Raw genomic sequence first — 72,089 nt, forward strand, 5'->3', positions numbered from 1 at the left:
ACAAGTTCTTTATAAATTTTGGTTATTAATTCCTTATCAGATGTATTGTCAAATATGTTCTCCCATTGTGTGGTTTGTCTTTTTATTCTGTTCATATTGTCTTTAGCTGTGCAAAAGCTTTTTAGTTTGATATAGTCCCATTTGTTTATCCTGTCTTTTATTTCATTTGCCTGTGGAGATAAATCAGCAAAGATATTGCTGTGATAAATATTGGTGAGCTTACTGCCTAAATTTTCCTCTAGGATGCTTATGGTTTCACAATTTACATTTACGTCCTTTATCCATTTTGAGTTTATTTTTGTGCATGGTGTAAGTTGGTGGTCTAGTTTCATTTTTTTGCAGGTAGCTGTCTAGTTTTCCCAACACCATTTGTTAAAGAGACTGTCTTTACTCCACTGTATGCTCTTACCTCCTTTGTCAAGTATCAATTGTCCATAAAGATGTGGGTTAATTTCTGGGTTTTCTGTTCTGTTTTATTGATCTATATGCCTGTTCTTATGCCAGTACCAAGCTGTTTTGAGTACAATGGCTTTGTAGTATAACTTGATATCAGGAAGTGTGATACTTCCCACTTTATTTTTCTTTTTCAAGATTGCTGAGGCTATTTGTGTTTTTTTTGGTTCCATATAAATTTTTGGAATATGTGTTCTATATCTTTAAAGTATGTCATTGGTATTTTAATTGGTATTGCATTGAATTTATAAATTTCTTTGGGCAATATAGACATTTTAATTATGTTTATTCTTCCTAACCATGAGCATGGTATATGCTTCCACTTGTTTGTGTCTTCCTTGATTTCTTTTTTCAATGTTTTATAATTTTCTGAGTACAAGTCCTTAACCTCCTTGGTCAAATTTACTCCTAGGTACTTTATTTTTTTTGTTGCAATAGTGAAGGGAATTGTTTCCTTAATTTCTCTTTCTGACAGTTCACTGTTCGTGTATAAAAATGCCTCTGGGCCCTGGCCGGTTGGCTCAGTGGTAGAGCGTCAGCCTGGCGTGCAGGAGTCCTGGGTTTGATTCCCGGCCAGGGCACACAGGAGAAGCGCCCATCTGCTTCTCCACCCCTCCTCCTCTTTCCTCTCTGTCTCTCTCTTCCCCTCCCGCAGCCAAGGCTCCACTGGAGCAAACTTGGCCCAGGCATTGAGGATGGCTCCATGGCCTCTGCCTCAGGCACTAGAATGGCTCTGATTGCGGCAGAGCAACACCCCAAGATGGGCAGAGCATCACCCCCTGGTGGGCATGCCGGGTGGATCCCGGTCGGGCACATGTGGGAGTCTGTCTGACTGCCTCCCTGTTTCCAACTTCGGAAAAATACAAAAAAAAAATGCCTCTGATTTCTGTGTATTAATTTTATATCCTGCCACCCTGCTGAATTCGTTTATTAGGTCCAACAGTTTTTTGACTGAGACATTAGGGTTTTCTATATTCAGTATCATACCATCTGCAAATAATGATAGTTTTACTTCTTCTTTTCCAATTTAGATGCCTTTTATTTCTTCTTCTTGACTGATTGCCGTGGCTAGGACTTCCAGAACTATGTTGAATAAGAGTGGTGAAAGGCGGCACCCCTGCCTTGTTCCTGATCTTAAGGGATTGCTTTTAATTTTTGCCCATTGAGTATGATGTTGGCTGTGGGTTTGTCATAGATGGCCTTTATCATGTTGAGGTATGTTCCCTGTGTTCCCACTTTGCTAAGAGTTTTGATCAAAAATGGGTGCTGAATTTTATCAAATGCTTTTTCTGCATCTATTGAAATTATCATGTGGTTTTTCTCCTTCCTTTTGTTTATGTGGTGAATCACATTAATTGATTTACAAATGTTGTACCATCCTTGCCTCCCCAGAATAAATCCCACTTGATCATGATGTATGATTTTTTTCATGTATTGCTGGATCCGGTTTGCTAATATTTTGTTGAGGATTTCAGCATCTAAATTCATCAGGGATATTGGCCTATAATTTTCTTTCTTTGTGTTGTCTTTGCCTGGTTTTGGAATCAGAATTATGCTCACCTCATAAAAGGAACTTGGAAGTGTTCCTTCCTCTTGAACTTTTTGAAATAGCTTGAGAAGAATAGGAGTTAGTTCTTTGAATATTTGGTAGAATTCACAAGTGAAGCCATCGGGCCCAGGGGTTTTGTTTTTTGGGAGTTTTTTGATTACTGTTTTGATCTCTTTTGTTGTAATCTGTCTGTTTAGGTTTTCTGCTTCTTCCAGATTGATTTTTGGAAGATTATATGTTTCAAGGAACTTGTCCATTTCACCTAGGTTGATTAATTTTTTGGCATACAGTTCTTCATAGTATTTTCTTATAATATTTTGTATTTCTGTTGTGTTGGTTGTTATTTCTCCACTCTCATTTATAATTTTATTTATTTGAGTCCTCTTTTTTTCTTGGTGAGTCTTGTTAAAGGTTTGTCGATTTTGTTTACCCTTTCAAAGAACTAGCTCTTGGTTTCATTGATCCTCTGTATTGTTTCTTTAGCTTCTATGTCATTTAGTTCCACTCTGATCTTTATTATTTCCTTCCTTCTATTACATCTGGGTCTTACTTGCTGTTATTTTTCTAGTTCTTTTAGATGAAGGGTTAGGTTGTTTATTTGAGCTTTTGCAAGCTTCTTAAGGAATGCCTGTAGTGCTATGAACTTACCTCTCAGGACTGCTTTTGCTGTGTCCCATAAATTTTGAGCTGTTGTTTGCTCATTATCATGTTTCTAGGAATTTTTTTTTTCTTCTTTGATTTCATTGTTAACTCATTCGTTGTTTAATAACATGCTATTTAGTTTCCATGTGTTTGAATATTCTTCAGTTTTTCTGTTGTGGTTGATTTCTAGTTTCATGCCTTTGTGATCAGAGAAAATACTTGATATGATTTCAATCTTCTTAAATTTGTTGAGACTGCTTTTGTGTCCTAACATGTGGTCTATCCTAGAGAATGTACCATGAGCACTTGAAAAAAATGTATTTTCTGCTGCCTTAGGATGAAAGGTTCTGAATATATCTATTAAATCAAGTTGATCTAGTGTGTCCTTTAAGTCTGCTGTTTCTTTGTTAATTTTCTTTCTTGAGGATCTATCTAGTGATGTTAGTGAAGTATTGAAATCTCCTACTATTATAGTATTGCTGTTGATCTCACCCTTTATATCCATCAAAGTCTGCTTTATATATTTAGGTGCTCCTATATTAGGTGAGTAAATATTTATGATGGTTATATCTTCCTGTTGGGTTGCTCCCTTTATCATTATGTAGTGACCTTCTTTATCTCTTACTATAGTCTTTGTTTTAAAGTCCATTTTATCTGATATAAGTATTGCTACCCCAGCTTTATTTTCATTACCATTTGCATGAAATATTTTTTTCATCCTTTTACCTTCAGTCTATGTGCATCTTTTGTTTTAAGGTGTGTCTCTTGTAGACAGCATATGTATGGGTCCTGTTTTCTTATCCAAGCAGCTACCCTATGTCTTTTGATTGGATCATTTGATCCATTTACATTTAAGGTTATTATTGATATGTAGTTGTTTATTGCCATTTTATTCTTTAAAGCTGTATTCCTTTTTGCTATCTTCTTTTCCCACTTTGATCTGTTTACAACAGGCCCCTTAAGATTTCCTGCAGAATTGGTATGGTTGTAATGAATTCCTTGAGTTTTTTTTGTCTGGGAAGCTTTTTATTTCTCCTTTAATTTTAAATGATAACCTTACTGGATAAAGTAGTGTTGGTTGTAGGCTCTTGTTTTGCATTACTTTGACTATTTCTTGCCAATCCCCTCTGGTCTCAAATGTTTCTGTTGAGAAGTCAGATGTTATCCTTATCAGGGCTCCTTTGTAGGTGATAGCCTTCTTTTCTCTAGCAGCTTTTAATATTTTCTTTTTATTGCTTAGCTTTGGTATTTTAATTATGATGTGTCTTGGTGTAGGTCTCTTTGGGTTTCTCTTTAATGGAGTTCTCTGTGCTTCTTGAACTTGTGAGATCCTTCCTTGCATCAATTTAGGGAAGTTTTTAGTTATGATTTGATTGAATAAAGTTTCTATTTCTTGTTCTTTCTCTTCTTCTTCAGGAACCCCTATCATGCGAACGCTATTTCTCTTCATGTTGTCACAGAGCTCTCTCAGAGTTTCCTCAGACTTTTTGAGTCTCTTTTCTTTTTTCTGCTCTGCTTCCATGTCTTTGTTCATCTTGTTCATCAACTTGCTAATTCAATCCTCAGCTTCATCCATCCTGCTTTTAATTCCTTCCACTGTGGTCTTCATTTCTGATATTGTATTTGTCACCTCCGACTGATTCTTTTTTAATATTTCAATGTCCTTTTTTATACTTGCTATCTCTTTATTTAGGTGATCGTAATGACCATCCATTGTTGTTCTAAGATCCCTAAGCAACCTAACAATCATTATTCTAAACTCTGCATCTGGCAGTTTGGTTATTTCCATATCACTCAGTTCCTTTTCTGGAGATTTCTCTTGTGGTTTCATTTGGATTGCACGTCTCTGTCTTCTCATTATGTCTGTGTGTTTGGGTGTGTTGTTTGTAGGGCTGGTTGAGTCTAGGTTTGGTGTTGTCTGCGTCTGATTTTCAGTTGTGTTATTTCTAGGTCTTCTTGGGTTGGCATCAGCTGTTGTTTGTAATCCACTGTCAGGTTTGGCTTTTCTAGTAGAGCCTCTTTGAAGCCTTGATTTGTTTGTTTTCTTCTCAGTTATCTCAGTGGTAGTCTTGTCTACTGATCTCAGCATGGGGCTTATTTGAAACTGTTTCCAGGAATATGGTGGGTGTAACCTGAGACTCTGAAGGCCTGATCTGCCAGTTACTCTCTCTGGGGGTGGGGTGCTTTATCTGTTTCAGTAGGGGGAGGTGTATTTCAGATCTCCATGGAGAACTGAATTACTGCCCCTCCTCCCCACTTCTTGTTTTTAGCTGTGTCTTCTTGCACTGATTAGAGCTGAAGAGATATCTTGAGATGGGTGACCTGGAACCACTTGTGTTATGTGGAAGGATCAACCCCTTCCCCAGCTCTGGCCACCTCCAGCACTGGATGAGTCAGCTTCTCAGGTCCTCCCATGCATTCTTCTGCCAGTCACCATCTGTTTCTCTCTCCCCCCTTTCCTTTTGGAAGATAAACCATCCCTTTTAACACACCTTGTTCTCAGGTCCCTAAGCAAGTGGCTGTGAGCTATATTTACTACTCTTTTCCTTGGAATGAGAGCCCTTCTGGGCTCTCAACCTCACACCCCCTTTGTTCCTATAAGCAAGGGAGACTCATCACTCCTCAGCGCTCCCTACCAGGCTCAGTGTGGCTTCTTCTTTGCTCCTTGGTTTTTGAGAGCTGTTCTTGTAGTCCAGAGTTGGTTTTTCAAGCTGATTGTTCCTAAATTAATTTGTAATCCAGTTTGGTGGTGTGAGCTGGGAGTCTGTGCATCTGCCTACTCCGCTGCCATCTTCAGGTTTCTTTCCAACACTTCTTATTACTGTCTTCTTGATAATAGCTAATCTAACAGATATGAGGTGGTGTTTCATTGTAATTCTTTTTTTTTTGAAAGAGAGAAAGATGAAAAGCATCAAACTTGCAGTTGTATCACTTTAGTTGTTTATTGGTTGCTTCTCATATGTGCCTTGATGGGGGACTCCAGCTGAGCAGGTGACCCCTTGCTCAAGCCAATGATCTTTGGGCTCAAACAGTGACACTGAGCTTCAAGCAGGTGACCTTTGGGTCAAGCTGGCAACCTTGGGATCATGTTGATGATCCTGTGCTCAAGTTGGTAACCCCATGCTCAGGCTGGTGAGCCTATGTTCAAGCTGAACCACACTCAAGCCGGCAACCTTGGGGTTTTGAACTGGGGATGCTCATCCACTGCAATGTCAGTCAGGCTCATTGTAGTTTTGATTTGCATTTTTTTAATATTTAGTGAAGATGAACATCTTTTTATATATCTGTTTATATTGCTGTTAATATGTCTTCATGAGGGCAGTGTCTGTTCAGGTTCTCTCACTATTTTTTAATTGAATTGTTTGTTTGTTGTTGAATTTTATGAGTTCTTTTATATTATTGAAGGTAATCTCATTTACATAAAGTCAGCTGACTGTAAAAGTGAACCACATCTACAAAATACCTTTCCCTCAAGACCCAGATTTGATTAAATAACTGGGTACTACGGCCTTGCCAAAATCATACATGAAACTGACCATCAAGGCAGGAAACTATTACATCTAACACAGTGTCTAGACCATAGTGAGGGGGGAAGAAGGAAAGCAGAGAAACTAGCAAAACTAGGCAGGGTCACAAGGCCGGGATACAGTGCTTAGCTTTTATTTAAATTTCTTGGGAAACCACAGAAGTGTATTAGTAGTAGTGGAAGGTTTCTTCAACTTATAGCTAAAAATCTGTATTATATTTTGCTTTTCTACACCCACTGACAATCAGTAAGATCCAAATTTTAAAAGTATAGCACTCTGGCTGCTCTCTGGGGAATTACATCGGGAGTGTATCAGCCAGGGTCCAGTTGAGAGGCAGAAACCATGCCAGCAATATGAACAGGGAATATTAAAATGGGGAGTGTTTAACTAGGTGCAAGGTGTTAACTGTTAAAAAATGGTGGAAGACTCTGAGGTATGTACACATGTAGCAACTGCAGAGTCAGCCACCGGGCTGAGGAAAAGGTAAGGAAGAAAGGAACAAAGAAACACAGAGGCAGCCTTGTGAGGTCTGAGGTTCGGGCTTTGATGAGAAGGTGTAGCTGCTGCAGGCACAAGCTGCCTGCCAGTGGGAGGAAAAAGAAACTGCTGGGGGCTGCTCACAGGAACAATGAGAACCTCAGCCGCCTGGGGACACAGTAGGGAGCAGCTGCACACTGCAACCCTTGCTGCCACCTGAGAAAACATGAAGAAAATTCTCTTCTCCTTCCTCTAGTCTTGCAGACTCTGTCCAGCACCCTATTTTGGCAGTTCTGAGCATTGTGTTGGTTGGCAAAGGAGAAAGGGGGTTTGCAGAGTCCACCCTTAGTTTCACAAAGTAAGGTAAAGGTGAGCTTGAAGCTGAGAAGCAATAAAGTGATAATTGGCAGTTAGACAAGGACGGACACAGGGGACTCATTAGAAAGCTATGGCAGGAGTCCAGGGGAGACTGATGGGGCCTGGATAAAGGTGATGGTGGTGCAGTTGAAGAAGTGGACTCAATTGTTGAACATAGCTGCTTTAATTTATTCATTTTAGAGAAGAGAAAGAGGGGGAGAGAGAGAGAGAGAGAAAGGGGGAGGAGCAGGAAGCATCAACTCCCATATGTGCCTTGACCAGGCAAGCCCAGGGTTTCGAACTGGCAACCTCAGTGTTTTCAGGTCGATGCTTGATCCACTGCACCACCATAGGTCAGGCAGACATAGCTGCTTTAAAAAAATGCTAGTTTGCCTCCTTAACCATTCATATAAGAAGAGAGTATGGAAAAAAAATCTGTGATATGATTCAGATTCTTGATATTCCAGAAATAATTCCAAACATGAAGTCTTACTGGCAGCGTTTATTAATCCATTTACTTATGCAGTGAAAGAAATAAAGAAGACATAATAACTGGAGAGATATTTCATGCTCATGGATAAGAAGACTTAATATTATTAAGATCCCAGTTCTTCCCAACTTGATCTACAGATTCAATGCAATCCCAATCAAATTCCAAGCAAGTTATTTTTATGGATATTGATGAGCTGATTGCAAATTTTATATGACATGACAAAAGACTCAGAATAGACCACACAATATTGAAAGAGAAAAACAAATTTGGAGGACTGTCAGTACCTGACTTTAAGACTTATCATAAAGCTACAGTCATCAAGGCAGTGTAACATGGTTGAAAGGGTAGGCGGCAGGCCAATAAAACATAGTGGAGATCTGAGAAACAGTCTCATATATATGTAGTCAGCTGATTTTTGACAAAGGAGCAAAAGCCATTCAATGAAAAGAGGATGGTCATTTCAAAAAATGATGCTGGAAAACCTAGACACACACATCTATTTATGAAGCAAATATTTATTGATTTCTACTATATGTAAGTATAGCCAACCTTTATTCTTTAAACTAGGCTTTTTTACACCTAGTTTGATGAGCATCCTTCTCAACTATGACATTCTAGGCCTTAATTGCATAACTGATTCTTCCAACTGAAGAGGAGCAGAATATGCCACCTCCAAATAGGTCACTTAGGCATATTAACTATTTTGACTTAATGTTACCTGAGAAACTGCTAGAAGGACACTTGGACCTTCCTTTGTACCCTGGAATCAGGAAATAAAACATCCCATGTGAAAGGAGGGTAGAGGCATCTTAATCACCAGAGATGGGGAATTTAGGACCAAGAGGGCTGTGTAAATAAACCTTGTTACTTCTTCATAATTTGCTACTCTGAGCTCCCATCTTTGTCTTTTTAATTCTTTACAAATGTATTGTTTCTTTGTCTAAAAGGTAGAAAAGTTGTCTGCTTTCGTCATTTCTTTGAGTCTCATCTTTTTATGGGGCTTGTGCACGTATGAAACTGTTTGTTTTTCTCCTATTAATATATCTTGTATCAACTTAATTATTAGACCAACCAAAGAACCTAGAATGAAAGATGGAAAAACTTTTTCTCCTCTACACAGGGGCCTATCCAGCAGATTGCCTATCGAGGGATCGGGTGACTCCTGAGTGCTGGGTAAGATTCCATCCCTGGGGAGAGCCAAAACTAATTAAGTGTTGGTTCGGTGAGGTGGGGCTCAGGGTCAATAACTGCCTTTGGGCCTGTTGTCTTGTTTTTAACGATAGATAACACAGATTTAATAACTATTATTAATTTATGACTGGTATTTTTCAAATGTAAAAAGTCTGATGGGGTTCATAATAGGAATAATACAAGTGACAAAGAAATTTACTTCTTTCTGGCATAACAAAGGAAAAAAAAATCCTCTTCCCCTATGCCCTGCCAACATTAGCCATTTATAGACAACCTGCCCAAGTAAGGAGCTCTGAAATTCCAGATACAGCCACAGGAAGAAGTGGGGGCAGGGAGCTGTCCAAAGCTAGCCCTCAGCTAAAGCAAATAGTAATGGCTGGGAGCTTAAAATAGATGCAGAGAAGCACATTAATATGGCACACAAAGCAGTTCAGCACCGCTGACATTTCTCATTGAGGATATTGCTTTGGTCCGTTTTCACTTGCTTCTTGTTTTGATTCATTGGACCAGAAAATACAGACTTTAATGTACATACTTACTACATCTGATGATGAACTAATTTAGGACAGTCAAAATAATTGTTGGACAGGGACACAGGACTTCAACTTCAGTTCAGAAAATCCCTGACATCTGACGTAGGAGGATTTATAGGTTTAGTGGAAATTGCTTTCTCCTGCTCTCCAGATTATATGCTGTGGATTGGTGTTTTTTTTCCCCCCCTGCCTGAGTAAACATCCTTTTAATAATGAACAGACCAATAATGTCTTAAGAGAGAAAAAGAAGGGCCTTTCCCTTTTGCTGCTATTTGAGAGAACTGTTTGGATTTGGAAACCCGTGTTGGCTGTCCAGAATATGAAAGCTGGCGTCTTCCTTCTGTGGTGGGGATGGGTCGTGGCCACTGAAAGCAGGGTGCCCTGGCGAGGACGAGAAATCCACGAGATGCCTAAGAAGGGCAGGTGAGTGGACATTAGGGGGAGAGGACTCAGGGGAAAGGTGTGCGGAGTGAGTGGGCGACGCTGTCCTGAGTCTTTCCCAGTGTGTGGTGCTTTATGTGGATGCCTTTTCCCTCCTCTGCCCTTTGTTTTCCCGTTTCCCTCCTTTCAGGAAGTTAGAAGTATGCTTTATTTTTCTGTGATGCTACATCAGATACACTGTTATCATTGCATATTACTAAATCTCTTATAAATTTTCCTAGGTGAAAGATTCTGGGGAAAAGAATATAGTAAAGGCACTTCTATTTCTTAATTAAAGGTAATTATCTGAGATCTGCATCTTATGCTGGAACAAATCTGCAAACCCTCAAATAACTAATGGGAATTCTAATTAGTGAGAATATTTCTATTAGTTCTAATTATTTCTGCTGGATTTGTGGGTCCTATTCAAAAACATGTAAAAGAAAATAAAGCTGGTTTCGTCAAGCTATAATGGCTAGAAGGGTCATTAAATAGTCCTCTACTAATAACTTGGGAGGGTGCAAGGCTAGACCTGCCTGCAGACCAGCTTGCTTGCTCATTGCCAACACAGTACGTGCTGCCCTGGCCGTACCAGCCCTAGAGGAGGGAGCTTAGGCAGAGCCAGACGGTCTCTTCCACACTCAGAGTCACTTAGGCAGCTCTGATGACAGCACAGGTAATGGAAGTGCATTCCCGCACAGCTGTTTGCCCAATAGTCATCAATACAACATTTGGGGGAAACCTAATCCAGCTCTCTGTCTTTTCTGATGAGGAAATAAATGGAGGCAGGAAGGGCTTTCTTCACTCTTGGTTCTTTATCAGCCTTAGGTCCAAATTGAGCTTCAGCTTTCTTTATCTCTGGATGTAAATGTGAACAGAGGTCGGAAATATGAACAAATACAAAAGGAAATCCAGCTCTGTGGAGTTTGGGGCCAGTGAGGGTGGGGCTGGCATCTGGCTCCGCAATGCCCCCCTCCTGGGTTTGAGAGAGCCCTTCACGCATGGGCTCCTGCACAGCCGGCTGTGGCTCAGTCAGCACTTGGTACTGGCTGTTCCAGCGACATCACAGAACTGGGAGCTGAGATATCTAGAGGTCATGGGGAGTCCTGGGCAGTGAGAGAGACTGCTGCGCACAAGCCACATGCCCTGCTTCTGTCAGAGTCAGAAGTTGCTTGAACACGCAGTGGAATTTGTGGAGCAGTGCAGCCATAGAGGTTATTTGAACCAAATGTGCTCATGAGGATTAAAGCAACAACAGCAACAAACTATTGGTTGTCATCAAAAACTTCTCAGCCTCCCTCCCAAGCCAGTCGGAGTGGTGACTTACTTAGTGGTAAACACCAGTGATGAAGAGAAGTCCTGGAGAGCAAATCACATTTTCTTTTAAAAATTACTTTAAGAACTGTCAATTTTTTTGTAATGATGAAAGACATATGTGACCATTATTTAAATATTCTTAAATCAGAAAAGAGTTTTAAAAAACACACAAATCACCCATAATCCCCAAACCCAGAAATAACCTTGACAGTTTTGTATCTTTTTTCCAGTGTTTTTTTTTTCTTCTAAGCATATATATAGTATATTAACTAGTTTGGGAGCATTCTGTGCATATAGTTTTGTAATCTTATTGTATTTCATATAATTTTGTCAGCATGTTTACTTATTTATCATTTGAATGGCTGCATATAATGCACAATATGCATAATAATGCACAATGTACCACCGTTTAAGCCGTTTCCTCTATTTTATAGACATTAAGATTCTCCCTTTGTTATTATAAATACTATATAAATATTCTGCAGGAATACCTTTGTACAAAAGACTATTTGTCTACACACACAATTATTTAACTAGGCTAGACTCCCGGAAGTATACTGGCTCAAATGGCATGAGAACCTTTAGAGCTCCAGACATATTCAGCAGAACTGCTTTCCAGATTTATGGCTCCAACATATTGCTCTCATCAGCCAGGTTGTTTTAATTTTACGTAGCCTAAACTTTTTAAGGGTTCACTTAATTTCATCCAGACTCTAAACTCGGAAATTGGTGGTAATTTTTATCCAGGCTTCTTTCCATGGTTTATACTAGTAAACCGGAAGCAAGGGGAACACATGCCCAGAACAGGGGTGAGGCAGGTGAGGTGCCTATAATGCAAAATTTAAGGAGGCCTTTGCAGGACCCTGAGAGTGTGTGTATTCTTATATTTTGCACCTCATTTGCCTCACTCTAGTTTCTCCCCTGGCAAATAATTCATTTGTTTTTCTCAAGATCTCCATGGTAGGACCCCCTTCACAAATCGTACTGGGTAAAGATCAGAATGCCAGGGCACTGGGCAACGTTTCTAGAATAAATCAGTATTTATGGTCTTTTCCTCCTCCCTGGAAGAATGGAGACATATCCTGCTGACACCATAGGCCCTGGACACATGTCAGCTTGTGCTCTGGGAGGGCAAACTGATCCTACCAGAAGCTGCAAGTACCATTATCACGCTTGCTTTACTGCACTAAAGCCTTCACATTTGGCCCTGGCTGGCTGGCTCAGTGGTAGAGCGTCGGCCCGGTGTGCAGGAGTCCCAGGTTCGATTCCCAGCCAGGGCACACAGAAGTGCCCATCTGCTTCTCTACCCTCCCCCTCTCCTTCCTCTCTTTCTCTCTCTTCCCCTCCCGCAGCCAAGGCTCCATTGGAACAAAGTTGGCCAGGGTGCTGAGGATGGCTCTATGGCCTCTGCCTCAGGCACTAGAATGGCTCTGGTTGCAACAGAGCAACGCCCCAGATGGGCAGAGCATCGCCCCCTGGTGGGCATGCCGGGTGGATCCCGGTCGGGCACATGCGGGAGTCTGTCTGACTGCCTCCCTGTTTCCAACTTCAGGAAAAGAAAAAAAGACTTCACATTTATCATGAAGGTAAAGAATCTCTAAATAGTTTCAGCTGATTTCCATTTTGGAGTGATCGCACTGGCAGCAGTGTTGTGGAAGGATGGGACGGTGCTAGAGGGGAGACAGAGAGAATAATCCAGAGACTGTGCCTTAGACCAGATGAGGGATGGTGACAGCTTGAACTGGGGTACTAGTGGCGTGAACAGGGATCAGAAAGACGGGCCTGAGAGCCTTAAGGAGGCAGAACTGCCAGAACTGGTTTGGGCGACTGTCCAGCAGGTGTTCGGATTGTATGACTGGTTAGCAGGTGGTGTTCAGGAAAGGAGACAGGAGAAGGAGCAGGTTTAGAGGAACGATGATGAGTTCAGTATGAACGCGTGGACCTGAGTACGCTTGCAAGATAGCAAGAGATAGTTGTCCAGTCGGCAGGCAGGCCTATAGGTCTCCAGCTCAGGAGGGCAATCAGGCCCACAGATTTAAAGGGAGCTGTCCTAAGCAGTGGTAGAGGAGGTGACTCAAAGATCGCATGTATCCTGAAATAAAAAGCAAGGTCAAGGACAGAACCTTGGGGAAGAGCAACATTTAAGGAGAGAATAGAGGAAGAGGACTTGGGGAAGAAAGCTGGAAACAAGGGCCTGGAGAAATAGGTGTACAACTGGAATAGAGAGGTATCAAAAATGCTAAGAAAGTCATTTATTCAACACTTATCAAATGCCTGTTATGTTACCCATGCTGAAAAAACTAGAGACTAGGCCCATGTGCAACCTTAAGTGGGCAGCAGGGCAGACTCAGCTGGTCTGGCCTGGGTCTCCCTCGACTGTCCTTCTCTTGTCTTGGTGACACTGGCCTCCTTGCGACTCCTCAAGCACACCCGGCGTGTCCCACCTCATGGCTTTGGTCTTTGCTGTGTCTCTGCCTGGAGCTGGCTGTTCTCTCAGCTTCTTTAGGCCTCCACTTGAATGTCACCCTCCCAGAGAAGTATAAATATAACCCAATATAAAACAACCACCTTGGCACCCACTCCCTTACACCCAACCCTGCTTACCATCAAAGCCCCGAGCTTATGTCCAGGTAAGGTAAGCTGGAACCCTGGGTGTGTGTCCACGAGGATTTCCTTTGAAGTTTTGTCTTGGGCTCAAACATTTACAGGTGACTCCACAAATCTATCACCAAGGCTCCCAAGCCAGAAGGGACAGTGGTGGGAATACAGGCTACCAACACTAAGGCCTGGCTTTGGGACTTGGCACTGCTGCATTCTCACTCCGTGACTTGGGACAAGTCACTGGGCACCTTCAAGCCTGTATCTTCTTTAGAATGGAGTCAATTATGTCTGTCACCTCCGGGTTACTGTAAGGATTGTGTGAGCCAATGTATGTGAAAGCACTTTGGCTATTATAAATCTCAACAAAGCATTAAGTTGCTGGGCCTCACTTGTCCATCCTATGATGGGCACAGACAGAAACTGCCAGTGCAGACACTCACCCACCAAGAACCTCTTCGGGCTTGTCTCTGCTTTGAGGACAGTTATACTATGCATACCACCTGGTAACCTTCCCCTGATCTGCAGACCTGGAGGCCCCACCCCAATGTCTTGCTCCTTCTGAACTCACATTGGTTTAAGCTATTGACATGATGCAACGGAGTAATGTTTCTAAATTGTAATCAAAGTTTTAGAGCATGGCCAGAAATCAACCTGGAGCTTAACTTCAGCAATTCCCAGGATGCTCCTTTTTCTTCTCTGTGAATGTCAGGAAAACACGATCCCAACTCCAGCTTTCGGGCCTCTCTTATATGCCAGGTTTTCTTTGCTGCTGGGTCCTTAAGTTTCTTGATCTGTAGTTCATCTGGGTCTGTAGGTTTTAGTTCCATTAAAACAAAATTAGAAGAGCAGCTCTTGATGTTGGCTGAGGAGATCAGAAAGCTATCGATGGCTGGGACCCACCCTTGGTCTGGGGGGTGGCCTGGGAGTTTTTAGGCTTCTCGAGTATTCCAATATGCAACCAAGCCTGAGAAACACTGCATAAGATTATCTCATGCTATCACTTTCACTGGACTGGGCAGCAGCTAATTATTTTCACTCTTCCCTTCCCAATTTGAAGCTGTTTGTTTTTTTTTAAATGGAGAATATCAAAGTGAAATCAGAGTCCGTTAGCAGGATCTCAGCCTAATTGCCCTTGTTTGTTAACAGGGCCCTGTGTTCAGGTTCAACAAAAAGTTGTCTCAAATGTCATTCTATATCATCATAACTTGGGACATCTTTGTGCTTCCTTTATAATTTTCCAGAAACACATTTAATAAATGAACTTATTTAATAAGTGAGTGGGTACCAGTTTTGTGCATGGTCCATGCTAACTTCTTTGTGAGGGTAAAGATAAGTTAGGACTTTCCACATCTAACCCAAATTTCAGGCAATGGGAGTCAAATCTTTCATGATCAACTCTGCTTTTAATCCCTTGATCCAGACTCTCCGGGTTTGACTTCTGGCTCCATCACTTTTACAAGTTGTTCAAACCCTCTTTGTCTTAGTTTTCCATGTATAAATGTAGGTAATGATAAGGCCTGCCTCACAGGATTGTTATGAGGACTAAGCCAAGTTAGCACATGTCCTTGAGTTGGCGTGTTAACAGGCAAACACTGTTTGCTATTCCTATTGTTTTCTATGTGTCAGACTTCATTTCAAGGTGTCATAATATCCCTGGCTGGTAATTATACGATGCTAATTACATGAAAAATAGTTCATGGTATATTGTAACTTGAGTTTAAAAGCAAGTTACAGTGTTTCTCTCTCTCTCTCTCTCCTGTGAGGATAGATACAGAAAGATAGGTTATTTCTGAGTGGTTTTCATCCTCTACTTTATGCTTAAATCTATTTTCTAAATTTATTAGCTTGGGCATGTAAACAGAAAAAGTTATTTTAAAACATTAAACAATAATAATAATAAAGATTTTAAGGATTCAATGAATCTTTTCTAGGCTAAAATCTAAGCTTCATGAAGGTAAAGGCGGTGGCATCTCAGAATTTGCAAATCTCCCGTTAGTCAGTGCCAGTTCTGTTTGAGGCCGTCCCAAAACCCAAATAGAAACCAGGCCAAACTATTTCCATTCCAACGCCCTCTTCCAGGCCTTATTGCCTCCCTGGGCACCCAGCTTTTTTCCTTTTTCTTTCTTTCTTTGTTTCTTTCTTTTCTTCTTTTTTCTTAATTTATAAAATTTATTGTGTTAACATGGATTCAAGTGTTCCACTCAATATAACACCCTCACCCCACAACCATTACACCCCCTCTGTCCTCCTCCCCCTAACTCCCGCACCCCTTCCCTCTGGGGCTTGCTGTTCTGTTATTTGTATCTATGTGTTACATATATATAGTTTCACTAATCCCTTTACCTTCTCTGGTCCCATTCCCTCATCCCCTTCCCTCTGACTGCTATCCCCCTGCTCCCTGTGACCCTGCCTCTGCCTCTATTCCATTCCTCAGTTCACCTTGTTCATTGGATTCCACATATAAGAGAGATCATATGATATTTTTCTTTCTCTGCTTGGCTTATGTCACTTAGTATAATAATCTCCAGGTTCATCCATACTGTCACTAAAGGTAAGATTTCCTTCTTTTTTCTCAGCTGCGTAGTATTCCATTGTGTATATATGCCAAGCTTTTTAATCTACTTGTCCACTGATGGACATTTGGGCTGTTTCCAGATCTTGGCTATTGTAAACAATGCTGCAATAAACATGGGGGTGCATATCTTCTTTTGAATTGGTGCTTTGCGATTCTTAGAATATATTGCTAAAAGTGGGATGGCTGGGTCAAAAGGCAGTTCCATTTTTAATTTTTTGAGGAAATGCCATACTGTTTCTCACAGTGGTTGTACAAGTCTGCATTCCCACCAGCAGTACAGGAGGGTCCCCTTTTCTCCACATCCTGGCCAGCACTTGTGTGTTGATTTGTTAATGAGACCATTCTGACAGGTGTGAGGTGATGTCCCATTGTGGTTTTAATTTCTATTTCTCTGATGACTAGTGATGTTGAACACTTTTTCATATGCCTATTGGCTATCTGTATGTCCTCTTTAAAGAAGTGTCTATTCAGCTTCTTGACCCATTTTTTAATTGGATTTTTTACCTTCCTGGAGTTGAGTTTTAGAAGTTCTTTACAAATTTTGGTTATTAACCCCTTGTCAGATGTATCAGCGAATATGTTCTCCCATTGTGTGGGTTGTCCTTCTATCTTGTTACTGGTGTCTTTAGCTGTGCAAAAGCTTTTTAGTTTGATATAGTCCCATTTGCTTATTTTGTCCTTTATTTCATTTGGCTGTGGAGATATATCAACAATAATATTGCTACGAGATATGAAAGAGAGCTTACTGCCTATGTTTTTTTTTTTAAGATGTTTATGGTTTCATGAGTTACATTTAAATCTTTTATCCATTTTGAGTTTGTTTTTGTGAATGGTATAAGTTGATGGTCTAGTTTCATTTCGTTGCATGTACCTGTCCAATATTCCCAATTCCATTTATTAAAGAGATTGTCTTTACTCCACTATATGCTCTTACCTCCTTTGTCAAATATCAATTGATCATAAAGGCATGGGTTTATTTCTGGGTTCTCTGTTCTGTTCCATTGATCTACATACTTGTTCTTATGCCAGTATCAAGCTGTTATGATTACAGTGGACTTGTAGTATAACTTGTTATCAGGAAGTTTGATACATCCCATTTTGTTCTTCATTTTCAAGATTGCTGAGGCTATTTGGGTTGTTTTTGGTTCCATATAAATTTTTGGAGTATTTGTTCTCTAGCTTTAAAGTATGCCATTGGTATTTTAATAGAAATTGCATTGAATCTATAGATTACTTTGGATAGTATAGATATTTTAATGGTGTTTATTCTTCCTATCCATGAATATGGTATATACTTCCACTTATTTGTATCTTCCTTTATTTCTTTTTTCACTGTCTCATAATTTTCCAAGTACAAGTCTTTTACCTTGTTGGTTAAATTTATTCCTAGGTACTTTATTTTTTTGTTGCAGTAGTGAAGGGGATTGTTTCTTTACTTTCTCTTTCTGACAGTTTATTGTTGGTGTATAAAAATGCCACTGGTTTCTGAATATTAATTTTATATCCTGCCACCTTGTCAAATTCATTTATCAGGTTTAGTAGTTTTCTGACTGAAACTTTAGGGTTTTTTTATATACAGTATCATATCATCTGCAAATAATGATAGTTTTAGTTTTACTTCTTCTTTTCCAATTTGGATGCTTTTTATTTCTTCTTGTTGTCTGATTGCTGTAGCTAGGATTTTCAGAACTATGTTGAATAAGAGTGGTGAAAGGGGGTACCCCTGCCTTGTTCTTGTTCTTAAGGGGATTGCTTTTAATTTTTTCCCATTGAGTATGATGTTGGCTGTGGGTTTGTCATAGATGGCCTTTATCATGTTGAGGTATGTTCCCTGTGTTCCCACTTTGCTGAGAGTTTTGATCATGAATGGGTGCTGGATTTTATCAATGCTTTCTCTGTGTCTATTGATATTATCATGTGGTTTTTATCCTTCCTTTTGTTTATGTGATGAATCACATTGACTGATTTGTGAATATTGTACCAGCCTTGCCTCCCTAGAATAAATCCCACTTGATTATGATGTATACTTTTTTTCATGTATTGCTGGATCCGATTTGCTAATATTTTATTGAGAATTTTAGTATCTATGTTCATCAGGGATATTGGTCTATACCCCTGGTTGGCAAACTGCAGCTCATGAGCCACATGTGCCTCTTTGGCCCCTTGAGTGTGGCTCTTCCACACAATACCACATGCAGGTGCTACCTCGATAAGGAATGAACCTACCTATATAGTTTAAGTTTAAAAAATTTGGCTCTCAAAAGAAATTTCAATCAATGTACTATTGATATTTGGCTCTGTTGACTAATGAGTTTGCTGACCATTGGCCTATACTTTTCTTTCTTTGTAGTGTCTTTACCTGGTTTTGGAATGAGGATAATGTTTGCCTCATAAAATGAGCTTTCTTCTTCTTGGAATTTTTTGGAATAGCTTAAGAAGGATAAGTGTTAGTTCTTCTTTGAATGTTTGATAAAATTTGCCTGTGAAGCCATCTGGTCCAAGACTTGTTTGCTGGGAGTTTTTTGATAACTCTTTTAATTTTACTTGTATTCAGTCTGTTTAGGTTTTTTGATTCTTCCAAATTCAGTTTTGGATGATTGTAGGTTTCTAGGATTTTATCCATGTTGCCTAGGTTGTCCAATTTTTTTGGCATATAGATCTTCATAGTATTTTCTTACAATCCTTTGTATTTCTGTGGTATCAGTTTCTACTTCTTAACATTCATATCTAATTTTACTAATTTGGGTCCTCGCTCTATCTTTTTTTTCTTGATGAGTCTGGTTAAAGGTTCGTCAACCTAGTTTACCTTTTCAGAGAACCAGCTTTTGGTTTCATTGATCTTTTGTATTGTTTTTTTTTGTCATTTATTTCTGCTCTAATCTTTATTATTTCCTTCCTTCTACTACCTTTGGGCTTTATTTGTTGTTCTTTTTCTAGTTCTTTTTAGGCATGGGGTTAGGTTGTTTATTTGAGCTTTTTCTTGCTTTTTTTTTGACAGAGACAAAAAGTCAGAGAGAGAGAGAGAGACAGACAGGAAGGGAGAGAGAGGAGAAGCATCAATTCTTCATTGCAGCTCCTTAGTTGTTTCTTGATTGTTTTCTCATATGCTTTGACTGGGGGGCTACAGCAGAGTTAGTAACACCTTGCTCAATCTTGTGACCATGGGCTCAAGCCAGTGACCTTGGGCTTCAAGCCAGTGACCTATGGGCTCAAGCCAGCAACCATGGGGTCATGTCTATGATCCCATGCTCAAGCCAGCAACCCTGCGCTGAAGCTGGTGAGAATGGGCTCAAGCCAGATCAGCCCGCACTCAAGCCAGCCAACTCGGGATTTCGAACTTGAAGCCTCCACATCCCAGTCCAATGCTCTATCCACTGTGCCACCACCCTGTCAGGCTCATTTAGTTCTTTTTCTCGGGATTTCTCTTGTTGATTCATTTGTGTCATATTTCTTTGCCCATTTTGTCTGTGTATTAATTAGGTAGTGCTTTCTGACTTAGAAATTTGTTGTGGTATCTTTATGAGAAAGATGACCTCAGCAGTACTGACCTCTAGGCCACTTGAGTTCCTTCATCTATGAATGCTTCTTTATTTATTTACTTATTTACTTATTTATTTATTTATTTATTTTTCTGAAGTGAGAAGCAGGTAGGCAGAGAGACAGACTCATGCATGCACCCGACTGGCATCCACCTGGCATGCCCACTAGGGGGCGATGCTCTGCCCATCTGGGGCATTGCTCTGTTGCAACCAGAGCCATTCTAGCACCGGAGGCGGAGGCCATGGAGCCATCTTCAACGCCTGGACCAACTCTGCTCCAGTGGAGCCTTGGTTGCAGGAGGGGAAGAGAGAGACAGAGAGAAAGGGAGAGAGAGAAGGGTGGAGAAGCAGATGGGTGCTCCTCCTGTGTGCCCTGCCCAGGAGTCAAACCTGGGACTTCCACACATCAGGCCAATGCTGTACCACTGAGCCAACTGGCCAGGGCCTAAGAATGCTTCCTGAGGGTAGTATTTACCCTCCTGTTGTATGTGAGTATTGAATGCAGTTGGTACTCATGGGTGCAATTATTCCTTTAGGCTGGCTGGCTCTAAGGGTCAACCTTAATCTTATGTATTAGACACTGTGCAGTATATGTCCTGTTGGGCCTATTTATTCTCCACAGTGTCTGGTGCCTACTGGACTCCTCCTTTGGCTGCTTGTGTAGTTAGCTGAGTCTAGCATTGGTGCTGTCTGCCACTCACTCACCAGTAGTTGTGTTGGTTCTAGATCTTCTTGGGTTGGCATCAGCTGTTGTTTATAACCTGCCACGGGCTACCTGTCTGAAGCTACTGCTCTGTCCTCTGTTTGTGTCTGTGTTTTCTGTGTCTGGATAGTATGCAAGGGGCCTACCTGTGTAGAAGGATCAGCTTCGTCCTGCTTAGAGATGACAGCAGCTCCATAAAAGCCCCAAGCTCCATGAGATTTGCCTCTACTTTTCAGCTGTTCCACCTTCTCTTGTAGCTGCCTGGTCTTCCCACAGAAGCTTCTGTAGAAAGACTGTAGTGTGGGCTCAGACTGACCTCATCCCACCAACCCCTCTACAGGTTGCAAGCTTGGTGGGTTAGGGCAGCTGAGGTTGGGAATACAATGTTAGTGGTCTCTTGGTCAGGAGCTCAATATGGGGAAAGTAGCCCTACTCCAGAGCCTAGTCCCTCAGCCACTGCTGGATACTCAAATTTTATTTCTCCACAGCAAGGTTCAGATTGAGTGGGGCCAACAGTCCCCTCTGAAGAAGTTCATACAGCTGGTGAAACCCTGGTCTCAGGGAGGAAGACTGAGAGAGTCCTCCCCTGGGGCTGACTGTGCCCCTCCCAGAAAGGGGCTAAGCCCCTTGACCAGACCCAACAATAGGCTTGTGGGGACCACACTTTAGTTGTCTGTGCTCCAAGCCTCTCTCCCTTCCCCCTGTGGAATCTAGCCCAGTGGGCAGGACACCCAGCTACCAGGCCAGCTGACTGTGAAGCTCTCTACCTTATGCAATGCACTAAAGCCGCCATGCCAGTGCTCATTACAGAAAGTGGAACTCGCCTCAGCTGGGCCAGATGTGAGGAACCCTTCCTTAGCACACGCCACTAACAAGGGCTGTTAGGTCCTGAACCGATGCTCTCCACAGCTGGCCACTGGATGTGCCGGGCCTGGGCCTCCCTGGAGGGAACTCGGCACAGACCAGTGAGAGACACTGTCTGTGACTGGACTTCAGGAATCTTCTTGGAGCTACAAGCAACCCAGAGTTTGTGGCTACCTTTGCTGGGCCCAGGTGTATATGGAAATACCAAGCAGCACCCCTAGGCTGGCTTTACCCACTCTGGGCCTGGGGGCAGGTCTGCAAAAGGCCAAGGTTCCTTAAGCATTGCCTCCTACAGCTTCTGTCTGCTGGCTGCTTGTTGGGCTCAGTCACTGAAATAAAACCTTTGGTAGAGTCTAGAGCCTGGGATTAAGAAGGGTGGTGGGTGTAGCTTGACCCCAGGTGTCAGTCTGTCCAGACTTTTTTCACAGACCTCAGTAGGGTGTGGCCCCCTGGAGTCCAGTGGGTGTGGCCTCTGAGACCCAGAGATATGTTCTGCCGACAGTCTGGATAGTTTCTACTGAGTCTCCCATGAGGTGGAAGCACCAGTCAGACTCAGGAGAGCACGGGGGTGTGGGGGAGCTCTGGCCTCAACAGCAGAAAACTGAGTCACTGAGGCATCCCCTGCCTCCTGGCTAACTTCTCAGACCAGCCTGGTCTCCATAGTGTGGGGCAGGAGAGATTCCTGAGGGTGGGGCAGTTGCTTCTTCTGTGATCCGTGGTTATAGACTCCACTTTGTTTAGTCCAAAGTTGGTTTTTCAAGATGATTGTTCTTAAGTTGTAATCCAGTTTGGTCCTGGGAGGTGGCAACTGGTACGTCCGCTTACTGCAAAGCCATCTTCTCTCTCTCTCTCTCTCTCTCTCTCTCTCTTGTTTTATTTTTTATTTTTTATTTTTTATTTTTATTTTTTAGTGTAGCTATAGAGTCCCCAAAGCTATAGACTTGGTATCTTTATTAGCTTCTTCCTGTGTATAGTCCAGCTTTGTTCTCTGCTGAGGCTCTGACCCCGGAGGAACCTGGAATCGCTCAGAAATCACCCTTGCTGCCCCAGGCCCTGAATGAATGTTCTGTCTGACTTCGGGTTTGGGGACTTTCCTGGTGCTGTGGGATACTTTTACAGCCCACTAAGTAGTCTTACAGTCATTCAAATTTTATTTAAACTTTTGCAATGAAAAAAACCACTATTTTGGGTGACCTGTCTGACTTAATTTCCTCACATTTGGGGAGGATGATAAGTTGAGCAGTGCAAAGGGACATGAGGCTATGAGGTAGAAGGAATATTAACTCATGCAAAATGCCACGGCCTCTCTTTGGGGCACATTCGTGCTGTGCACCTAGTGTACCTGAATTTACCTGCCCCAGGGATTATGAAGAAACACTGCGAGTGATTAATCTTAACAGGATTAAACAGATTGCCCCAAATAGAGGTTTCTAATAACATTTATAGGAGGGCCAAATCACTATGTTGTATGAGCCCGTCCTTTATTCAACTATCATGTGTGGAGAATCCTTGGGGGTCCAGGATTGTACAAGGTGCTAAAGATGAAGGGGACTCTGCCCTCAGCGGCTTGTGGCCTCATCTGGCCCCTGCTCACCATCCGCTGCGAGGACCCTCGCCCCAGGAGCAGCTCTCCCTCCAGTCTCAGCTTTCTCCACTCTTGGGACCCTTCTCCCAGAACCCACATTTGTCTTTGCTCCACTTCGCTAGAGATGACAATGCTTCTGTATTAGTTATGACATGTCCCTGTACATCAGTCAGGTCCTGGCAGAAAACAGCATTGCTCTCAAAGGACTTAACTAATAATTAAATAAAGGAACTACTTGCAGAATTGTGGACAGGGTTCGTTCAGGGGACCAGCTGGGCATGCTGATGCCCTCAGGGACTAGGAACAGCAGGGAGCCAGGACTACTCACAGGTCTGAAGGGGAAGTAGGGTTAATGGAGCTTATTGAAGATACTGTGATTATGTGTAATCACAGAGCAACACAGACATGGCATCGAAGCAGGGAGAGGAGGAATAAACACTCTGCTCTCTCAGGTCCTGCCAGCGACTATTTGGCTGAATCCATAAACCAGAGGACAAGGATGCCCAAGTGATACAGTCCACCTGGCCAGGTGGTACTCTCTGTACTGACAGTTTCATGGTAGATCTAAGTTAGGAATGGCATCAATTTCAAGCCTGGGTAAACCAATGGGGGAGATATTTTAGGTCAGACCTCTTTAAATCAGGCCTTCTAAGTAATTAATCCTCCAATCCCTGCTCCTGTGGGTACTGGGGAAGTGCCCGTCAAAAGGCTAGATTAATGCATTGCAGCTTCATAGTTTTCTCTTTTTTTTCTTTCACATTTTATTCTGGTTAGATTTGAAACAAATCTGGAGAGTGAAAGGTATTTGGTTGATATGATACAAGTTCCTAGAATGTTGCTAGCACACCTTTATTTTTAATTTTTAAAATAGGCCTCAAAGACAAAGACCAGAAGCACACAGAGATGCCCAGAGCAAGGCAGGCACAGCCATGGGCACACGCACACCATGCTAATGGTGCCTCTACCCCACACCTCAGCTGTGGTGTCTCTGCAGCGCCCCCACCCAGCCTGAGGAGCAGGAAGCAGGGGGTGGGGGACAAGAAGAAGGGGAAGCCACAAAGGAGAAGGTGAAAAGGGGCTCCTGGCTCCAGCTGGGGGAGGAGAGAGGATGGGGGCAGCAATGTGGATTGGCTTCCCTCCTCTTGAAGTCCCCAGCTCCTTCCTCACGGAGCTGAGACCTGACTGACTAGTTCTAATTCTTTCACTGGGCCACTTTGCTATGAGCACAGGAATTTCCTTACTTTAGAAGAAAACTTTCCTATCAGCTCAGTAATGACAATGGCTCCTTCCATTTGTGTCCTGCTTCAGAGTTTGAAAAATCCTTCTAGGCAACCCTTGTCCAGTCACGGAGCTTTATCTTGTGTCAGCTGAGGTGACCGAGGCTCAAGTCATAGGGAAACGGTTTCCTGCAGGCACAGAGTGGGCAGTGCCAGGGTGACGTCACAGCCCTGTGTTTCTGCCTCCCAGTCACATTTTTGTGCCGCAATGATAAAGGCTGTCTTCAGGAAAGAAGATGGCAAAGGATTTGAATATAGACAGAGCTTGTTATAAGGGAGGCGCCTGTGTATTGAGGATAAAAGACATCAGGGGTTCTGAAGTGCTGTCTCCTGACCAGCAGCAGCTTCAGCGACATCTGGGAACTCATTAGAGAGACATATTCTTGGTCTTTAGCCCAGACCTACTGAAGCAGAACTTCTGGGAAAAGGGAGGTTCAGGCATGTAGGTGTGAACAAGCGCTCCAGCAGGGTGCTGACGCAGCCACACTTTGGACACCACTGCGTGCAGTGGAACAGAAAGGTGTGTGGGGTGGAACCCTGGAGGAAACACGCGGCTGGGGAGCTAAGAAGGTAGCTGTTTGTGTGGATTTTACAGATGGTGCTAATGGGTAAATAAAGACTGTTCAAGGCTATTGCAGTATCATTTGTAATAGCAAAAGACTGGAAGCCACTCAAATTTCCACCAGTAGTGGACCGATCACGTGAATTATGGTGCATTCATGTAATGGAACGCTATGCAGTATTAAAAAGAATAAGGCACTTGGGGTACATAGACATGGAAAACTCAAGGTAAAATTAAATAAAGAAAAAAGTAGAAGAGTTTGTATAATTGTTAACTTTATGGATAAAAATAGGAAACCATTTGCAACAACATTGATGACAAATACTGTATGATCTCACTTATATGTAGAATTAAAAAAAATAGAAAACAAACTCAGATACAGAGAACAGATTGGTGGTTGCCAGAGCTGGATGAGGGGATGGGTGAAGGGAGTCAAAGGTGCAGACTCTCAGTTGTAAGATAGATAAGTCCTGGAAATGTAATGTATAGCATGGTGATTATAGCCAACAATACTGTACTGTATATATTTGGAGATTAGCATGCTAAGTGGAATAAGCCAGTCAGAGAAAGACAAGTACCATATGATTTCACTTATATGTGAAATCTAATGGCCAAAATAAACTAACAAACAAAATAGAAACAAACCCATAGATACAGAGGACAGACTGACAGTGGTCAAAGGGAAGGGGCTTTGGAGGGCTGGGTGAAAGAGGCGAAGAGATTAAGCAAAGAAGAAACAGCTCATAGACACAGACAACAGTGTGGCGATTACTAAAGGGAAAGGGGGTGGGGGCAGTAGAAGAGGGTGAAGGAGGGATAAATGGTGATGGAAGGAGATATGACTTGGTGGTGAATGCACAGGGCAGTATATTATGTATTATGATGTACTATGGAATGGTACACCTGAAATCTTTGTAATGCTATTAGCTAATGTCACCCCAATAGATTCAATTAAAAAATATTGTATATGTTTTGAAGTTGCTAAGAGAACCGGTCTTAAGAGTTCTCATCACAAGCAAAAAAATTGTAGCTATGTGAGGTGATGGATGCTAACTAAACTTATTGTGTTAATAATATTGCAATATATACATACATCAAATCATGTTGTACATCTAAAACTAACACAATGTTATGTGTCAATTATCTCTTAATAAAACTGGAAGTAATAGAATAAAGAATATATATTTATATTTACTCGTATTTACGAGAAACTCTGGACAGATTACACCAGAAACCAATAAGAGAAGTGCCTGTGGACGAGGGGTTGGGGAGGATGGAGGCCGAGGTTAACTTTTTACTGCATTTCATGTTTTAGAAATCATCAAACTTTGCAAATGTATAAACTATTTAGAATAAAATGATCCTAGATGCAAGTCAGAAGCAGAAGCAGAAGAAGTTGCCTCTCAGGGAGCCAGGATGATTAACCTTTGACCCAAGGGCAAGTTCATCCTCCTCCCACAGATGGGCCAACAGAGGTCAAGGGTGCCAGGCTCAGCCCACACTCACTGCCCTTCCCCTGCAGCTCAAACTTTCTTTAAGCTGGAAATGGGGAGGCAGTCAGACAGACTCCCGCATGCGCCCAACCGGGATCCACCTGGCACGCCCACCAGGGGGCGATGCTCTGCCCATCTGGGGCGTTGCTCTGTTGCAACCAGAGCCACTCTAGCGCCTGGGGCAGAGGCCATGGAGTCATCCCCAGCGCCCGGGCCATCTTTTGCTCCAATGGAGCCTCGGCTGCGAGAGGGGAAGAGAGAGACAGAGGGAGGAGAGGGGGAGGGGTGGAGAAGCAGATGGGCGCCTCTCCTGTGTGCCCTGGCCGAGAATCGAACCCGGGACTTCTGCACGCCAGGCCGATACTCTACCACTGAGCCAACCGGCCAGGGCCTCAAACTTTCTTAAAATGACCCAGGAGCTTTGGGGTCATTTGGACTTATTAGTGAAGCTGAGACCAACAGTTCTAATTCTTGGTTACATATTAAAATAATCTAGAAAGCTTTTAAAAATAGCAATATCAGGCCCCATATCCAGGCCACCCAATTAGAACGTCTGAGGTGAGGCTTAGACACTGCTGTTTTAGAGTTCCTCCTCATGGGCACTGTCCTCAACCTTCTGGGTCAGTTCATTTATCCAGAGAGTTGGAGAAAGGAAGAGAGACTATCCAGTAGCTTAGAAGAAGAATGACCATATCTGGCTTAATTAGACTCTGTGATCAACCTGTTTTTCTCCCCTTGGCAGCCCGGTTCTGAAACGGAGCCCTGACATCACCAAATCGCCACTGACAAAGTCTGAGCAGCTTCTGCGGATAGACGACCATGATTTCAGCATGAGGCCTGGCTTCGGAGGTAGGAGATGTGCGCTCTTGGGGATCATCTTCTTTCTTTGGGTCCATCTTTGGGCAAAAATGAAGCCAAAGGACCACCCAGGTTTGACCTCCTTTTATTAGATCTGCCTCGATTGTGCTTGATGGACAAGGCACTGAGCTCACAGTGGCTTCTGAACATCTGCCCTGCCCTGCTCTGCCCGGCCCTGCTCTGCCCGGCCCCACCCAGGCTCTGCTGAACACACTCTCAGGAGGTGTCTGGTGGTCGACGGCCAGGCTGAGCTCTCCTCAAGCCGCTGCTTCTGGCAGGGATGGCTCAGGATTGGTGAAGCCAACAGCTGGCTGTGGGAAGGGCAAGGGAAGAACAGGACAGCTGCAGCCCAAAGCTGCCTCCTGAGAATGCTCTGAATAACAACCTTGGACTAAATTTGTTCTCGTCTGGGAGCTGGCAGACGGAACCCTGGGTACATAACTAAGGGCAGAGTATGGATTGCTGGGTTTAATTAAATGAAAATAGCTTGAGAAAATAATCATTTAGCACAGAGGGATGCCAAAGCCCTTTGAAGCTTAGCCTGCAGCTGCTGGATTTCAGCCTTCTTAATGTCAGATAAGGTTTCTGTCCTTATGGGTCTTTTTTTCCCCCCTGGAAAAAAGTATTTATTTTAGAAATCATTCTCATGCTTCTTATTTTTTTCCAGTCACCTTCACCCCAAAATAAACAGGTTCTAGAAGGGAATTCTATCCAATCTTTAATCTGCTGCTGTTGGATTCAAACCCACCTTTTCACGTGGATGATTCAAGATTCAAGGCTGCTCCCTGCCTGCCCGTGTGCCTGAAAGCAGGGAGGAAAAGGGGCAGCAACCCACTTCCTTTAGAATGTTTTGTTTACCCTTTATGAATATTAAGTTTTCATGGCCTAGAAATGCTAGGCCAAAGCAAAACAAAACTAACAGATTCAAGACCACCCTGGCATATCATGTCCTCCCATGGAGGCTACTCCATCGCATGGCAAAGACGCAGAGCTGTAGGCCTGGAAACTCATCTGAGTTAAGACTGTGGTTCTGAAGCAATGCCCCTTTCATGGCCAGACAGAGGCAGTGGCTTCCAGGATGAAAGAGGCTACAAAATCAGGAGGAAAAGATAAGAAATAAAGTGGATGACTTCGTGCTAAGGACTAACTTCTTAGGTCAGATTTGGTTCTGATCAGCTTTGACCTCAGTTTTCATTGTACCTTTAGATGAGCATATGTAACCAACCAGAAATGTTATAGATTAACCTCATTGTTTCAGAATCACCTGGATGATTAATATATATATATTCCCACCTTTGTTGGAATATTCCAGGGAGCCAGCCCATGATTCCATCTTTTTATCTCTGGTTTTACTTCAGCATGGCTTGTGGGAACACCAGACTGTCAAATCTGACATGAAATGAATGTTCCAGAAGAAATGCTCCTTGTGCCTATATTCTCCATAATAGAAGTTTAAGTTAAAAGTATAAATGCTGTTGCCATGCCCTGTCCACAGGCCCAGCCATTCCTGTTGGCGTGGATGTGCAGGTGGAAAGCTTGGACAGCATCTCAGAAGTCGATATGGTAAGCGCTTCTTTTTCGGGCCCAGGGGACCCGCACAGGGGCTGTGCTGGGCCAGAGCTCTGCACACCCGAACTCACTGCGTCTCACAGCTGCCGAGGCGGTGGACATTCCCACACTCATGTTACAGCCAACTGACTGGTATGAAACAGACCAGATGACAAAGCTGCTCTTCCTCCTCCAGGGCCCTGGCATTAGGATGTGTTCTCTGGGCAAAGGCTCACCCACTGCAGAGTCCAAGTTTGCAGCTGCCAGGGGGCTGGCACATCCTGCTACTGCGGGTTCTGCCTGGCTGCAGAAATGCAGAAGCAGCAACTCTCCCCCCGCCTTTTAATGAGTTTAGATTAAAATGGAACATCTAGAACTCCTTGAACTCCAGGACTTTTGAGGACCCTGTCTTAGTTTGGATGCCCCAAGAAGCAAACCTGAGATAGCATTTTAGCACAGATACTTTATTTGGAAGGTGATTCCAGGAAAACGCGAGATGAAGGTGGGAAGGTGAGACAGGGAAGGGAAGGGAGCGAAAGGGCAGTGCCATCGAATTGGTTACTTTCAGGGTATGAAACGCTGTCCCCCCTGGGTACTATGTCGGGGACTCTGGGAGTCAGCACAGAACACACTTCAGGGTTATCCCTGTTGAGAGTGGGGGGAGCTAGGACACTTATCCATCCCCCGCACCCCGAACCCCACTGTCTGGTTGAGGGCTGCCTGCAGAGGCGTCCCTCTCTGGCTGCCCCGTGTGTGGGCCCGGGCGTCCTCAGGCACAGGGTCCCAGTGCTGGGAGCTCGGTTTCCTTCCCAGCCCGGTGATGGCTCCGCAGGATAGAGAACGTCTTGCTGACACCCGGGGGGGGGGGGGGTTTCGGTGAGTGGTGCTCCCCTCTCTGCTCTGTGCCCCCAGGACTTCACCATGACCCTCTACCTGAGGCACTACTGGAAGGACGAGAGGCTGTCCTTCCCGAGCACCAACAACCTCAGCATGACGTTTGACGGCCGGCTGGTGAAGAAGATCTGGGTCCCCGACATGTTTTTTGTGCACTCCAAGCGCTCCTTCATCCACGACACCACCACAGACAACGTCATGCTGCGGGTCCAGCCCGACGGGAAGGTGCTGTACAGCCTCAGGTACGACCCTCCGCTGTCCTCCCTCTGGGCCTTCTTACCCGCCGAGTTTTCTCTTTTTTTCATCTTTAACACCTGAAGTATACGTTAAAAGCAAATCATTTGTTTTAACTAAGAAAATCATGGATCCACAACAGCTGTTTTGCTCTTTGGCCTTGAATAGCTAGCTTCTCACTTCTCAGGAGCTACCAACTTTTCAACATCAAGGGATACTAACTTGTACACTTGAGTAAAGAATAACTCAGTCTTAAAAAAAAAAAAGAATTAGTCTTGAAAATACACTTGGGCAAATTTCTCAAGCTGCTAGTTATAATTAATGTCCTATCCTGTACATTACATTTCAATTGAAAAACTTTACTATAAAAAAAAGCTTTATTTCTCTGGTTAGAGTCAGAGATAATGTATTCTTTTCTAAGACTTCCCTCCTTTGACTTTCTGATTTCCATTTTTTTTTTACATGTAATGGCAATAGACATAACACACTTTTAGGTTTAATCTGCTAGCTTTAGATGATCACTTTCTTAAGTGACCATCTTAAGTCTAGACAATCAACAAACCATAAATCAAGCCCCAATTTATAGCATGTGGCTGTCTCTGTAGTATCGATATACCCATCACGGCTGACCTGAAGCTACAGACGGGTGCCACTGGATGCAGAGTTGGGAAGAAATGGATGGTAGCACATCTGCAGATACTATTTCCACCATATAGATGTAGCAGATGGAGGTAACTTCAGGAGTATCGATAATAGTAAAATGTAGTAAAATAATTAAGGAGTGATGATTTTTGAATGTTTAGTACTTCTATTTTGAATATAACTTATTTAATGTTTAATTTATATAATTTAATTTTAGTAATGGCTATGTTTCACAACCAGCTTGCAGACCTCCTGAAAAATCTAGCCATCAACTCTCATAAGCGGGTAGGCGTCTAAGTCGGTACACTGGTGGATGCGACCACAGAGGCAGAGCAGAGGAAACGAGCGTGGAAAACTAAACTTGCCAGTGAGCCTCCTTGTGCCCCAAACAGATGATTGGATTTTTTGTTTCAAATACAATGATGGGCTTGTTTGATTCAAAAAGAAAAAAAAAAAGGGAGGCTTAAGTTACTGAGGACTACCACTTTGAGATTTATTTTGAGGAAAACAGAGTAGTAGCTTGGTATTATCAGTCTGTCAGCAACAGGTTAACTCCTAAAATACATACTAATATACCATCCTCCCACCTCATCCATTCATTGATTATTTAAGAGAATAAATTTTTATTAAAAGGTTCTGGGTGCCAGGGTGGCATCCAGAGTTGTTAAATGAAGGCCTTACTAAATCTTGTCTAAAGCTCTGAAGACATAAAATGAACTGATGTGTTATTGCCCTTAACATGAGTTCAGGCTAGTGGGGGTGACAGCTAGACATGGCACCAAATGATTGGAATGCAAGTAGAGGTATGGGTCTTGTGCAGCAGGTGGAGGAGCAGAGAGAGATAGGTAACAGGATAGTGATCGAAGTTTCCTAGGCACCAAGATACCATAATAAGTGAATCCACAAATGAGATGCTCTGATTTTTCTTGGGAGAGAGCTGTGGGGTTGCCATGAGTGGGCCTGCACTGGGACTACTCAGAGAGCTTGGAACATATGTGCCTACAATTAGGACACAGTGTAGCTAGTGGATAAGAAAAGAGCTATCTGACCACTCCTGGAGAGAGCCAGGAGGAGTTTTTGCCGTGGTGGGATCAGTCTGCACGCCGACTGATGCTGGGCATAGTTAAGATAAATGGAATGGGATGTGGCTGGGGGAACCAAGAGCTGGGTGGGGAGAAGCTGCTGGAGAATGCAGGTGCTCAGCAGGGGGAATGGAGAATCCAGGAAGGAAAGTGTCAGCTTCAACCATATAGCACACCTAGAGACTGTGAGGCCACCTAGCCACAGAACAGTGCTGCTGCCGCGTCCTTCTCCGCTCACTCCCACCCACCAAGGAGGTGATCAGAGAAGGGCAGAAACTGACCACTCAAGTGCCAGCTTTGTACTTCAGCTGGGGGGAGGAGCAGAAGTCTTAATTTGAATGAAGTTTGAAGTGTTGGTTAAAACCTTGGACCAAAATTATTTTAATTTCTGAATTGAGATGTGTTTTGTTACATCTGAGAGTTTTGACACTGTTACATGAGAATAAGCAGAAAAATCACAGGACCTGCCAGGTTTCCATCGAAGACAAGGGAAGACCCTCCAAAAAATGAATTTAAAGGGACTTAGGGAAACAAAAACAGATATGGGTTAGATTATCCCCCAGACTGTGCGTGTTCAGTGTGTGGGTTACAAGTGGAAAAGCATCAGGTCAGGGTGCACAGAACCAGTCTGATAACCTCTGACCACGAACACAACCTGTTCATTAGAATTTCCAGGGGAGATGGGACTGCCCTGGGGCTAGCAGAACAGTTCCTCCCAGAACACAAACATTCCACACCAATGAAGTGGGAGAAATGGGACAAATATTTGGGTAACTCAATTTCAAGAAAGCTCTTTTCCTTGAAATTTCTATTTAAATTAGAAGTGCTTTTTTTAAAAAAAAAATTATAAGCCATAAAGTAACTATATAATTCCACTTCTACGTAACCAATTTCCTATGGTTGAAGAAAAAAATAGTATGTTCAAAACCAGCCATGCTAGTCATGTCCTTCTCTAAAGGTTCCCCACCGGATGGGAGAGTTTTCTTCTATGATTGAGGATCTGCATTTGTTTATTCTTTGATTCAGAAGCCTATTTTTTCATGTAAATTTTGGAACAAATTACATTAGATGCTTGCATGATGGTTCAATAAGATCTTTTAGTGTTTTCCATTACTATGGTCATCATGAAATTATGCACTAAAACCACTTATGTCCACTAGTAGATATTATTATCCATGTAAAAATATCAACACTATAAAAATGCTATATCTGGCAACTGGCATTAAGTGCTTCATTAATATTATTTATGAACCATACACAAATAGTGAATATCAATGTAATCAATAAAAGAACAGAAGAATTTGTATTTATCTTAAACAGGGGAATAATACAGGCATACCTCGGACATACTGCATGTTCGGTCCAGACTACCACAATAAAGTGAGTAGTAATGTTTTTGCTTATGGAAGGCCTTGCCTTCAATTTATAAAAAACAAACAAACACATCTGTGAAGCACAACACAGTGAAGCACAATACAATGAGGTGTTCCTGTATGTGTATGGTCTTACGGTTTCTTTTAAGAAACAATATCCTGTAAGTTTTTATTTCACATTGTTATATTGATTGAGACCATTGCTTCTTGAAAATGCTTGAAGGTGATAGGAGTTAGCAGAAGCATTCTGTTTGCCTAGCACAAACCCTGGGGTTAAACTGAAATACTTAGGAACACTCCAAGGAGAGAGTCACCCATAAAGTACTCATCTGAATCCTGATACGTTGCTTACGAATTAGAAGGAAACAGTTATATTGGATGGAAGCAGAAGCCTTTTCTGTTTGTTTTATCATTTTGCACATGTATTTTGCATCCTCTGAACACCCGGAATTTGTCTTCCCGTTTCTAGGGTTACAGTGACTGCAATGTGTAACATGGACTTTAGCCGATTTCCCCTGGATACACAAACATGCTCGCTTGAAATTGAAAGCTGTGAGTAGACTTGTGCTAGACATTGGCACGCAGCTCCTAAGTAATTCTGAATACCTCTACCTTTCAGCAGCGGGAGCAGTGTGTGTTCCCCATTCATCACTATGTTTATTAAAAAAATTTTTTGTTTACTGATTTTAGCAAGAGGAGACAGAGAGAGAGAGAGAGAGAGAGAGGGAATTCATTCTGTTCCTGTATGCGCCCTGACCTGGGGATCGAATTGGCAACCTCTGTGCTTCAGGATGATACTCTAACCAGGGGTAGTCAACCTTTTTATACCTACCGCCCACTTTTGTATCTCTGTTAGTAGTAAAATTTTCTAACCACCCACTGGTTCCACAGTTATGGTGATTTATAAAGTAGGGAAGTAACTTTACTTTATAAAATTTATAAAGCAGAGTTACAACAAGTCAAAGCATATAATAATAATTACTTACCAAGTACTTTATGTTGGATTTTTGCTAAGTTTGGCAGAATAAATCTTTATAAAACAACTTACTATAGTTAAATCTATCTTTTTATTTATACTTTGGTTGCTCTGCTACCGCCCACCATGAAAGCTGGAACGCCCACTAGTGGGCGGTAAAGACCAGGTTGACCAGCACTGCATGCAACCAATTAAGCTATCCTGCCAGGGCTCATCACTATGCTTTTAAAGTGATTTTTAAGATTGAAGCTAAGTCTAGGGTAATTTTTTAATATCAGGAACAAATTTGGGACTAAAACCTTCTGTTCCCATAACTGATCCTCTTAATGCCTATGGCAAGGGTTTCCAACCTTGTTCTGTGAAAACGAGAGTTTTTGCCGAGTTTCCCAGTGTCGCTGCTGAGGGAGGGATGTAGAGGGCTCAGCAAATTCAGGTCTCTGGCCAAGTCCCTGGCTCAACACTCCTGCACACGCTCCATCCAGACAGCTCTTTTTAAAATCTGTTTTATTGCTCTTCTGAATAAGACTGTTGGAGAAAGGACTTCCTGGCAACAACAAGTTTAGCCACAGTTGCCTGAGGGAAGGACCACTGTGAGCCCAGGTGGTGCGAGAGTCTCCTGCACAACTGAGAAACTGCGGGGAACTTGCCCACATGGATGTCCTAGAGAGGTGAAACAGCAGCCCCGGGAAGAGCAAGGCGGAGGGGGCCTTGAGGACCAGCCGCTCACATCTCTAGCTCTCTCTGCACCTGCTCCATTCGCCTATTTCTGCCCCAGTGCTTCCCCTGATGGGCATGGTCTGAATTTCATAACTCCAGCTCACACACGCCTTCTGAACCAGCACACAACCACTGGCACCTCCCAGCCCTGTCAAAGTCCTCATGAGGAACCGCCTTGCCCCAGGGCACCCTGTAAGCCTGCCTGGGCTTGTGGGGGTACCTCAGGTGTCCTCTGGCTCCAATCCTCTAGCCAAGGAGTGCAAGGATGTTGACCCCCCACACAGCAGGGTCTGAATGAACAGCTCTGCAGGGCACTGAATGTGGGGAAAGGGTATAATAAAACCCAGGACCAGGCCCTGGCCGGTTGGCTCAGCGGTAGAGCGTCGGCCTGGCGTGCGGGGAACCCGGGTTCAATTCCCGGCCAAGGCACATAGGAGAGGCGCCCATTTGCTTCTCCAACCCCCCCCCCCCTTCTTCCTCTCTGTCTCTCTCTTCCCCTCCTGCAGCCAAGGTTCCATTGGAGCAAAGATGGCCTGGGCGCTGGGGATGGCTCCTTGGCCTCTGCCCCAGGTGCTAGAGTGGCTCTGGTCATGGCAGAGCGATGCCCCGGAGGGGCAGAGCATTGCCCCCTGGTGGGCAGAGCGTTGCCCCTGGTGGGCGTGCCGGGTGGATCCCGGCCGGGCCCATGCGGGAGTCTGTCTGACTGTCTCTCCCCGTTTCCAGCTTCAGAAAAATACAAAAAAAACACACACACACACAAAAACCCAGGACCAAAGGAGTGACAACTGAGTACAGAGTGGCTTTATACCTGTTTTGTCATTGAATCCTTGCAGGGGCCCTGGGAGAGAGTTAGTGTTCTCTCCTAATACCAAGGAGGGATGTAGCTTGCTTCAGGACACAATGCTAAGAAGGATTAAGCTCGCTGGCTCCAGAAGCTGTTTTTTCCCAGTAAACCCAGGCATCTCCATCTGGGATACAGCTTCTTCCACGTTGTATCAGTCAGGGTTCCACTAGAAAAGCAGAACCATTGCAGATACAGTCAGAAATTTCATGCAAGAAATTGGTTTACGCAAGCCCTGGCTGTTAAGGCAAGTCCGACATTCCACCTGTCAGGACGGCAGGCTGGGAGGTCCCGGCAAGATCTGACCCTGCTGTTCATAGGTGGCATTTCTTTTTCCTGGGGGAACCTCAGGCCTGCTCTTAGGGCCTCTGTATGGATTGCATCAGGCCCACCCAGATTCTCTGGGGTTATCTCCTTTACCTAAAGTGAACTGGTTGTGAATGTCACCTCTACAAAACATCTTCACAGCAACAGATTAGTGCTGATTGGATAACTGGAATAACTGAGTACTATAGTCTAGCTCAAGTGGACACACAAAACCGACCATCACACAAGTGGAGGGTTACAATAGTAAAAGAGAAGAATAAAATAGAGCACCAGGATCCTCAGAAAGAGCTGTTTACACATGAGCAGACTGGACTGGCATCTTTGTCTCATCTCCATTCTACCCAGGCTGCCGTAGGTGTGTTCAGTGGAGTAAGCAGTGTGCTCACTCAGAGCAGCAGGGGGGAGGGAGAGCAGTGCCAGAGGCAGTGGTCCTTCCTCCTGGGGGAATCTCCATCCCAGGGGCAGGAACAAATGGAGGTCTACAGAAAAGGGGTGTGAACAGCTCCCGTCTCTTTGGGGGTCCTTTCTTCCTAGAATGCAACCTTTCTTATCTGGGAACGGTCAAGTTATTTGCCACCAGTGATGCATCACTACACAGCAAAAAGAAAGGAAACGGCTAAATTACCCCGATTTAGAAGACTAAAAACCATATGCAATTTTGCCATTAATAACCACTTGTGATTTTAAAAAACAGCAATTTCACTTGTTTTAACCATGTAAATGGTAGGCTGAATCGTGGGGTGAGCCCTTTTGCAAGAATTATCAGCATTCGGGCACAAGAGAGCTTTGCTCTGGTGACTTCTGGAAGACTGAGGGGAATCAGATTTGTCTTTTTGGATTTTGTTTTTCTTCGTTTATACTGTGGTTTGTTTGCTCAAATGATCATATTACAGCCCTAATCGTTTGTGTGGGAGGTTGGGGTGAGGGGAGCAGCTTCCACGGAGCTGCATAGACAGGCTTGTCTCCCCTCCACATGTGCCTGACGCTGTCCCCATCCCTTCAGATGCCTATACAGAAGATGACCTGATGCTGTACTGGAAAAAAGGCAATGACTCCTTAAAGACAGACGAACGGATCTCGCTCTCCCAGTTCCTCATTCAAGAATTCCACACCACGACTAAGCTGGCCTTCTACAGCAGCACAGGTGCGCGTGGGGTGGACTGAGGGTCAGCGAGCCCAGCCGGGTTGGGATGGGTCGTCCTCTACTTAAGAAAGGTGTGAATTGGTTTTCAAGTGAGCAGAGCCTGTGCCACTTGAATTAGACCCCAAAGATGGGAATCCTCAGTCAGGTCTAGAAGGTGGTGAGCACTGGGTAGAGGTGATTTTTTGACACCACCAGAGCATCAGATGTGAAAACCTAGAAAATATCAGTAAGGACCGAAACATAAGTCACATGAGGAATTTTATCTGAGACAATCATATTGCCAGTTTAGCACTGGGTATCTCACCCCAGAAATGATGACCAGACCCCAACCCCCGCCCCCTGCAGGCAAGAAATTGTTCAATTTTTGGGTCTGTCATTTTTCATTCACATTCTCTCTGCTTCAGTCAGGCCCTCTGGGGGTGCTCCAGTCTTCTTTTTTTTCTTTTTTTATAAAATCCAATTTAATGAGGTGATATTGATCAATAAGAGTTCATAGATCTTACCTGACTAGGTGGTGGCGCAGTGGATAGAGCGTCGAACTGGGACGCAGAGGACCCAGGTTTGAAACCCCAAGGTCGTCAGCTTGAGCAAGGCTCACCAGCTTGAGCCCAAGGTCGCTGGCTTGAGCAAAGGGTCACTAGGTCTGCTGTAGCCCCCTGGTCTAGGAACATATGAGAAAGCAATCAAAGAGCAACTAAGGTGCTACAATGAAGAATTGATGCTTCTGATCTCTCTCCCTTCCTGTCTGTCCCTATCTGTTCCTCTCTCTGTCTCTGTTGCAAAAAAAAAAAAAAAAAAAAAAAAAAGAGTACTTAGGTCTCAGGTAAACAGTTGGATTTTGTTTTCCTTCATTTATAATCTGGTTTGTTTGCTCAAATGATCATATTACAATTCTTATAGTTCATGTGGGAGATTGGGGTGAGGGGAGCAGCTTCCACAGAGCTGCACAGACAGGCTTGTCTTCCCTCCACACGTGCATTTGAACTATTGATTATGCTGTATACCCATCACCCAAAGTGAAATCATTTTCCATCACCTTATATTTGTCCCTCTTTACTTCCTTCCCCCCTCCCGCATTCCCCTTTCCCTGGTAACCACTTCACTTTTATCTATCTCCATGAGTCTCGGTTTTATATCCCACCTATGTGTAAAGCCAAATATTCTTAGCTCTTTCTGATTTACTTATTTTGCTCAGTATTATGTTCTCAAGGTTCATCCATGTTGTTGTAAATGGCAATATGTCATCATTTCTTATGGCTGAGTAGTATTCCCCTGTGTATATGTACCACATCTTCTTTATCCAATCCTCTATTGAGGGACACTTTGGTTTGTTTCCGTGTGTTGGCCACTCTGAATAATGCTGCAATGAACATGGGGGTGCATGTGTTTACATGCCAATGTTTTCGAGGTTTTGGGGTAGATACCCAGTAGAGGGATTGCTGGGTCATATGGTAGTTCTATTGTTAATTTTTTGAGGAACAACCATACTTTCTTCCATATGGTTGTACTAATTTACATTCCCACCAGCAATGAATGAGAGTTCCTTTTCCCCACAGCCTCTCCAACACTTGTTATTACCAGTCTTGTTGATAATAGCTAAATTAACACATTTTAGGTAGTATCTCATTGTAGTTTTGATTTGCATTTCTCAAATAGCTGGTGAAGATGAACATCTTTTTATACATCTGTTCGCCTTTGTATGTCTTCTTGGGCAAAGTGTCTGTTCAGGTCCTCTCCCATTTTTTTTTCCTTCTTCTCTGTATTTCTCTGAAGTTGGAAACAGGGAGGCAGTCAGACAGACTCCCGCATGCACCCGACCGGGACCCACCCGGCATGCCCACCAGAGGGCGATGCTCTGTCCATCTGGGGCATCGCTCTGCTGCAACCAGAGCCATTCTAGCACCTGAGGCAGAGGCCATAGAACTATCCTCAGCGCCTGGGCCAACTTTGCTCCAATGGAGCCTGGCCAACGCTCTACCACTGAGCCAACTGGCCAGGGTCCCTCTCCCATTTTTTGATTGGATTGTTCGCTTGTTTGTTGCTGAGCTTTGTGAGTTTTTTTTATATATTTGGATACTAACCCATTATTGGAGCTGTTATTTGCAAATATCATCTCCCATTTAGCTGGCTGCCTATTTCTTTTGTTGTCAGTTTCTTTTGCTGTGAAGAAACTTTTTAGTTTGATATAGTCCCATTCATTTAATCAGTCTTAAGCAATCCTCTCTTACTATACTGCTTGAACAGCTCCTCCTTACGACCACCTCGTGAGCCTCCGTGCAACAACTACTGGTCATTTTCCTGTGGGCAGCGTCACGTTTGGAACTAAGGTTCTGGACAGCCTTGTCGCCTCCTGTGCTCTGTGGTGTTCCTCTGGTATCTGAGGTTGACAGCTGAGGTTCCCTCTCTCCAACCCTTGTCTATATTTTGAGTAATTACCTTTCAGAATGATTTTGCTCAAATCTTTATACAGTTTCTATTACTAAGACATTGCATGATTGACTACAGAGGGAAGTACAACATTTTAAGTCTTTCTTATCTAGACATAAGACACTATTTTAAACATATGGCTATCTAGCACATCTTAGGTTCTGTATTTGTTACCCATGAATCTTGGTTCTTCGTGGGACCCCCACTCCTTTGACCTTCGGCATTCTGATATTTCCTCTTGTCTTAGTCTATTCAGGCTGCTATAACAAAATACCACAGGCTGGGTGGCCTCTAAACAACAAAAATTATTTCTCACAGCTCTGGAGCCTGGGAAGTGCAAGATCAAAGTGCTGGCAGATTCAGTGTCTAATGAGAGCCCACTTCCTAATTCATAAACAGCCACCTTCTTGTTGTGTGTCCTCACATGGTGGAAGGGGTGAGGGAGTGCTCTGTGGTCCCTTTTATAAGAACACTATTCTATTCATGAGGGCTTCACCTTCATGACCTAATCACCTCCCAAAGGTCCCACCTCCCCGTAACATTACATTGGTTTCTTTCTTTTAAAAAAAAAATTCTTTTCAGTGAGAGGAGGGGAGTCAGAGAGACAGATTCCTGCATGCGCTCAACTGGGATCCACCCAGCAAGCCCAGTAGGGGGCGATGCTCTACCCATCTGGGGCATTGCTCCGTTACAACAGGAGCCATTTTTAAGTGCCTGAGGTGGAGGCCATGGAGCCATCCTCAGCATCTGGAGCCAACTTGCTCCAATGGAGCTGTTGCTGCAGGAGGGGTAAAGAGAGAGAGAAAGAAAGAGAGAGAGAGAGAAGCGAGAGGGGGAGGAATGGAGAAGCAGATGGGTGCTTCTCCTGTGTGCCCTGACCGGGAATCAAAACTGGGACATCCACATGCCGGGCTGACGCTCTACCACTGAGCCAACTGGCCAGGTCTACATTGGTTTCAACATATGGATTTTGAAGGGGGTGGGGACACAAAACATTCTGTCTATAGCACCTCTACAATCACTTTCTGGAACTGTTATAAATATTGCATTATATTTGCTCAGGTGCCAAGTTTTCAAATTAATGTTGCCAAGTCCCCATTTTATTTTCAGTCTTCATTATCTCGAATTTCTCTTGCCTTTTCCTTTCATTGTTCTCCCTTCCTTTCAACTCCCCCATGCATGTTTTTTGCCTGTAAAGAACCCAAAAGCCAAACTGAAGCATAGTTGGACCTGTGATTGTTCACTCTGTTCCCTGAATGCAATATTGTGTTTAGCTTGGTATTTTAACTTAAAACACATTTTTTTTTCCATAAAGAAATCCAAAGGGGGTTGTTTAAATCTGTGCCTCTTGAACTTTAATGTACTTATGAATCATTGGAGGGGATTGTTAGAAGGAGATTCTGGTTCAGTAGATCTGGGGTGGGGACCAAGAGTCTACATCCCCTAGGTCAGGGGTCCCCAAACTTTTTACACAGGGGGCCAGTTCACTGTCCCTCAGACTGTTGGACGGCCGGACTATAAAAAAAACTATGAACAAATCCCTATGCACACTGCACATATCTTATTTTAAAGTAAAAAAACAAAACGGGAACAAATACAATATTTAAAATAAAGAAAAAGTAAATTTAAATCAACAAACTGACCAGTATTTCAATGGGAACTATGCTCCTCTCACTGACCACCAATGAAAGAGATGCCCCTTCCGGAAGTGCAGCAGGGGCCGGATAAACGGCCTCAGGGGGCCGCATGCGGCCCGCGGGCCGTAGTTTGGGGACCCCTGCCCTAGGTGATGGTGATGCTGCTGGATCCCGTCCCATAGTGTGAGTAACACGAGTCTTAAGTGACCCCTTCAAGGGGTTACCTTTATGTATAGAACAGGAGTCAAAGATTTCTTGAGATGGATTCATCCAGTGGGTGTGGGTTTTCTCCCCTCCACTTGGTAAAAGTATGGTAAGGTTCCACTGAAGTGTCAAGGCATTTATGATTCCCTGAGTAACCTTTGTTTTATGAAGTAGCTGAGTGGCTATGGTATGTGTTGTCTTTTCTTCCTTGTGTCCCCCAGGCTGGTACAACCGTCTGTACATTAACTTCACCTTGCGTCGCCACATCTTCTTCTTCTTGCTCCAAACTTACTTTCCGGCTACCCTGATGGTCATGCTGTCCTGGGTGTCCTTCTGGATCGACCGCAGAGCTGTGCCTGCCAGAGTCCCCTTAGGTAAAGACTATTTCAAGTGCACAGTCTAGGCATCTAAAAATACAAGCAATGCCTTCCAGATAAAGCCTTTCATTTCAAACTGGTCCTAAACCTCTGTTGGCATTATAACTTGGAAACACTTCAGGTTCTATAGTCACAGTTAAAATGTCATTTTAAAAAAATCTAGGTAGAAAAACTGTTTCCCGGTGTCCCTTCCCCCACCCCCGGTGCCAATGCAAACATCTTTAGCTTTGTTTTGGGGTGGATGACACTGGTCTGTGGGTGCTTCCTCTGCCCACCTGCATAAGGAAATCACATTCTGTAACAAGATTTCTCAAAAGTGGCACAAGGGATCTTTGTAACAGAATCTGCAATGGCATTTTTTTTTAAAAGAAGAATCTTACATATCATCTACATGTATCGAATCAGAATCCTGACAGAGGGCCAGGAACCTGCATTTTGCAGCAAGCAAGGGAAGAATTTATTGGTTGCGCAGGAATACACTCAGAAGGGACTGAGCAGACAAAGAAGAGGGGGTCTTGGAGACAGGTTCTGGGGGTTAGCCTAGGACGAGCTGTCACTGCCCATTGCTCTCCTGGGTGCGCATCTCTTGGGGTCCCTTAGGGCTTAGGAAAAAGAGAGAGAAAAGAAAAACATGCCTGGGAGGAAGAAGGGAAGGAGGAGGAGGAGGTGGAGGGGGAAGAATGCGCAGGCATGTTCCCAGAAGGGAAAGCACCAGGAACCTTCATTTTGAACAAGCTCTCCCATTCTCACATGTACTCCAGCCTGAGAACCCTGCTCTGTGAGCATGACATTGATAGCTGTTTGCCATCAACTCTCTTCCCCACTTCAACTTTTGCACCCACTCAGTCACACACTACCTTTGTTCAGACTGTTCAGGGGCTTCAAGGGAAGGTGTCCCACCAGATTTTAGTGAAACTGGATCAGAGCTGGCCTTTAAGATGACCCCAATCTCCTGTGATTTGGTGTTTGCCAAGTAAATGTCCTGAGCTTAATTTGAAATCCTGGGCAAATTTCCACTGACAGATGCTCTGTTCTTTAACAGTTGTTCTGTAGCTTAAACAGTTACTGTGATAAAAAAAAAATGTATACATTCTAATTTTAAATACCTGTCTCCTATAAATGAGGTTAACCACATTGTGCTTGACAAAATGTCACTGCTGAGAAGGCCGGCTGGCCCAGACCAGGGGTGGCCGTTGGAGGGGCCCTGAGAGTTGACGATACAGGCCTGGGACTGCAGGACTAGACAACAGCAACCAGGATGCAAATAGTAGAATAAACCTTGTGTACTTTTTCCCTTTTTTAGAGAAGTAGTTACAAGAAACAGATATACCTGCTCATGTATGCAACCTTTGTTTTAACAATTGAATGGAAATGTCTTGCTGCCAAAATGTCTGGGGCTCTCAGCAAAAGGAGGTGATACACAGGTGCTGTGATGAGTTTGCAGGTACACAAAGGGGGAAAGGATGATCTTGAGGGGTGGAGGAACAGGAGAGGCTTAGTAAACGCTAAATCCTGAAAGGTGAGTAGGTGCTTGCGAGACAGAGGGGCAGGGGTGGAGACATTCTAGGCCAAAGGAGCAGGAAGGACAAAGAACAGGAGCGTGAAGCCCTGCAGCGTGTTTGGTGAAAGACAAGCAGGTGCTTATTTCTCATTCTCTTTATTTGCAGGAATCACCACGGTGCTGACCATGTCCACCATCATCACCGGCGTGAACGCCTCCATGCCCCGCGTCTCCTACGTCAAGGCCGTGGACATCTACCTCTGGGTCAGCTTTGTGTTTGTGTTCCTCTCGGTGCTGGAGTACGCCGCGGTCAACTACCTGACCACCGTGCAGGAGCGGAAGGAGCGGAAGCTGCGGGAGAAGGTGACTTTGCTGTGAGCTCAAGTGTCCACCCAGGGATGCAGCCTGGTCTAGCTCTGGTCCTAGGGCAGGCAGGTCATACGTCTTCTGTAAAATGGGGTAGTGACAGACCCACCTCCACCTACTTTATGGGGTTGGTGTGAAGAACAAACAAAACTATGTTGAAGCAGTATGAAATTTACTCTGGGCGGCATCTCTCATTCATTCAAATATTTCCTTAGCACCTACCATATACCAGGAGCTGCTAAGCCAAGTTAACTAAGACATTGGTCTCTGTAATCTTGGTGGTGTTCATAGTGATAAAAATAAATGACAACTCATCATGATGGAACAAATTATTTATGAGCGTGGAGGTGTACTAAAAGAAGCTTCCAGGGAAACACACACTCCATTCTAGGAAACTGTTCTTCATATGTGATCTCAAACATCTTCCATCATTTTCCAGATTATTTCTCCTTCCCCCTGATTTTTCCTTCTTCCTCCTGTCTGCAGCTTAATGGTTATCTCTTACAACAAGCTCTAACTATAGATAGCAAACTATAGCCACAACGCCACACCTTTCAAATTCCCCCTCCCCCACCCCTCTGTCTCTCAGTAACATTATCTGTAAACATTTTTATCAGGGCTGCTATGAGTTAATGATTTTGTGGAGAACGGGGCAATTCACTGATCTTGAACATTTTTCCTAGTCTCAGGTATGATGTGACCTTTCCTGAGTGGATTTGTAGACTTTAAACAAAGAACAAGATGTGCTACTTTAGAATGTTTACAGTGCCACCACCATTATTCACCCCCCCCACCCCCAACCAGGAACAAAAGAAGAAACTAGAAAAAGGCCACCCTCTCCACCACGCAGTTTCTTCTGAAGGGCTTCTGAGATGAAGCTGAGCTCACACCCTACCTATGTATGCTGTGTTCGCAGCTTCCCTGCACCTGCGGGTTACCTCAGCCGCGCAACGTCATGCTGGATGGCAACTACAGTGACGTGGAGGTGAATGACCTGGGCAACTACATGCCAGAGAATGGCGAGAAGCCAGACAGGATGATGGTGCAGCTCGCCCTGGCCTCGGAGAGGAGCTCCCCCCAGAGGAAAAGTCAGCGGATCAGCTACGTGAGCATGAGAATCGACACCCACGCCATTGATAAATACTCCAGGATCATTTTTCCAGCAGCGTACATTTTATTCAATTTAATATATTGGTCGATTTTCTCATAGATGCCTGTAATTCTGTACATTTCACATTTTTGTGTGTGCACTACAGAAATATCTGTGATATAAAAAGTAAGATTAAGGGGGATATAAAGTTCCCAGGATCCATTCTTGCTCAGCTTTCTGAAACTACCTTGACGAGACACTTTCGGTTTAATTTGCACTTACAGAGGGTCCTTGGGTTGTGACACAGTTCTGTCCCTACAACAGTGACATAACCTGAGTTTTGGTGTAAGTCGAAATACACCCTAGCCTAAGTCAGTTACCTATCCTAACAGTTTTAAAATCATAATCTAGAACATAAAACACAACTAAGCCACAGAAAAAGGAAAAGGACATAAACATACTGTACTGTACACTGTACTATAGTAACAGAAAAAATGAGTGTAAAAAAAAAAATTCCTTATGCTAACAGCATAAGCCGAAACACTCACGTCTCAATATTTTAAAGTTTTTATGGGAATGAGCATCGTAAACTCGAAACGTCATATGTTGAGACTGTTGTAACCCAAGGACCCCCTGAATTTAATTGGCATGTACACACAGCACGATACTAGGTGCTGCAGGAATTCAATACCCATCGCAACGGATGAAAGTTGTTATTGGAACCTCCTGGAAAAACTGCTGGGGTTGTGAGCACAATGTAGTACAACCTCTTTTAAACCCTAGATGCTTATTCACACGAATGATTTCCTTTACGTGAGCATTACATTCTAGGTGGAACTGAGATACATCTAAGTATGAAACGTGCACTTAAAAATCCCTGCTTGGACCAAAATTTGTGCTTCACTTTATAGCCTGTCACCAACTGTTGATGTATTGCCTCGTGTTTGTTTTAATACAGGCAATGATAATATTCCTATCTGGATTTGTATCTTGTGATTCATGACATTTCACCTCTTCACAAGAAAAGCTCTTTAGATTGGGGCACTTGGGTCTGATTTTGGTAGGAATTTCCTCGGTAGGGACCCTTGGAAGATAAGATATAGCAAGCATTTTGTCAGGTTTGTCATAAATAACTAGCCTAGAAAACTTGAGTTTAGTGTTCATTGTGTTATAATTACTGCTTCATATGTCTCCACCTTGGAGCATGTCCTTGTTCAAAGTGAAGTCCTTCCTCAATAACGAGATATCTTTACTGAGGAACTTGGGAACAGACCGATTTCTTTTCTGTGTAAATATTTCAAGAAAATGCATACTTTGAAATTACCTGTAACTTACTAGGATGAAAAATACTCACATGGTTTCTGAAGAGAAAAAGAATACCAAAATGCCAAATAAATGGGAACACATCACTGGACATCTGCAATTATACTCAATAAATACTTGCATTTTCTACGAACCATAAAACAATGGCCACTGATGTCAGGGCATGGGATAAAGGAAAGGGTTCTAATTTGATGCATCATTTTAAACAAATAGCTATTTATACTATATATCCATAGGATCAACCCTACTGAACTTACCCAAACAGCATTTGTTTGAAACTCACTTTAGTAAAGTGAATGTTATAAATAAAAGTCATTTTCATTCCAAATTAATTTGACTAATTTATACTAAATAATGTGGTATTTTTTCATATGCAGGGAGGGCTATATACTTTATGCCCATTTGAAAAAAGACATATTTGCACAAATCTTAGTTATAAGGCAATTTCCCATTTTTTTTCCAATGATAGCTCATCAAAAGAAAGACATTTATGACACTCAAGTAAATAAACTTAAAGGAATATAGAAGAAATGTTAACTTTTAATATTAAAATTATTTTTAAAACATTACTTTTTTATGCTTATTGTTTGAAAAAATTTTGATCTTTAGAGACATCTTTGCCAGAAGCTTCTTCCTCATGATCAGGGCCACTCTGACTCATCTAGCAGGTTTCCATGATCCATCACCCAAACTTCCATCTCCCTTGATTGGGACACTCCACTATCTGAACCAGCATACAGGATGCAATGTTGGTCTGCTCTAGCTGCCACAGCAAAGTACCATAGACTGTGTGGCTTAAACAACAGGCTTGAGTGAGGGCTCACCAGTTTGAGTGTGGGGTCGCCGGCTTGAACATGGAATCATAGACATGACCCCATGGTCACTGGTTTGAGCTCAAAAATCGCTAGCTTGAGCCCAAGGTCACTGGCTTGAGCAAGGGGTCAATCACTCTGCTGTAGCTCCCCAGTCAAGGAACATATGAAAAAGCAATTAATGAACAACTAAGGAGCTGCAATGAAGAATTGATGCTTCTCATCTCTCTCCCTTCTTGTCTGTCTCTATCTGTCCCTCTCTCTCTCTCTTGTGAAAATTTTAATTTTAGCTATAAGTTAATGTATTTTCCACACCATGTCCTTACTTTTCACGTAAAAGAAATCTGACTCCTTTAAGATTAACAAACAAGCATGCCCTCCTCCTTCATCAAAAAAGATGGCAGAAAAAAAATCATCACTTCTTCTTAATGATCCATACATGGCTCCTAAATCTTCCTTTTATTCTACTCTATTTACAAACTCTTCTTCTTGAAGTTTCAATTTAAAGTCCTCTCTGATTCTTTCCAGCAACTCCGGTTTAAAAATAACATCCAACGCAGTCATTGCCAGAGCTTTGGCTACACGCAAAGTGTAGAACTGAGCTTCTTGTGATCCTAAAAGATAAAGAAAATAAATTAAAATACTTCTATATTTATTATAAATGTATTAGTTTCCAGGTTAACTCTCAATCACCTCTCCACTGCCCCCCACAATACAGTGTTTTCTGAGGTGATGTTAGGTAATGTAATAATAATCAGTTAATCAGAAAGGCAGCTACTACTATAAAAAGAGAGCACATGCCAAAACATTCACCTCTCATAACACTTACCTGCAGCTTCAGTATATTGTTCGGTATGATTCAAGGCATTAGATCCAATGTAAAAATATGGATGAATCCCAGGAACCACAAAACTAACATTTCCAAAGTCAGTAGATCCTTGGAAAAGTAAGACAATTCATGAATTTCTAATTGCTAATCCAACAGATACTAGCTCATACATACCTTATTCAATCTCTTTAGCACCTGTCAGGATTTACTGTTCCTTTCCTTCTAGAAATTATCCACTCCTTTGATTTCCATGACTCTACTCTCTACTGATTGTCTGGCTTTCTCCGATCGCTCTATCTCTTCTTTTAGATTGCTTCCTTTGCTGGTCCCCTAAGTGCTAGTGATCCTTAGGGTTATATGGGCAGCCTCAGCAACTGTTTTAGTTTCCTTTCAGATATTGATGATGCCTAAATCCCCAACCTAGACATCTTTTGGGAATTCCTGATTCAACAGGCTACTGGACAGCTCCCCTTAGAAGCACCTCAAATTTAACATACTAATTATTAAGACCAACACCCCCAACCCCAACCTGCTCATTGTCTTGAACTCCATATCTTAATGAATGACAGTGGCATCCCATTTTTATCACCAAGTCTTTCCAAGTCTATGTCATCAACATCTGTTATTATATTTTAGGAGATACATATCTATGATACAAATATATTAGTAATCAGGTTTTTTTTAGTAATAATGTTTTTAAAAGGAAAAAATCTAAAATAACCTCCAATACACTTATGATTATTTACATTTTAATAGTTGTTTTCTATTTCTCAAAAACCAAAAATGACCTTACGTAATGAAGTACTTAGGAGCCTAAACATTAATGACTAAGAGAATTAAAATTCTATTTCCTCTTTCAGCTTATATAAACACTTTGTTTTAATTCAGTGAGAGGAGGGGAGGCAGAGACAGACTCATGCACGCATCCCAACCGGGATCCATATGGAAAGCCCACCAGGAGCGATGCTCTGCCCATCTGGGGTGTTGCTCTGTCATTCAGCAACTGAGTCTTTTGTAGCACCTGAGGTGGAGACCATGGAGCCATCCTCAGTGCCAACTGAGGGGTCAACTTGCTCCAATCGAGCCATAGCTGCAGGAAGGGGAGAGAGAGAGAGAGAGAGAGAGAGAGAGAGAGAGAGAGAGAGAGAAGAGGGCGAGGGGTGGAGAAGCAGATGGGTGCTTTTCCTGTGTGCCCTGACTGGGAATTGAACCTGGGACATCCACATGCTGGGCCGACGCTCTACCACTGAGCAAACTGGCTGGGGCCTTAAAACTATTTTTTGTAATGGAGTGATCACTTAGTAAGTAATATAATGTCTAATCAGTAGGGTATACACTTGAAACTAATATAATATTGTATGTCAAGTATAACTGAAAAATAAAAAGTTATTTAAAAAAATGAGAACAAAGCAAATTTAAACACTAGAAATATTTAGACTATAAAGCAAAAAGTATGTTGGCTATTTCTAAAGACAAATCTGCTCATTTGACACTCTACATTCACTGAAGTATTCATTAGTTTCCTTCCCCATTAAGTTTGTGAAAAACAGCCCTGGTTGGTTGGCTCAGAGGTAGAGTCTGGGCCCGTAGTGTGGGTGTCCTGGGTTTGATTCCAGTCAGGGCACACAGGAGAAGTGACCATCTGCTTCTTCATCCATTCTCCTCCTTCTCTCTCTCTCCTTCTCTCTCTCTCTTTCTCTCTCTGTCTTCCTCTTCCAGCCATGGCTTGAATGGGTTCAAGAAAGTTGACCCGGGCACTGAGGATGGCTCCATGGCTTCACCTCGGGCACTCAAGTAGCTGAGTCGCTAAGCAACGGAGCAACAGCCCCAAATGAGCAGAGTATTGCTCCCAGGGGGCTTGCCAGGTGGATCCCTGTCAAGGCACATGCCTCCCTGCCTCTCACTCAATAAAATAAATAAATAAATAAATAAATAGTAAAATTTTTTTAGAAATTTGTGAAAATATCATTTAAAACATCATCAATACCTCTCTACCTTCAAGCTATTAAACAAAACCACTTAATCAAGCCCTGGCCCGACAGCTCAGCTGGTTAGAGCATCATCCCTAAGTGCATAGGTTGCTAGTTCAATTCCCAATTGGGGCAAATATAACAACAGATTGATATTCCTCTCTCTTATCTATCTCTCCCTTCTGCTCTCACTAAAATCAATATAAAAACATTAAAAAAAAACCATTTAGTCAAGATGGTATTTCCCTTCCTCAAATAAAGTAATATAAAAGAGAACTTAATTACCTGAAGAGCCATTCAAAACTGCATCATCTTCTGAAATGAACTCTATTCCCAACTTTTCTCCATTTTCAATATAAGCTTTCCTCAGGCTCTTATTGGGAAGGACATTATAATAATCATGTGCTCCACCTTTAATTTCTACCTAATAAAATATCAAAAAACAAATTTTGGGTAGAGCATTGGCTGGGTGTATGGAAGTCCCAGATTTGATTCCCGGTCAGGACACACAGGAAAAGCAATCACCTTCTCCACCCCTTTCCCCCACCCTCCCTCCCATAGCCATGGCTCAAATAGTTCAAGCAAAGTTGGTCCTGTGTGCTGAGGATGGCCACTCTATGGCCACGCTTCAGGCACTAAAATAGCTTGGTTGCCAAGCAATGGAGCAGCAGCTCCAGTGTAGAGGGCGGAGCAATGCCCCAGCAGAGGGCTTGCCAGGTGGATCCTGGTTGGGGTGCATGCAGGAGTCTGTCTCTCTGCCTCCCCGCCTCTCACTTAATAAAAAAAGAAAAAAATTTTGTTGAAATAAAAATCTCAAATTCACTACCTAAATTACAAACCAGCAATGGTTTTTAAATAGAGAGAGGTTAAGAGGAAGCATGTTCCCTTCTGGATATAAACTCTCTCAAATCTCTTACCTTACAGAAATAATGTATCTTCTATAACCAGAGTTTCTAGGACTCTCTCTCCTTTGTTATGAATGCACCAAAACACATAATGTTACCTAGCTCTAATAGCCAGTGAGTCTTAACTTCAGTCACCTAAGTAGGGTATGGGAGGGAGTCAGGACTCGCTACTTTAACCAGCCTCCCCAAGTAATTCTGATGCAGGTGGTCCAAAAACCACACTCTGAGAAACACTGCTCTGGAATGTAGCCTCTACAAGAAAGAAATTGAGCTTTACTAATATTCAATTTACAAATTGATACTCACACCATTGCCTGGTCTGAAAGGTATGAAGGTACCCTGAGAGTAAAAGACTCACAACTCAGAGATCTAGTTTTGATCAGATCAAAATGGGCAATACTCCCTCAAACTAAAGATAACACCTAGAACATTAATAAAAGCCAATTATAAAATGGCAGAGATGACATTTATTCTTAGGAACATCTAAGTGAGAAACAATGATAACCTAATCAGATATTACAAGTCAGCCAAAATATAAAAAGTTACTAAAAGACTACTTAAAATATAGATTTAAATCTAATAACAATGAACTTTCTCCTAAGGGAATATTATACTTGAAATACTAGCTAATGATAATAGTTCATGTATTTATTTTATAAATAAATATTTAAAACATTTATAATTATAAATAAACAAGGGATAAATGCTTAATGTTTTACTCTTTGGACACTTAACATATCCTACCTGAGAATCACTGTTACTGTCTGAGACACAACTACTATCTGAATAAATCATACATCTCCAGTCTCGTGAGGGCAGACAAAAAATAAGGTATTATATATGAGGGTTAAACCCTAACTCTTTATAAACATTACCTCATTTAATTCTCACATGAACCCTAATATAAATTATAGAATCACCATTTTTCAAGAGAAAATGGAGGCCAAAAGACATTAAATAATGTTTCCAAAAGTTACAGAATCAATGAGGCTGAGAGGCTGAGATCCAGATTTTGTCTCTCCAACTAGACGACTGGCACGCAGCAGGGCAAACTGTATATCATTGTGTAACTTTCCCATGCCACTGCACGCCCTACATTATTGGTACATAAATGTTACTGACTTCATGGAGCAAATGAACAAACCTCTTGACTAACTTCTGTGTCTATTTTAACTTTCATTCCAGCAAGCATAAGTATTTATATCCCTACTACACATATCTAGAACTTTGCCAAAAATAGCTTTTGCTGATTTTGCCATAGTTTCCTTTATAGAAACTATACAAACTACATAGAGCAATTCTAAAAGCATAACTACCAATAAGGAAGGCTATAACTTGTAAAAAGGCAGGAATTCTAGCTCAGCACTATCAGTTATGGTAATTACTGTGTAACAAGGTGACTCTAGTCTTCCTTGTATAGACACTGAGTAAAATAAGTGACGACTTTCACATCAACTACTCAGTCAACAGATTTTACATATTCAAGACAACACCAAATGAAAAAGAAGTAAGGTTCTAATCTAATTTAATGGAAACAACCCCAGCCCACATATATACCTCTGATTACAATTTAAATTAACTCTTAAAAGTTCTTACTGTACACCCCGTAGCCAAAGCCGCAGCTCTGAAGCCATCTTCTGCCTTTTTGGTCAAAACCTGAAGTTCTTTCATTGAGGGTGCACGGAAGTAATAGATTAATTCAGAGTAAGAGGGAATGATATTGGGTTTTACACCACCATTTTTTATTATACCTATAAAAAGAACCAAATTACTGAAATTGAGCTTGGAGACCATTTCTTTCAGCTTAAATATACCCATAAAGTTTTCTAGCCAATATGTACATAAAGAAAAATAATTTAAACTTATTTGCTTTGCAGATATACCAACCAAAGATTTTGTTGTACTACAAAAGTTTCTATACCTAGGGTGATACTTCTAGCCAACAGGAAAAGAAATAATATTAATAGGAAGAAATAATAGCATAAAGTCCATATTGTATACATGTACTTTATGCTAAGGAATTTATAAGAAATTATGATTCCTGACTATAAAAAATGGATAGAAATTTTATAACTATATTAAGCCTTCTGGAAAATACTTTTATTTCAGTAGGTTTTATTACAGCTGTACATTTTTATAAACTTGTGACATAAGAGAAAAAATCCTGATGGTGTGAAGTTTTATAATTTCCCTTGTGCCTCAAAAATCCCATCAGAATTTTAAAAGGCATTTGACTCTAGGAAATAATTTTCATAACAAGAAGAAACCAATGTAGATCAAAGATCACTAAATACTATTAATTGTTAAAACAAATGCATTTATTTGAAACTACACAAAGAAGGAAGAGTTATCCATTCAAAGTCATAACTAAAGTACATATGCAACATCTAATTTTATACGACCAGCTTTACTATAAATATACTTTTTTACCTACTGATGTGTGTTCCTTTTAAAGAAGCTAAGGTAGGAGATTAATAAAAGTGTAATTACAAACTAATTTAACCCTATCACAAAAATCAGGTAAAAAATAGGTATTATAGTATACTTTCCCAAATCATAAGGAAGTAAACTAAAAAATAAATTTGTACTTTCAAGATAGTACTTATTAGTGTCTCTATATTAAGGTGATACACATAATTTTAAAAGATGCTATTGAGGATTAACAGCATATATTGGAATATTCATATTAAGTACATAAGATGTTTCTAATTTTAAAAAAATCAACTATTAATTATTTGCATTGAAATATAGTAATCATCATTTATCACGCAAAATATCTGACATTCATACCGTGAACTCTCCAGGCTGGTTTCATTTGCTGTCTTAACACAGACAGGTTGTTGTAGGCAAGAACAGCAGCGTCCAATGCATTCACTCCCTCCCAGGGGTAAGCAGCAGCATGAGATGCTTTTCCATAGTACTTCACAGTCACACTAGAAAATAAAACAGCATTTAGAATTACTTTTTAAAATATTTCTAAAGTAAGAAAATGCAAGTAGTTAGAATTATCTAACTAGTATTCAAAATAATTTACACTGCTAGAATCTTTAATTGCAAATCATTTGCAGCAATAACATCAATTTATGTAGCTTAGTTGTAGTTTATTATTACACAACACAGAGACTGACACAAAGAAGGCATTCCCCCCCCCAAAAAAAACAGCGAAAGAAAAAGAGAAACTGTGATCAACTGACCTCCTATACAAATTAAATTTGTATACAATTCAATTCAAACAACTATGCAATACTGTATTAGGTGCTAGAATTACAAAAAAGATGACTCCTATCTCTTTCTGCACTTTATTGTGACAGCTCTATACCAAAAGTCTGCAAAGACTCAGATAATACTATCTTCAGGGAGGGGGAAGGTCAAGGAAAGAGAAAGGAGACATTTGAAATGGGTTGGACAATCTCTAAAAATCAGATTTTACTCACATGATAAGATACTCTAGTATTAAGTCAGTTGTTCCTGACCAATATTTTACTAATGTTCCAAAATACCTGTATTGCTGATACCTTAGAATTTTATAAATTATTGTTTTTCCACTTCATAGAGTTTGCATACCAGTCTAACTACTCAGATACAATAAATAACATTAATAATAATAATAATAATAATAGCAGCCCGGTTTGGGTAGTTCAGTTGAGCATCGTCCTGATATGCAAAGGAGGTTGCAGGTTGAATCCCCAGTTAGGACACATGTGGGAACAGCGATGTTTCTGTCTCACTCTCTCTCCCTTCCTGTCTCTAAAATCAATAAACAAATTAAGAAATAAAAAGGTTTAGAAAATGAATTGCATACTAGTTAATGATGAGTTGCTTATAAAATATTTTAAAGCCCAACTGATTAATAGTACCCACATTTAAATGATAAAAAAGCCACTCTAGACTCTATTTTTTAATGGGCTAGTTTCAGGAGTCCTTAGAAAGCTCATGGTATTTCCTGACTGATACCAAACATTCTGTTAGTAAAACAAAAACAAGTAATACCAACCAAATAGATTTTTCAGATTTTACAATACCTGCTGTTTCCTCAAATTACATCTTATCACCATCACCCTGAAACTTGAATTTTAACAACACTGTGATAATTTATAGCATGGAAAAGAATGTCCTTTATGAAAACGACTCTAGCACCACTTCTATGGTTCAGGTCTATGTACAATTAAAGCACAATAAACTACATGAGAATAAATGTTAATGATTGTTTTCTATTAGCATTAGTATTTTGGGCTTTTATGAACAAAATGATTCATTTGTTCAAAAATGATTTTCAATACACAGTTTGTAATTTAAAAAAGCAATAACCAGACCAAAAACCTATTTAGCAGAATATTTCAGGGTGGAAGTTTTCCTTTAAAAGTTAATTTATACATGTACCTACTTAAGTCTATAAATATATTTAAAAGTTCTGGAAGGATACATACATACCTTTAGAAAAAAAGGACCAGATGTGGGAAAGGTGGTCAGTAGGGGCATAGTGCTTTATATTATTTATTGTTAGAGATTTTTAGGATGAACAGATTAGTAATTTTTTAATATTAAATTTTTTTTATTGATTTATTTTAACTAGAGAGGAAAGGAGAGAAAGAGACAAGAACATAGATCTATTCCTGTATGTGCCCTGACTGGGATATCTGGCCAGGGCAGTAATTTTTGAAATTTTAATTTTTGTTCATGTTCTCGTTTCCATCTGAAAAGATGGCCAATGAAAAATATCTAAGAAGCCAGACACTAAGAAAAGGCCTGAGGCCAACTTTCAAAATCAAGGCCAAGAACTCTAGCTCTAAGTCCTGGAAGCTAATAGACTGCAAAGCCTGACCACAACAGAGGCCCCTTCTGGCCAGAGGCACTGGCAGATTTCTAATTGTTAAGGTTACCAGAGGTGTACGAGTGTACCCACCCCTGAAACCAAAGTTCAAAGATTCTTCCTACCGTCATAGCACCAATTCCCAGTGATAGAAACAAAGATACCACAATAGTTATAGTAGTTGCCTTCTGAAAACAAAGCCTTGTGGCTGAAATTTCTAGTGCACAAAATTCAAACCACCTCAATAATGCATGCTCCTAGATATTTAAAAGTGAGTTCTTCAACACAGAGATAAATAAAAGAATTCAGCACCAGACACACCAGAAGAGCACATACTGTCAAATTCCACTCAAATCCATAGCTACAGTACAGTTTCTGTATTCTCGCTCAGGAATTTATCCTCTTTGCAAAGAACTCAAATTAAAATAAGTAAACCGGAAAAGTATGTTTTCTTCCTGAGTCTAATAAAGCTGTCTCTTGCAAATCTAGCAAGTTGCAAAGCCAACTTCATATCAAAGACTAGGTGTTTTCCAGAAACCATATTAACTCTCAGACAGCTCAAAATAGAGTGTAAGTACCAACATATTCTGTTTGCTATTCTTATACTTTTTAGGCACTATTTTAATGGTCCAAATATGATTTATATTAAATATCAATTAGAAGGGGCTTACCAAATATGATTCAATGGAAATCAAGAAGACAGCGCATCATTATCTTTCAGTTTACATTTCATTTTTTTTTTTTTTAGCGAGAGAGCGACAGAGAGAGGGACAGTTAGGGACAAACAGGCAGGAAGGGAGAGAGATGAGAAGCATCAATTCTTCATTGGGCATCTTAGTAGTTCATTGATTGCTTTCTCATATGTGCCTTGATGGTGGGGGGAACTCCAGCTGAGCGAGTGACCCCTTGCTCAAGCCAGCGACCTTTGGCTTCAAGCCAGTGACCATGGAGACATGTCTATGATCCCACACTCAAGCCAGCGACCCCGCGATAAAATGGGTGAGCCCACGCTCAGGCCTGATGAGCCCACATACAAACCAGGTTGGGGTGTAGAACCTGGGTCGTCAGCGTCCCAGTCCAATGCTCTATCCACTGCACCACTGCCTGGTCAGGCTCTATTCAGGCTCAATTTACTTTTTAAGTGTATACATATGGAGTCCAGTTAAGACAGAAAAGTATGCCTGACCAGGACGCTGAGGACCCAGGTTCAACACCCCAAAGCGGCCAGTTTGAGTGTGGGCTCATCCAGCCTGAGGGCGAGCTCACCTGTTTTAGTGCGGGGCTGCTGGCTTGAAGCTCAAGGTCGCTGGCTTGAGCAAGGGGTCACTCGCTCGGCTGGAGCTCCTCCCATCTAGGCACATATGAAAAAGCAATCAATGAACAACTAAGGTGCTGCAATGAAATATTGATGCTTCTCATCTCTCTCCCTTCCTGCCTCTTTCTCTCTCTGTCTCTCTCTCTCTCTCTCTCTCTCTCTCACACACACACACACACACACACACACACGTGCTCTAGAGACAGAGAAAAGCCAATGTGAAGAGACAGAGAGAAAACCATGTGAGGATAAAGGCAGATATTAGACTTATGTTGCCATAAGCCAAGAAATGCCTGGGGCTACAAGAGGCAGTAAGGATCCTTCCCTACAGGTTTCAGAGGGACCTTGGCCCTGTCACCTGATTTCAGAATTTATGTCTCTAGAAGTGTAAGACAATAAATTTCTGTTCTTCTAATAAAAATTCTAATAGTCTGTTTTCCACTAAGTTCATTCAACATGATTACTTACTCATGTTCAGCCACATCAGGTAGATAAGCAGCATTCTCTTGGGATGGATGGGCCATAAAAACAACATCAAGATTTTTAAAAGCCCCTGCTTCAATTAAATCAATTTTCCCACCACCATCTTCTTCTGCAGGAGTTCCCAGGACAATTACCTAGAAGGAAATACCTGTGTCAGAACAAAATAACAAAAAAATCCTAGTGGGAAAATATCAAACAAGTTCTCTTGCATATGTATTCAGGATCTACATTAAAGTATTTAAAATATGAAGAGATGTTTTGTTCTCTGACAGTGCAGTGGGCATAAATCTATAGTGCTAAAGTAATAGTTTTAATTTCCACTATGATACCAATATGGTGTAAAGTATGTACTAAAGCTACTAGAGGAAACTTTTCCTAATTTTACAACTCAACTTTACAGAACTAGTGGCAAACACGAAAAAAGATAAATACTATATACTAAGTTCCTCGAAAAAAATTTTTTAAGAGATCATTTTGATTTTTTGAAGACTATTCATTTTTAGAGGGGGGGGGGAAGAGAGAGAAAGAGAAGGGGGAGGAGCAGGAAGCATCAACTCCCATATGTGCCTTGACCCGGCAAGCACAGGGTTTTGAACTGGCGACCTCAGTGTTCCAAGTCGACGCTTTATCCACTGCACCACCACAGGTCAGGCTCAAAATTCTTTAAGACTCAATTCTTAAAGCATCTTCTTGACTAAGTCTTTTAGTATAAGTATATAATTATTCATAAGCACTTTATTCATAAAGAACTTTCCAGTTACTTATTAGTTCTCCTCACAACAATCCTGTGAAGCAGGTGAGTGACCTGTATTATTTTAGGGAGGGTAGTTTTGAGGCATAGGGTGAAGTGTCTTGCCCCAGGTCACAGAGCAAATCTTTAGGGAGAGCTGGGATTAGATGTGCAGGCCTGTTCCTTACTGAGCTGCCTCATTAAAAGATCTTAATTTGTTAACCCTTTATGAAGCGCATGAAATAAATCTTAAGACCATGGTTAGAAATGTCCATCTATTACACAAACTTACTAATTCGATTCCACCAGTTCAACCAGGCAGATTTACTGGTCACCAAACACCTAATTAAACAAAAGAGAACTTTGCAGAATAAACATTTTACTTTATATTTAAGTTTAACTTCTTCAAACAATTTTTAAAGCAAAGAAAAAGTATCTATAAATAACTAATATACTTTCAAGATTATGTAAAAGAACACAATAAAAATAGCTGGAAACAGCCTTGGATTGCCAAAGGAATCACATCAATTTCATTTTCAGGTAGGACAGATAACCTTGCTAAAAAAAAACTCAGCATTACCATTCAAAATCAGAAATGTATACATTTCCCAAAGTATAGCTTTCTTTAGAAGTTATAAAGCACCCCGACTCTTAAATTAAGCTGCTTTAAACTCTTAACCCTTGACTAGTTAAACTTGATGACTTCTCAAGTTACATCTTGCCAACTTCTCTGAACTTCTCATAAACCCAGTTACAGCTAAATCTTTCCAGAGTTCCATGCAATGGCAAAGGATGTCCCACCCAAAACAAAACAAAACAAAAACCTAACCAGAAACAAAAACAAGTGCAGAGACAGAAAAGGAGAAGGCAGCTAAACAGAAAAAGTCACAAAAGAGAAATGTTAGGATAAAAGTGAAAGGTTACTGACACTGGGAAGAATGGGCTAAAGAATAAAATACAATTAGTCTTTCCTTTAACGTGAATAGGGATGACTGCGTCTTAGCTCACAAAATGAAAAATATACCATCTGGAAAATGGAAAAACACAGTAACACAAGATTAAATTTGTCTTATGGCAAACATAAACGACATTTCCCCGTTCTTATCAAAATCACGAAAAATACATTGACTCAAAGATCAACTCATCTATGCAGTAAATGTTTATTCGCTTCCCCATTTTTTTTTTTTTGTATACTTCTAGAGGTTTGTTAGTTCTAACGACTGATACTACCCCAACCAAAAACCAATGATTCGAATCACAACAGCTCCTGTGACTGCCACACAGAAAAGATTTTGAGGGAGACTAAAGAAGAGGGCTCTACGTTTCCCTACAATAACCACTTCCTCCCGAGACCGCACAACCGCGTCAGCAGATTGCGGTGGCCTCTGTTACCAAAAATAAGCCGTACGAAAACCAGGCTTTAAGTTCTTTCCTAAAGGAGAAATCACTCAATTCTTTACAACTATCTGGAGAAAACAAGCCCAAAATTCTGCCGTGTCGCTAGGTCGGCAACTCATGAAGTTTTATCCAGGGATTCTGCCTTCCAGCAGAGTGGAGACTTAGACGTCCAGTGCGGCCCCTCACACCTGCCCCAGGGCAGGAGGACACAGGCGCGCACGGAATGCTCCGGGTCCTGCCAGTCCCCAGTCGGTCCCAGCCGGGACAGGTGATGGCGTCCCGTGCCCGCGCCCCCCCTCACCTTCACCGGAGGAGGAGGCCCGGGGAGGCCCTCCAGAGCCCCCTTCACCCCCAGTGCCGCCGCTGCCCCGACCTCGGCGATTAGGTTGTGGCCGCACGCGTGCCCGATGCCGGGCAGGGCGTCATACTCGCAGAGAAAGCCCAGATGCAGCGGGCTCGTCGCCGACCGGACCCCCGGCGGCTCCCACTCGGCGCGGAAGGCCGTGGCCAGATGGTAGTGCGGCTGCACGGTCCACGAGGCGGCCGGTGGCTCGCCCTGGAAGAAGCTGGTCAGCACCCCGTGAGCTCGGTGCTCCTCGTAGGCCAGCTCGGGCTCGCTCCAGATCGCGCGGCTGAGGGCCCCCAGGCGCTCGGCCGCTCCGTCGATGTGCTCCGCGGCGCGCAGCTTCAGCAGCTCCAACTCGGGGGCGCCGCCGCGGGCGCCCCCCTCCACAGGCCGCTCCTCTCCAGGTCTCATCGTACCGAGAGCAGATTACAGGTCAGCACTCCGCTCGAGCGCCACCCGGACGACTCCCTCCTCGCGCACCCCGCGCCTGCGCACGCTCCCAGAGTCTGCGAGAACTGTGCGGCGCGCGAAGGCCGGCTCCACGTCCCGCCGGACACGGGTCTTCCATCCCCGAGACCCCGCCTCCAGCGCCTCGCGGGGAACGGGGCCCGCCCCTTCTGCAGCCGCAGGTGCTCCGCCGCGGGGCGGGGCGGGGCGGGCAGCGCTGGGAAGAACAAGGGGTTCAGGGACTCATCTCCCTTCTCCTTTCTCTTAAGCTGTCCTGATAACTGAATTAAGCTATTAAGTTATTATTTTCTGTTGTTGCTTATTTCCCGCAGCGGCAGAATGAGAACAGATTTATTGATTAATAGGCGTAAGAGACCATGTGGAATATAGTCCCTTGAAAAACACCATTCGCCTTTCTAGAACAGTAATTTAAAAATATACAAGTTTTTAGCTCATAAAACTACAAAGAACACTGGTTTGTAGACGCTGTGTACTTAAGTTTTTGCTACTGCCACCACTTTCTTATCCTTGAGGTTGCTGTATTATTTAAAAGCTGTAACTACACTGTGAACTATAGTTTTCTCATTAGAATCAAAACTTACTGGCATAGCAAGTGTCTAGTATAGCATCTGGAATATAGAAAGCACATATGTACTAGAAAGTATAGTCTATTTAAGTAGAATAGAACTAAGAATTTTAAAATAAGTATTTTAAAGTCCCAAATCAGAGTTAATGAAAAGATTTATGGTCATAATTATTCACATTATGTTGATTTGGCTGTTTTGACTAGCAATAGCTTTGAAAGAACATATGGCTAGTTTCCTTTATAACTTTGATGCTGAACTCAAGTAACACGATATGTGTGGCTGGTGTTCACATGACTGGGTTCTAAGTTACCCAGTGAAGAAATTGAAGATGCCATACTCTTCTTTTTGGCCAGAGTGAAGCACAGAGTCTGAAAAACTGTCCTTGAAGCCATACCTATTAATAGATTAATAGCACTGCAGAAATGTATATTCTAAGGTGTTCCACATTGTAGAGGAGGAACTGTTGTGTCCAGGACATTACTGCACTCTGATCCATGAGCAGGCCCTGGGCCAGAAAGGAGATTTCTTACTATAAACTCCCTTTAGAGACTATCTGATTGTAATCCATGTTCACTCTGACTTATCAGAATCCCTTCCCCTGCCTCGGCTAAGTGGCGGTTCCTTGAGCAGACAGTTGCCCTGACCTGGTCAAGTGCATAAATCTCCATACTTGGTATCATTCACATACTAGTATCTGTGACTGTCCCATCTGGTTCTACATAATTCTCTGGCACATGCCTGGTGGGATGGGAATCCATTTTGTCTTGAAGCCACCCAAGACCACCCCGTATAGAAGTTTCACTTAATGAGCTCTACTCCCACTACTTTTCTCAGCACCTAAATGGTATGGTGGTGTTACAATCCTTCCTTTTTGTTAATAAATATTTGAATAATAGTAGCAATTAACCACTCAACTATGCTAACTACCTACAGACACGGTGTATGTCAATGTTATGTATTATGTTTTTTTACTAGAAACAAAAAAATATTAGAATACCTCCCTTCCTTTAGCTGCTGCTATAATCTGAAAAAAAATCACTAACTAGAATTCAGTATTAAGATGTTAATTTTAAATTTGTTTCAGAAAGGATGTGTGTGTGTGGGGAACAGGGATAGTTCTCATAGAATGACTGTTTTTTGTTTGTTTGTTTGTTTGTGACAGAGACAGAGAGAGGGACAGATAGGAACAGACAGACAGGAAGGAAGAGAGATGAGAAGCATCAATTCTTCATTGCGGCTCCTTAGTCTCCTTAGTTGTTCATTGATTGCTTTCTCATATGTGCCTTGATGGGGTGGGGGACTACAGCAGAGCAAGTGACCCCTTACTCAAGCTAGCGACCTTTGGTCTCAAGCCAGTGACCATGGGGTCATGTCTATGATCCCACGCTCAAGCCAGCAACACCGTGCTTAAGCTGATGAGCCCGTGTTCAAGCCTGTGACCTCAGGATTTTGAACCTGGGTCATCTGTGTCCCAGTCTAATACTCTATCCACTGCACCACCACCTACTGAGGCTGGAGGACTGGTTTTAAAGTATAAAGATACCTCTTCCTTTGCTGCTCAAATAATCAGCTGCCATCACAACCAATTCAATAACTTTCAGAACAGGAAATTAAGGACAAATGAGTGCTTTGGTGGGAAGAGTAAATCGAAGTTTTTCTTTACTCTGGAAAAGCAACATTATGACTGAAACACTAGCCAAATTTATAAAATGATACTGCATATTATTTTAGACTTCAGATTCTGAAGTCCTTTTGGCAAGACAACAGACTCATATGGTTTATATTCTTTTAATTAGAATAAAATTGCCTGACCAGAAGGTGGTGCAGTGGGTAGAGCAGTGGTCGGCAAACTCATTTGTCAGCAGAGCCAAATATCAACATTACAATGATTGAAATTTCTTTTGAGAACCAAATTTTTTAAACTTAAACTACATAGGTAGGTACATTGTTAATAACTTAATTAGGGTACTCCTAAACTGGCCAAAGAGCCGCAGTTTGCCAACCACTGGGATAGAGCATCAACCTGTGACACTGTGGATCCAGGTTTGAAACCCCAAGATTGCCAGCTTGAGCATGGGCTCGTCAGCTTGGGCACAGGGTCGCCAGCTTGAGCATGAGATCATAAACATGACCCTATGGCAGTGGTGGGATTCAGCTGGTTAGCATTGGTTTAGCAGAACTGATACTTAATTTTTTGTTGAGTTTGGTGAACCAGTTGTTAAAATGGCACTTGTAATCAGGGTTCTCTCTAAGGTGGGTGCCTGGGCAGCTGCCCAATGTGGACATCACAACTTTAAATTCCTTACTCTTTTTTTTTTTTATTCATTTTTAGAGAGGGGAGAGAGAGAGGGAGAGAGAGAGAAAGAGAGAGAGAGGAGAGAGAGACAGAGAGAGAGAAGGGGGGAGGAGCTGGAAGCATCAACTCCCATATGTGCCTTGACCAGGCAAGCCCAGGGTTTTGAACCGGCGATCTCAGCATTTCCAGGTCGACGTTTTATCCACTGCGCCACCACAGGTCAGGCAAATTCCTTACTCTTTTTTAATATTCATCTGCACAATAGCATATTCTAAGCACCTGTAGTAATGTTCATGCTGTCCATAGATGAAAAAAATGTGATGAAACTATGCTTGTGATATTTAATTCTTCATCTCTTAAAACTCATTATACCTTTGATCAAATACTGCACTTTAATCCCCTTGTGTTTGTTACTTCAGTAGAAAGTGAGGACGCCAATCAAAAAGCAATATGGAAAAAGATTCCAAGATGGCAGCAGAGTAGGCAGATGCACAGACTGCCACCTCCCACAACCAAACTGGATTACTGTTGGTCAAATAAGTTTTTAAATATGATATATGTTTGCTCGCTTATAGTTTGCATTGGGTGTGGGGACAGGCAGGGTTGTTATAGCCTAAGGCTTAGTTTTAAGACTAAGCTTTTCCCCACACCCTTGACTGATTGCATGATGTGGGTGGTGCACTCTCATGAGGAATTCCATTATGCCTCAGATAAGTGACTTTGTGTCAGAGACTTTGTATATTAAATTAAAGGTTTTGATTTCTATACTATAAAGTGGAGCAGACCAAGAGCTTTCTCTCTCTCAGTTCCTGAGATTAGCATTAGAGGAGAAAGCAGAGAAAGAAGAGCAGAGAAAGGCCACGTGGAGGAGAGAAGTAGCCAAGATGGTGGAGTGCTGAAGGAGAAGCCAGTTTGTCTAGAGTTTGTACAGAGAAGGAAATGGGAAACAGAGGTGAATAAAGTTGGTGAGGTAGATACCTTTGATTCTAGGAAACTTGGATAAGTCAGTGGCTTTGGGAGCCCTGAATGGAAAGGGAAGTGTTTTCCCACTGTGTGTATTTCTTGCTCGCCAGGTGCAAGGCAGGATTAAGGGGATGGCTCACCAGCTTTTGGCTCCATTGTTTCATTACCGACTGTCCAAATCTAATGCAAACCTGCACTGGCCAGGCAGCTGTGATGGTGGCTGTGGCTACTGGCTTTACAATTACTAATTAATTTAAGAATAATCATCGTGAAAAACCAACTTTGGACTAAAAGAACAGGACTTGAAAACCAAGGAGCACAGAAGAATCCACACCGATTCTGGTAGGAAGTGCAGGAGTGCGGTGGCGGCTCCCCTGCTCCCAACAGTGAGGGGAGGCTGAGGCTGAGGGTCCAGAATGACTCTCATTGCAAGGAGAGAGACCTTAAGAGGCAGGGGTCCTCAGTCTCAGGATCAGAGCCCCAGCCTAGAAACCCAGGGACTGGAGGAAACAGCGAGACAGTATTGAGTGGGGAGAAGAGCGAGAATTCTGTCTGTGGGAAGCGCCTGGCAAAAGAAAGTACAGCCTTAAAGGGACAGCACAGAAAATATTGCTCACAGCCACTTGCCTGGGGCTCCAGGGGCGAGGAGGGCTGAAAGGATTGGTCTTGCATGAAGAGAGTGAGGAGATTGAGACACGGGGACACAAATGGTGATGGTGATGGGGAGAAGAAAACCTGAGCTGAGCTGACTCATTCTCCAGTGCCGAGGTGGCCATAGCTGGGGGAGGGGTCGCTCCCTCTGCCCTGCACAAGCTTAATGTGGAACCAGTTGAACCATTTCCAAAAAGCTCTCCAGCTCCAATCAGCATGAAAGATTGTTCAGAAAGAAGGAAGTAAAGGGGAGGGGCAGTGACTCAGGTTTCCAGGGAGACCTGAGCTACACCTCCCCCTTCATACTGAGAACAGGCCCTGCCCCCGGAGAGGCACTGGGCAGAACACAGATTCAGATTCTCAGAGGTCACACCCACCGCATTCCTGGACACACTTTCAACTAGGGCCAAAACAAAACAACAACAACAAGATACACCCACTTCCCCCCTCCTAAACAAAGAAGCCCCCTGCTGGGATCAGCAAACATAGAAGCTTCCTGCTGGGATCAGCAAACAAACAGCAGGGAAATTAAGACTTTTAAGCAGCTCTCCTAGTTAAGGAGAATTAAAATCCAAGCAACCAGCAGAGTCTGAGGAATAAAGGCCTGGAGGAAAAGCTGCATTCCATAAACCAACCTCAGACCCACAACTCTAACAAGCTTGCAAACCACACACAGTAAGAATGGGAAGACAGAGGAACATAAACTATATGAATCGACCAGAAAATTCCCCAGAAAAAGAACTGAATGAGATGGAAGTAATCAAATTACCAAATGCAGAGTTTAAAATAATGATTGTTAGGATGCTCAAGGATCTTAAAGCTACAATGGATGGACTTAACGAGCACCTAAATTAAAAAAATTGCAAGCATCAAAAAGGACACTGAAATCATACAAAAGAATCAATCCTAAATGGAAATTACAATATCAGAAATGAAGACTACACTATAAGGAATAAATAACAGGCTGGATAAAGCAGAGGATCAAATCAGTGAATTAGAGGACAAGATAAATAAAAACAAAGAAACAGAGCAGCAAAAAGAAAAAAGGCTCAAAAAGTCTGAGGAGCCTGACCTCTGGTGGAGCAGTGGATAAAGCATTGTTGGGCAGATAAAATATATTATGCTCACTTTGTTAAAGATGGTGCTGCTCATGTGGAGGCCGTTGCCCAGGTGATATTAATGTGTGTCTCTGTGGGCTGTGGGCAGGCAGGGTCATTGTAGCCTGGGGCTTGGTTTTGGGGTTAAGCCTTTCCTACCCTTTTTGATGTGGGATGGTACAATCCCATCATGCCTCAGAGAAGTGACTGTATTAGAGACTTCCCTATTTTGTATATTGGATTAAAGGTTTTGAATCTACACTATAAAATGGGGGCAGAACAAGAGCTTGCTCTCTTGGTTCCTGAGATTATCATTAGAGGAGAGAGCAGAGAGGAGAGCAGAAAGAGGCCATGTGGCCAGGAGAAGCAGCCAAGATGGCAGAGTATTGAGTGAGAGGCCAGTTTGTGCAGTTTGATGCTGGAGAAGGAAGGAGATGGGGAACAGAGGTGAATAAGTCTGGTGAGCTAGAAACCTTTGATTCTAGGAAACTCGGATAAGTCAGTAGCTTTGTGAGCACTGAATGTGAGTGGGTTTTGGAGCCCAGTGTGTGGTTTTTGCTTGCCCGCCAGGTGCAAGCTAGGATTAAAGACTATGGCCCACCAGCTTTTGGCTCCGTTGTTTCTTTACCGACTCTCCGAATCCAGTGCGAACCTGCATGGGCCGGGCTGCTGTGATAGTGACCCTGGCCATGTATACTGGCTTTACAATGATCAACCTGGTATGCTGAGGATGCCGGTTCGAAACCCTGCACTTGTCTGGTCAAGGCACATATGGGAGTTGATGCTTCCTGCTTCTCCCCCCTTTCTCTCTTTCTTTCTCTCTCTCACTCACTCTCTCCTCTCTAAAATGAATGAATAAATAAAATATTTTTTAAAAGTCTGAGGAAACTCTAAAAGAACTCTGTGACAATATGAAGAGAAATAACATCTGCATCATAGGGGTTCCTGAAGGAGAAGAGAAAGAACAAGGATAGAGAACCTGTTTGAAAAAATCATAGCTGAAAACTTTCCTAAATTGATAAAGGAAAAAAGTCACACAAGTTCAAGAAGCACAGAGTCTCGATAAAAAGAAACCCAATGAGGCCTACATAAGACACATCATAATTAAAATACCAAAGTTAAGAGATAAAGAAAAAATACTAAAAGCAACAAGAGAAAAGAAGTCAATTATCTATAGAGGAGCCCCCATAAAGATGATATCTGACTTTTCAACAGAAACACTTGAGGCCAGAAGGGAATGTCAAGAAATATTTAAAGTAATGCAAAACAAGAGCCTACAACCAAGACTTCTTTATCCAGCAAGATTATCATTTAAAATTGAAGGAGAAATAAAAAGCTTCCCAGAAAAAAAAAAAAAACTAAAGAATTCATTACAACCAAACCAGTACTGCAGAAAATGTTAAGAAGCTTGCTTTAGAAAGAGCAAAGAAAAAAAGAAATCGAGAAAAAGAGGATTATAGATCTAAAGAATAAATGGCAATAAACAACTACATGTCAATAATAACCTTAAATGTAAATGGATTAAATGCTCCAATCAAAAGACATAGGGTAGCTGCATGGATAAGAAAACAGGACCCATACATATGCTGTCTAGAAGAGACCCACCTCAGAACAAAAGATACACATAGACTGAGAATAAAGGGATGAAAAAAAATATTTCATGGAAACGGAAAGGAAAAAAAAGCTGGGGTAGCAATACTAATATCTGACAAAATAAACTTTAAAACAAAGGCTATAGTAAGAAATAAAGAAGGCCACTACATAATGATAAAAGGAGCATTACAACGGAAAGATATAACTATTATAAATATATATGTGCCTAATATGGGAGCACATAAATATGTAAAACAGATTTTGATGGACAAAAAGGCCGAGATCAACAGCAATACTATAATACTAGGTGATCTTAATACCCCACTAACATCAATGGGTAGAACCTCCAGACAGAAAATTAACAAAGAAATAGCAGCCTTAAATGACACACTTAATATCAACGGGATTTAATAGATATCTTCAGAACCTTTCACCCCAAAGCAGCAGAATATACATTCTTTTCAAGTGCTCACGGTACATTCTTGAGGATAGACCACATGTTAGGACACAAAACTAGTCTTAATAAATTTAAGAAGATTGAAATCATACCAAGCCCCTTCTCTGACCATAATGGCATGAAACTAGAAATCAACTACAATAGAAAAACTGGAAAACATTCAAACACTTGGAGACTAAATAGCATGCTATTAAATAATGAATGGGTTAACAATGAGATCAAAGAAGAAATAAAAAAATTCCTTGAAACAAATGAAAATGAACATACAACAACTCAAAATTTATGGGACACAGCAAAAGCAGTCCTGAGAAGGAAGTTCATAGCATTAGAGGCATACCTTAAGAAACAAAAAAAAAGCTCAAATAAACAACCCTACATCTAAAAGAACTAGAAAAAGAACAGCAAGTAAAGCCTAGCGGAAGTAGAAAGAAGGAAATAATAAAGACAAGAGCAGAAATTAATGACAGAGAGGCAAAAAAACCCCCAAAACAACAATACAGAAGATCAAGGAAATCAAGAGTTGGTTCTTTGAAAAGGTAAACAAAATTGATGAACCTTTAACCAGACTCACCAAGACAAAAAGAGAGAGGGCTCAAATAGATAAAATTAGAAATGAAAGTGGAGAAGTAACAACTGACACAGCAGAAATTCAAAAGATTGTAAGAAAATACTATGAAGAACTATATGCTCCCAAAATCTTGATGAAATGGAGAAATTCCTTGAAAAATATAATCATTCAAAAATCAGTATGGAAGAATCAGAAAACCTAAACAGACCAATTATACCAAAAGAGATTGAAACAGTTATCAAAAAACTCCCAACAGACAAAAGTCCTGGGCCTGATGGCTTCACAAGCGAATTTTACCAAATATTCAAAGAAGAACTAACTCTTATCCTTCTCAAGCTATTTCAAAAAATACAAGAGGAAGAAAAACTTCCAAACTCCTTTTATGAAGCAAACATAATTCTTATTCCAAAATCAGGTAAAGACACTACAAAGAAAGAAAACTGTAGTGTAGGCTAATATCCCTGATGAACTTAGACGCTAAAATTCTCAACAAGATATTAGCAAATCGGATCCAACAATACATGAAAAAAAGCATACATCATGATCACGTGGGATTTATTCTAGGGAGGCAAGGCTGGTACAATATTCACAAATCAGTCAATGTGATTCATCATATAAACAAAAAGAAGTATAAAAATCACATGATAATATCAATAGATGCAGAAAAAGCATTTGATAAAATCCAGCACCCATTTATGATCAAAACTCTCAGCAAAGTGGGCCTGACCAGGCGGTTGCACAGTGGATAGAGCTTCGAACTGGGATGTGGAGGACCCAGGTTCGAGACCCCGAGGTCGCCAGCTTGAGCACGGGCTCATCTGGTTTGAGCAAGGTTCACCAGCTTGAGCCCAAGGTCGCTGGCTCAAGCAAGGGGTTATGCGGTCTGCCGTAGCCCCCGGTCAAGGCACGTATGAGAAATCAATCAATGAACAACTAAGGAACCGCAATGAAGAATTGATGTTTCTCATCTCTTTCCCTTCCTGTCTGTCTGTCCCTATCTGTTCCTCTCTCTGACTCTCTCTGTCTCTGCCACAAACCCCCCCCCCCCCCGCCAAAAAAAAACCCTCTCAGCAAAGTAGGAATACAGGGAACATACCTCAACATGATAAAGGCCATCTATGACAAACTCACAGCCAACATCATACTCAATGGACAAAAATTAAAAGCAATTCCCTTAAGATCAGGAACAAGGCAGGGGTGCCCCCTTTCACCACTCTTATTCAACATAGTTCTGGAAGTCTTAGCTACAGCAATTAGAAAGAAGAAATAAAAGCATCCAAATTGGAAATGAAGAAGTAAAACTTTCATTATTTGCTGATGACACTTGATACTGTACATAGAAAACCCTAAAGTTTCAGTCAAAAAACTACTCGACCTGATAAATGAATTTGGCAAGGTGGCAGGATATAAAATTAATATTCAGAAGTCAGTGGCATTTATATATACCAACAATGAACTGTCAGAAAGAGAAATTAAGGAAACAATCCCCTTCACTATTACAACCAAAAAAATAAAGTACCTACGAATAAATTTAACCAAGGAGGTTTAAGACCTGTTCTTGGAAAACCATAAAACATTGATAAAAGAAATCAAGGAAGATACAAGTAAATGGAAGCACATACTGTGTTTATGGGTAGGAAGAATAAATATCATTAAAATATATATACTACCCAAAGCAATATATAAATTTAATGCAATTCCTATAAAATTTCCAATGTCATACTTCAAAGATATAGAACACATATTCCAAAAATTTATATGGAACCAAAAAAGGACACGAATAGCTTTAGCAATCTTGAAAAAGAAAAATAAAGCAAGGGATATCACACTTCCTGATCTCAAGTTATAGTACAAGGCCATTGTACTCAAAACAGCTTGGTACTGGCATAAGAACAGACATATAGATCAATGGAACAGAACAGAAAACCCAGAAATAAACCCACACCTTTATGGACAATTGATATTTGACAAAGGAGGTAAGAGTATACAATGGAATAAAGACAGTCTCTTTAACAAATGATGTTGGCAAAATTAGACAGCTACCTGCAAAAAAAAAAAAAAAATGAAACTAGACCACTAAATTACACCATTCACAAAAATAAACTCAAAATGGATAGAAGATTTGAATGTAAGTCGTGAAACCCTGATCATCTTGGAAGAAAACATAGGCAGCTAGCTCTCCGACATCTCTTGCAGTAATATATTTGCTGATTTAACTCCACGGGTAAGTGAAATAAAGGACAGGATGAACAAATGGGACTATATCAAACTAAAAAGATTTTGCACAGCAAAAGACAGTATGAACAAAATAAAAAGGCAAACCTCACAATGAAAGAACATATTCACCAACATGTCCGATAAGGGGTCAATAACCAAAATCTACAAAGAACTTGTAAAACTCAATACCAGGAAAGTAAACAATCCAATCAAAAACTGGGCAAAACAAAAAAAAAAACAAAAAAACTGGGCAAAAGAACTGAATAGACACTTTTCTAAAGAGGACATATAGATGGCCATTGGGCGGGGAACCCTCCTGCACTGCTGGTGGGAATGCAGACTGGTGCAGCCACTGTGGAAAACAATATGGAGATTCCTCAAAAAATTAAAAATAGAACTGCTTTTTGACCTAGCCATCCCACTTCTAGGAATATATCCTAAGAATAACAAATCACCGATTTAAAAGAAGAAATGCACCCCCATGTTTATTGCAGCATTGTTTACAATAGCCAAGATCTGGAAACAGCCCAAATGTTCATCAGTAGACGAGTGGATTAAAAAGCAGTGGTACATATACATAGTGGAATACTATGCGGCTGTGAAACATGAATGGACCTGAAGACTATTATGCTAAGTGAAATAAGCCAGGCAGAAAAAGAAAAGTATCATATGACTTCACTCATCTGAGGAATCTAATGAACAATGAGAACTGGGGAACAAAAGAGGCAGAGAAGGGGTCAAAGAGTCCAGAGGGAAAGGAGAAGAGATGAGGGGATCAAAGAAAGGAAAGACATTAGTGAAAGTATTGTATATATACACATAACACAGAGAGATAGAGGGCAGGATAGTGAATTACGGAGGAGGGGAGGAAGATGGTGGGGAGAGTGGGCAAGAGTTGTGTTGAGGAGAACGGGGAGAAGGGAGGGAGATATATTCGGGGATACACTTGTAACTATGTAAACACAACAAATTAAAATTAAAAAAAGAAGCAATATGGAAACAGCTTAAATAACAGTTTTATTGTTTTTTGTCAGGTATTATTTAATATTTTTAATCAATATTTTAAAACTCATAATATAATCTAGTTGTTGTTTTTTTTTTTTGTTTGTTTGTTTTACAGGGACAGAGAGAGAGTCAGAGAGACGGATAAACAGGAACAGACAGACAGGAACGGAGATGAGAAGCATCAATCATCAGTTTCTCATTGCGCATTGCAACACATTAGTTGTTCATTGACTGCTTTCTCATATGTGCCTTGACTGCGGGCCTTCAGCAGACCAAGTAACCCCTTGCTGGAGCCAGCGACCTTGGGTCCAAGCTGGTGAGCTTTGCTCAAACCAGATGAGCCCGCGCTCAAGCTGGCAACCTCGGGGTCTCGAACCTGGGTCCTTCCGCATCCCAGTCTGACACTATCCACTGTGCCACCGCCTGATCAGGCTATAATCTAGTTTTGTGTACCTCTTTTATTCTAATTTAAGTATTAAATGCATAAAATAATAAACTACCTTTCAGTATATTGGGTTTTTTTATACTTAAAACAGTCATTAGGGCAGAGAACCGGTTGTTAAATTATTTGAATCCCACCACTGCTCCACAGCCGCTGGCTTGAGCCCAAAGGTCTCTGCCTTGAAGCCCAAGGCCACTGGCTTGAGCAAGGGGTCACTGGCTCAGGTGGAGCCCCCCCTAGTCAAAGCACGGATGAGAAAGCAATTGATAAACAAATAGAGTGCTGCAAAGACAAGTTGAGACTTCTCATTATCTCCCTTCCTGTCTGTCTGTCCCTTTCTCTCTCTCTCACTAATAAAAAAATAATAAATAAATAAAATAATTAGGATAAAATAAGATAATAAAATAAAATCCCCTACACAAACTTGCAAAGCATGACCTAAATGAGAA

General features: G+C 41.9%; 2 protein-coding genes across 2 annotated transcripts; one reads left to right on the forward strand and one right to left on the reverse strand.

Annotated features, from left to right (window-relative positions):
• The first annotated feature begins 9,362 nt into the window (after window positions 1-9,362).
• On the forward strand, window positions 9,363-45,370 carry GABRR1 (gamma-aminobutyric acid type A receptor subunit rho1). The gene is made up of 9 exons (XM_066358890.1): window positions 9,363-9,645; window positions 26,901-27,007; window positions 28,512-28,579; window positions 29,477-29,700; window positions 33,259-33,341; window positions 36,654-36,794; window positions 41,284-41,436; window positions 43,107-43,303; window positions 44,223-45,370. Exons 1-9 carry the CDS (start codon window positions 9,542-9,544, stop codon window positions 44,514-44,516), a joined length of 1,371 nt encoding a protein of 456 aa, XP_066214987.1. The 5' UTR covers window positions 9,363-9,541; the 3' UTR covers window positions 44,517-45,370.
• Window positions 44,960-59,859, reverse strand: PM20D2 (peptidase M20 domain containing 2). Its single transcript, XM_066358889.1, has 7 exons — window positions 59,273-59,859; window positions 56,829-56,977; window positions 53,026-53,168; window positions 51,832-51,986; window positions 49,616-49,754; window positions 47,361-47,468; window positions 44,960-47,145 (listed from the first exon to the last, which is right to left on the reverse strand). Exons 1-7 carry the CDS (start codon window positions 59,726-59,728, stop codon window positions 46,991-46,993), a joined length of 1,305 nt encoding a protein of 434 aa, XP_066214986.1. The 5' UTR covers window positions 59,729-59,859; the 3' UTR covers window positions 44,960-46,990.
• Window positions 59,860-72,089: the final 12,230 nt, after the last annotated feature.

This window comes from Saccopteryx leptura, chromosome 1 (assembly GCF_036850995.1).
Source record: "Saccopteryx leptura isolate mSacLep1 chromosome 1, mSacLep1_pri_phased_curated, whole genome shotgun sequence".
Classification (NCBI taxonomy): Eukaryota; Metazoa; Chordata; class Mammalia; order Chiroptera; family Emballonuridae; genus Saccopteryx; species Saccopteryx leptura.

What these genes read in the sequence shown, in the direction of transcription:
- GABRR1 (XM_066358890.1), top strand. Translation starts at nt 9,542, where the DNA reads ATGAAAGCTGGCGTCTTCCTTCTGTGGTGGGGATGGGTCGTGGCCACT. An exon ending in AAGGTGCTGTACAGCCTCAG is followed by an intron (nt 29,701 to 33,258) that starts GTACGACCCTCC and finishes TCCCGTTTCTAG; the next exon opens with GGTTACAGTGACTGCAATGT. An exon ending in GCCTGCCAGAGTCCCCTTAG is followed by an intron (nt 41,437 to 43,106) that starts GTAAAGACTATT and finishes CTTTATTTGCAG; the next exon opens with GAATCACCACGGTGCTGACC.
- PM20D2 (XM_066358889.1), bottom strand. Translation starts at nt 59,728, where the DNA reads ATGAGACCTGGAGAGGAGCGGCCTGTGGAGGGGGGCGCCCGCGGCGGC. An exon ending in CCTGATGTGGCTGAACATGA is followed by an intron (nt 53,169 to 56,828) that starts GTAAGTAATCAT and finishes TTTATTTTCTAG; the next exon opens with TGTGACTGTGAAGTACTATG. An exon ending in ACAATATACTGAAGCTGCAG is followed by an intron (nt 47,146 to 47,360) that starts GTAAGTGTTATG and finishes TTTATCTTTTAG; the next exon opens with GATCACAAGAAGCTCAGTTC.